The sequence below is a fragment of the Corvus moneduloides genome, chromosome 16, assembly GCF_009650955.1.
Source record: "Corvus moneduloides isolate bCorMon1 chromosome 16, bCorMon1.pri, whole genome shotgun sequence".
NCBI classification, from domain to species: Eukaryota; Metazoa; Chordata; class Aves; order Passeriformes; family Corvidae; genus Corvus; species Corvus moneduloides.
The window spans coordinates 11590359-11662447 of NC_045491.1; the positions used below are offsets into that span (position 1 = coordinate 11590359).

A 72089-nucleotide genomic window follows, 5' to 3' on the forward strand; every position below is an offset into this window, starting at 1 on the left:
GTTGTCTTGCTTCACTTCCTTAACTCTGCTGCATAATCCACCTGCATTTTTAATTAAGGCATGAAAAATTTTTATCATGGAATCATAGAATATCCTGAGTTAGAAGGGACCCATAAGGATCATTGAGTCCAACTTTTGGCCCTGCACAGGACAGCCCAAGAGTCACACCTTGAGAGTGTTGTCCAAACACAGAGCTCAAGAGCTCTGTCAGACTTGGTGCTGTGACGACTTCCCTGGGAAGCCTGTTCAGCGTCTGACCATCCTCTGGAGGAACAACCTTTTCCGAATATTCAACCTAAATCTCCCCTGACACAACTTCAGGCCGTTCCCTTGGGTCCTGTCACTGATCACTACAGAGAAGAGATCAGTGTCTGCCCCTCCACTTCCCCTTGTGAGGATATCGAAGAGCACACGGAGGTGTTCCCTCAGTCTCCTCCAGGCTGAACAAGCCGAGTGACGTCAGCTGCTCTAAGGGGCCGAGTTACCTCCACTGCACCAGTGGCACATCCACAGTGCTGTGGTGCTACCGCCTGCCCTCAGAGCTGTCCCCCCACAGCTGTCCCCCCCACAGGCACTGGGCCGCTGGGAGCGGGGACAGCACTGGCCGGGCGGTGGGTGTGCGCCAAACGCGACACGCAGGTGTGCTCTCATGTTGGTACATACACATTCACCTTTCCCTCCACTCCTTCTTCCTTTCAGGGCTTGTATTCAGCATGAGACCCCAGCGACCGTGACGGGGCCGGTGCGTGTGGCGAGCCCTCGGGGCGGACAGCTGACCGCGCTGAGGGCCGGGGGCGGCTGCGGCCCCTCACGCTGCCGCCCGGGGCACTGCCAACGCCCGCTCGGCCACTCTGGCCCCGGCCCGCGGCGGGAGGCGGCCACAATCACCCCAGGGCCGGAGGGAGGAGCGGGTGTCCCCGGGGTCTCCCGGGCGGTGCCCGGTGAGGCGCAGCCGCCGCGGCCTGTGGCGAGCGGCAGCGCCGCTCCAGCCCCGCAGGGCCGGGCCGGAGCCCGGCCCCTTTTCCCGGGGCCAGCCGGGGGTCCTGGAGCCACGGGCCGGGATGAAGCAGGTAGGGGCGGCGGGCGCTGCGGGCGGGGCGCGGCTCGGCTCGGCTCCCCCGGGCCCTGCACGCTGACGGGCTCCCGCCGCAGGCGCTGGTGGACGACACCGAGGATGTGTCCCTGGATTTCGGGAGCGAGGAGGAGCTGGCGCTGCGGAAAGCGCGGATCAGGTAACGGCGCGCAGGCTGCAGCATCGCGGCGCCCGGGCCCGGGCGGCCCTGGCTGTTCCGGTCTACAGAACACTCCATTTAAACGCTTCATTCCGATTTTTACAGGGATGGTGGTCAAGCGCTGGAACAGGCTGCCCAGGGAGGTTGGGGAGCCTCCGTCTGGGAGATGCCCGGGCTGGAGCAGGCGAGGCCCGGCCTCACTGCCCGGCATCAGCCGGTCACTGGAAATGAAAACCTGACACACTCAACATCCCAAACCCCCAGCAAACAGTGCTTTAGTTAGAGATGGAGCAGTAGAGAGGGCTCTCATCTCCAGCAAAGCCCACTGTGCAGCAGTGCTCAGACATTGCAGTGCACGGCTGGCTGCAATAAAACTGCCATGATTTCCTACCACGGGATGTGATGTTGTGTGAAATATAAAATGTCTTATGCTTGTAGATGTTACCCAAGAAAACCCAAGCCGGTAACCCATCCCATTTGTCAGGCTAAGCAGTTTACCCTTGGGTTCCTCGTCAGAGGTGTCACTCTGCAGCTCTGGCCACACAGAGGTCCCAGGTGACAGAGCTGTTCAATCACTGGCTTTTGATGAATCTCCAGTCAAAGACTGTGAAAGGAAGAGTTTTATGTCAAAAGGAATTAGGCATGCACTGATCAATAATGTATATAATCAGCTGTGATTTAGATTGCTTTCTTCTACCTTGCCCCAGTATGGTCTGGTTCTTTACAATGATAATACTTCTTGTAGGTGTAAACAAAGAAATATAATAGATGTTAAACCTGACACATTATCTGAGATAACAAGCAATTGTGTACCTTAACAATACAACTACTCTCTTTTACTAGTGTCTAGCAAAGCATTTCTGCCCTTGCACTGCTTTGGACTTTGTAACTACTTGAGCCAGCCCTGACATAAGATTAACCTTCCCAGAATTGCCTTGGTTTTCCACCTTAGCAGCAGCACACATTTAAAATGAAGGTTTATATTTTGGTGCAGTCTTGGAGAACATAGCCTAAACGATTCAACTAAGCTGGGAAATACAGCTTAGAAGTACCTTGATCACATGAGCCACAGATTACATCTGAGGGACCAGACTAGACGAAGCATGAAGTGAAACCACTCTGAAATGTTTGTAGGAGGGCCACAGCACCAGGCACTTTACTCTAGAGATCCTAGAGATTGCTCCTGGTTCATGCTACTCAGTAATACAGCACAGGTGAAGTATCAGCAAACCGTACTATTCTGTGATCCACTTTGTGTAGACATTGGTTTAATTAGAGACAGCTCTTTCTTGCCCTCAAGACAATATTAAAAGATGATGTTGTATTGAAAATTCATCTGCTATAGAATGCAGAAATGAAACTACTTACATTGGTCACACATGTTTGTCTTTATATTTCTGAAGAATCTTGTGCTAACGAGCCTGGAACACACCTAGGTGCTGCAAAATTTTCTTATCTTATTAGACAGCATAACAAGATGCCCTCTAATCATCATTTGTCTTTAACTTTATCCCAGTTTCATGTATCTTGAACTTGTTTAGAATTTGCATAGGCTATGACAAATTGTGCTTTTGTGATTCTCTGAGGTATGTGCAAAAAAGCTCCTTAAAAGCAAAAGGTTAGTGGCTACTTTCCTAAGAAATTGGAAAAGGATAACTTAAATTCATTGCAGTACCAGAACTTCAGATCTGGAAGTTGGGAGCATATGATTGCTTCTTTTACAAATCAGCCAGGAAACACAATGATCAAGCCAGAGAAGAGAGCCCATTTATTCAAAATTTGCCTCAATATGTTTTAAAATATCAGACAGAAGAAAACCCAAAAAACCCCCCAAAACCCAGCATGTATAGTGCTCCTGTGGCACTTCCGAGCAGGTACCTGGAATGATTCTCCTGTAGTTCACTGGCATAGCTTAGGCGTGACCCAAATTTGATTCTTTAACATGGAATGCAACTAAACTGATTACAGCTCATTCCTATCCTAACAGGCATCATGCTCACAAACTGAACAGAGGTTATTGTAACAAGGTAAATGGCAATCATTGAGTCTTAAGGCTCCAGTTCTATATTAATGGATGTTTAGATGCAACAGGAAAAGTAGAAGTCCAAGCAAGTGTGTTGCTGTGCTTTCAGGAGCAAATGTATAGCAAGCTGAGCCAGTGCAGAGTTGCAGTTTCCTTGATCCTTTCCATAGACTCAGTAAGTGCTTGGCACTGTAATAAATGAGAACTTCTTGCTCTTTTTTTTTTTTTTTTAGTAAATACCCTTCAGTGTTTGATATTGGAACAAATTCAGCATCCAAACAGTAATGCTGTTGTAATCCAGTAATACTGCTGAATCTGCCTTCCAAAATGAAACATGACTTCTCCAAAGTTACTGCCACGTTTGAAGCACTGATCCATTAAACAAGCTCAGGCAACCCTGGTGTGCTTTGGGGTTGTGATCTATGAAAGCTGCTCATGACACAAGGGTACCACTTACATAATGGATTCTTACATCTTCTTGACCAAGATCAAGGCTTGAAGCAGCAAGGCACTGTCTGTTTTAGCCAGTTCACAACATCCCCTCCACCCACCTGTGGAAAAGCCCCTGTTGCTTAAAATGTCGCATGTTCAGTTCTAAGTCAGAAGAAGTTTTTGGAAAGTTCGAAGTTCTCATGGGCATGACCAGGAGTAAATATAAACTACAACTGTGCATCATTCTGGCCTCTCCAGTCATGTGTGTATTACAAGTGCAGCATTGCCATTAGAGAAAGATAAACACCAGAACAGTTAAACAGCTATAGAGTAATATAACAAAAAGGATATTTAAGTTGTAATAGTTATTATACTTCTATAACTATAATTTAAGTTTTTAATAAGGCAATTTTCGATATATGTCTCATTTTATTAAACACAGTAATAGAATAACATTTAATAGTTAAATAGTTGATTACACCCTAGGCCATGCTTTTGTTAATTGGCCATACTACTGTTAATTGTTCACAGGGAGGTAGGAGCTTAATGAGACAATTGTTGACTTAAATATCTTATTCAGATACTTTATTCACTAAGCTTCAAGGAAGAAGTTAGTTAACTGCAAGAGCCTGTAGGTCATTCTCACTTTCAACTAATTAACACAAACAACTGTACAGAGTAAGATTTTTACTTGACATATTACCCTGAAAATTGTACTGTGCTCATTACAGGATTCTCCAGCCCGCCCATCCTACTATGCAGGCCAATATTCCATGTCACATAATTATTTCGCTGTAATTTCTCTTTCTTTTGTTACAGACAAAATTTTGTTCAATATAGGAAAAGCGTAAATACTAGTGAAGTTAATAAGCAATAATTCAGAAGAACTATTAGATTCCCAAATCATTCTGCCTGTCTAAAAGGAAGTGTTTGGGTTTAGACGTTAAATAGGAAAGTTCATTTTGTCTTATAGCAAACAGCTACAATTTTTTTTTTTAGTTTTACAGTTCATATTTTGTTTTCAAAACTGTTCTGAAAGGCGTAAGAGCTTTTTCAATTCTTTTGGGCTTTGCAGTGTTGATTCATTTCATGAAACAGTGAGGATTTTATGGTACTGTGTTGCATGCAACCACTAAATTCCTTCACACAGTACTACAGAATCTGGTGAAAGGCTCCATATTTTGTTCTGTCTTTGAGAAAGTTTTGACAGGAACACCACATTTGTCTTTTAGCTTTAGACTAAAGTTTGGCTGTTGATATTACCATTGCTTTGATAATGAAGATATACACCAATATTATATATTTCAATAATATATATATTACTGAAATAATAGCAGCTGCAAACCAAAATACCATTATAAACTTGAAATAGCTGTGTTGTGCTACACTGTCACCAAGTACTGTAACATTCCTTCCCGTCCCATAACCTCATATATTCTCTGTGTTTTCTCTTTTCTAGGCACCCACTGGCCACCTTTTTCCACCTGTTTTTCCGAGTGAGTGCTATTGTTACCTACTTGTTCTGTGACTGGTTCAGCAACAGCTTTGTTGCCTGTTTTGTCACAATTCTCCTCCTTCTATCCTTTGACTTCTGGTCTGTCAAGGTAAGATGACCCTGAATAGTAATTACCTTGGAAAGTATTTTGTTCGTCATTAATTAAAACAAAAAAAGTGAATTTTTTTTTCAGTCAATGTTGTCAATTTGTATAATGTCAGATGTGACAAAAATACTGCAATCTGTTGATTTATTAAATGTCTAGCCCTTTTTAATGAAGATGTTCACATATTTTAGTTATTTAGCACCATGTTTTCTATGGCTGACTACTAAGGTTACTAATATGGTGAGAAAATTGCTTTGCCATATATAGATTTGTTTGTATGCTTTCCCCCATAAAAAAATTAATAAAAAAATTAAAGTAATACTGGTTTTCAGTAATGGATGCCCAAGGACATCCAGATCTGCAACCCTGTGCAGGGGCTACAGAAGACTCCTGAAAGCCCAGCTCTGGTGCCCTAATCCCATGCAGACAGGTGGGTCAGGCCAGCCCAGGATACAGGGACTCCACATGTGGAACAAGGCTTTTGTTTTGTAGGAGTGAAACACTGATGCACCTCCAGTATTCACCAGCTTCTGGTGTTGATCCAGGTGCAGAAATATTTTCTTGGTTTGTTTCCTTGATCCCACACAGCTTATTTGCTTGTCATTAATCTTCCATTTTTCAGTGTGTTTTTGTTCTCAGTATTCCTCTTTTACTGAGGAAATTTGTTTATTGGGTGTTTGTCCAATTAATGGACTTGAAAAAATATAACCTATAATATCTAAGTAAGTGCTATTGTGCTAATGATCATATTGAAAGAGAACAGGCCTCTAAATTTGTAACTTCACCCATCGTTAATGGCCGTTGTACCCAAGCTGGCACAGGTTTTAGAAGTAATTTTAGTATTTGGTAAAGATGATTTTTGAACATGCTTGTCTTTTTAATTTTTTCTATTTTAACTGTTATACTGACAAGTGACTTGTGCTACTGATTCATGCAAATAATGGTTTCATCACTAGAATGTGACAGGAAGACTCTTGGTTGGTTTGCGTTGGTGGAACCAGATTGATGAAGATGGAAAAAGTCACTGGATGTTTGAAGCAAAAAGGGTAAATATATTAATAGAAGTAGGCACAGGGCAAACAGAATCCATAGGAAATTTGTAAAGCTGATACCAAGTCAAATAGAGTAACAAATAGAGCACCTTTGTAACAGTTACTTTTTATCCAGCTTCCATAGAAAACAATGTCAGTATTCAGGTACAAGCACTGGTTTGTCACATCCTGGAAGCATTCAGGGCAAAACAGGTCTCACAACATTGTCGCCATATGGATCAGCAGAATAAATATTCTTACCGTGGTGCTATAGGTAGGAAATGTTTCTGGCAGTTCTATTTTCTAGTGAGAATATCTTGTAATAAACACATCTTCCCATAGATAATCCCAACACAGAATCCTCTTCAGGAAAGATCTATGTGGAAACCAATGCTGAACAGTTCAGATTTAGTATTTTGAAGTTAATATTTTATTCACATTCGTGGAATATGGTGGGAAAGAGAACCTGGATCACAGAGCATTCTGATACTGCCAGTGCCCCTCAAACACACTGAGGGGAAAAAAAAAAAAAGCCCTACAGAATGGTATTTGGCATCACTGCCAGAGTCAAGGCTCAGGGTTTTGCTCTCACTTGTTGACATTCTCTCTGCAGTCCCACTGAGCCCGGCAGAGCAGCATCCAGGCGCTGCTCACCGGGACTTTCTTTGGAGCCCTCCCGCCGTGTCCCCAGCCCGGGCGGGCTGTCTCGGTGTGCGGGGCTGCAGTGCCCTCTGCAGCGCCCTCTGCAGCCTCGGCTGCGGCTCCAGGGTGTCCCGAGCACGGAACACAGATTAATGTGCTTCCTGTACGTGTAAGGGAGGCCTGAAGACAGAATAGAGGAAACTCTGCACAAAAGAATACATGGAAAATTCAATACACTGAAAATCAACTAAAAACCTTTTCAGTTTTCAGAGTGGAAGAGTCCAGAAGGTTTTCTTTTCCAGCTGTGATGCTTCTGTTTCAGAAGTTGGCTCTAGAAGTTGTTGAGTAGTCTGAAGGTTGGAGTGAGATTTTGAATTTTGGAAAGATCAGAACCTTGTGAACAATCCTCTTGTTTCAGGGATTTTTTTTGTTCTTTTTTAAGTGATGAGTGATGAGCCCCACAGTGTACATAGAGACATGTGAGTTGTGCTGACCTGAAGAAATCTGTAAGCAGGGCATGCAGGCTGCCTCTTGCAGGTACAGTGTCCCCAACACTAGCATGATACAAGAGGCATTTTCAAAGCCACAGTTCTTCATTCATGGAATGTCAGCAGAGTTCAGAAGCAAAACCCAAGTATTAGTTTATACAATAGGAAAATAAGCTTCATGCAAGATTTAAATTAAGCTAAGATACTGCATCTTTTTAGGAAAATGTACAGAAATGTGCACTTTTATGAGAATTCTGGTCTGAACTAGAACCAACTGATAAATCCTATGGATGAAAATGCTGTTGTGTACAGTAGGGCATCAGGAAGGAGACTGTGCATGAGCTACTTCTCAGTTAATCTTCTTCTATGCAAATCATAAGTAAAATCTTCCTCCTCTGTTCATTTGTCATTTATTGTGGGTTTTGACTTTGTGACCAATAGTCTCCATTTTTTCTTCCAGGTGCCTACAATAGCTGCCTCAACTGAAACTGAAGCCCGAATCTTTTGGCTCGGTCTTATCATCTGCCCAGTGATTTGGACAATGTTTTTCTTTAGCACCTTGTTCTCCTTGAAGCTGAAATGGCTGGTGAGTCAGGGGGTACTGAAGACAATCTTGGTAGAGGAAGAACCCAGATGTTAGTTTTGAACCAAATCTTCCAACAGTACAAAAATTCCACCAGCAGCTTCAAAGAATCCTGAGGACTTTTCTGCCGTCAAGGCCTGCACTCTGGAATGGATTGGTAATTTTTAGCTGCACTTCTACTGGGTTATCAGATGTCAACTCCTTCATCTAGAGGACCCCAAGTAGTGGGCAAAATTATGGGCTTCTTTTTTAACTGTAGCAACTTACTCTTCCCCAATTTATTTCAGTCAAATGAAACTAATAGGAGTGGACAAAGAATGAACCAGTGTTGTTGGTTTTCAGGATTTTAGGTCTCCTGGGAACTTAAATGTACTTACTCTTAAAAGTAAGGATTTTAGATCTCTGGCACCATTCCCTTTTGAAAGAAACAGCATCATTAGTTCTTAAAGACTTGATAAATTGAGCTATAAGTAAGTATTTGATAATTACTCTACTTACAAGTCATCTACTTAAAAAAACCCAAGACTTTTTTTAATTATAAGAGGAAATTTACCCCATATCTTCATTACATGAAGATATTTTTGTCTATGAAATTTTCACATTTTCCCCTGTAAACATTAAGTGCTTGGATAATTGCTGCACTATTCATTCTGTCAATTTCCCAGCCATGCTCAGTACCATTTCTTAATTCAATTTGAAGAGATAAAAAGCACCTCCAACATGTGCAGCTACATAACCAGTAACAGCCAAGATTGCATATTATTATTCAATTAAACAAGAAATTCAGCTATGGGCATGAATCAATTGCTAATCATTAACTGCTTTCTGGTGCCCCTAAACAAGCAAAAGTTAAAATTAAACCAGCACTTTGTTCATAGCTCCACCTTTATTTTTGAAAAGCAGATTGTTTGCTGAGCCAAAAGCTGCTTGGAGACAGAACTCTAACTGGCACAGGGGGCAGGTTGCCCAGGTGCTTGTAAAAGGCAAGTTAGACAAATGAAGTAAGATCACTTCTGGGAAACTGGTTCTGAAGGCTAAGAGAAACATTTTTATCAGTTACTGCATTAGTCCACCTGCAGCTAAGCCTGACACACCACAAACAGCTGACTATTTTCACTGCACATCAATGCTAGATAAGGAATCCTGTCTACGGATGCTCTTTATAAATCTGTAAAGTATAGAGCTTATTTGTATGTAATAAGTTGTTTGTTAGCTAAACAGGCTGGCAGGTGTGCCATGTATCTGGATGTAAAACTCTTAAATATGAATGGGGCTTAAAAGAAGTGAAATGTTTCTGGCACTGGGGGAGTAGGTCCTTTTTTTGAGTAAGTGCTTTAAGGAAAGTAATGAAGTCTTTCAAGAGACAGAGTGACAAAACTGGTATCGGTGTTTTGATAAAAAGAGGTATTTTGTGGAAAGGAAGTATTGTGTTTGATGTGATTGGAGGTCTTTGAAGGCCATTTATTATTGTGCTCTTACAGCACATGTTTATCTGGATAGTGTTTACACACACGTGTATATCCCACACAGTCAATGCGTAGCTGTGGATTTGTCCCTGCTGAACTCTTGTTTGTCCACAGGCTCTCGTGATTGCTGGGATCTCCCTCCAGACTGCTAATTTATATGGCTACATCCACTGCAAGTTAGGGGGACAAAAAACCAGCAGCAGAGTAACTTCAAGGTTGTTTGGCACTGCAGATGTTCCCAAGAGTAAGTACTGAGCTTCAGCCCGTGGGGTAGCACAGGCCAACCTGCCTCTCATGGCTGGTGCTGGCTCTTCTCAGCTCTCAGTTCCTGCAGTGAGTCCAGGGTGATCCTGATTATCCACCAAGCCTCTGGCAGTGTCACATGGAAGGGCCATACCCCAGGTCACTTTGCTCCATGTTTGGAAGCCGGCTGAACTCCACAACTGAGCTGCTTCCAAGCTTCAGGAAGAATGTCCTTAAGTTAAATCCTTGGAGTTACTATAATTCTAATGCCTCTGCTTAAGCACAGCTGGAAGAACCATCTTCAACCCTCAGGCTTCCAGCTGGCAGCTCCCTGCTTTTGTAAGAGATCCCTGTGTCCCAGGTTATGCTTACAGCCACATGTGCTCTGTTCCCTCAACAGGACAGAGCAGAATTTCAGAAGATGGCAGTGAAGAACATGGGAAGACAGGCACTAGGTAACCAAACCAGGAAGAGCTAAAGGATGAGCAGTAAACAAAGTAATTCATGAAAGCTGTTCTTCATGGGAAGATATTTAGATAAAGCTCTTATAGAATTATGCCTGCATGAAATAAAGTCATTTGTGTTTGAGTCTTTAGCTCCTGGAAGGTTTAAAGCCTTTGTTACTTAAAAGCTTCACCAAAAAGTTGTTTGTTTGAGCACAGACAGTGCTCATGGTTTACACGGAGCATGCTGCTTTCAGAAAAGTTACCAACTAACCTCAAATTGCTGGATTATCTTAACCAAGAATTACGTGTAATGAAAAGACAATGCTAATTTGTTTAACTTTGGAACTACAATAAACAAAATCAAACTGCCATTCCCTCTTGTACACTATACTGATTTTGCAGAGCTTTGAAATTACAATCCCAAAGGGCCTCTTAGTTATTAAAGATACTGAATGCTTATTTTTTAATGTTCAGGCTTTTGGCCAAATAGAATAAAACAAAAGTCAGGTACCGTGTTCACATACTACTTGTGTGAAGCTGGCAGTTATGTAGAATTAAAACATTAATCTTGTTTTGACACCTGTAAAAAAATAAATAAAGCAATGCACTGATACTGTAATACTACTGTGGCTTTCCCACTTTTTCACTGAAAGGAGACACTTAAGTGATGTTATTCAGGGAGAGAAAACGGGCATTACAGCTCACCCTTGTGCAGCAGGCAGGATAAAGGCTGCTGCACATGCTCCAGTGTCAACCTAGCATATTTTATATTCAACCTCCTAAATAAAATGTGTTTTGTATACTCACATCTTCAGCTGCTACTTTCAAAGTCAGGTTATTGGTACCATGACACTGGAGGCAGAATGCACTTGATAATCCAGATGCAGACTCCCTTTCACAGCCTTCTAGTGAGGGAAGAACTACAAGAATCTTGAACTACTGGAAAAAACAAAGGTGAGCCTTTATATTAAGAATTTATTTGCAGTATACAAAAAGAATACATTCCTTTATTAAATCAAGGCATAAGTTACTTTTCTATAATTAAACATGAACTACATTTTTATTCCATTTACAGATTACATTATCTTTTCTTCTTGAAAATGGTGTTGTTCACAGTATTCCTGAATTCCTGTAAAGATGGAGAAAAAGTAATATAAGTACTATTTCAGCTGTACATCAGGAGTTTGTTGTTGCTACATCTGTCCCCTGTGGGTACAAATATCTGAAGCTGGGCCTTCATTACACTGGAAGTGGCTTTAGGTATTTCCCAGCAGTATTTTTAAACAGCACAGCAGCAGCTCTTTAGGGAGTTTTTGCATGACAGTTAGAAGTGGAGGCATTGATCAGTCAGCTGCATCCCACTGGGTTATGGTAAGCACCCCTCCACACACCTGCTAGAGAGGCTCAGAAGGTTTCTCTGAGCACCCCATCTTCTCTGAAAATGAAAGTCTGACTTCTATGAAGTCAAACATTGAAACCAGTTATCAAATACAATTCTGTTACCACTTTAAAAGCCAGTCAGAAGCGATGCCCAGAAGCAAACATGGTCTTTGCACCTGTTACTTTCAGAACTGCTGTGCACCTCTCCTGATTTTATTTGTGGCAGAGTAACAGAAGCCTGTTTAACACCTCTGTATATTGCAGCAGTGCTCGGAACCGAGGGGATTAATTTGCACAGTGATTCTCAGACTCACTTTGAATGATATTCCTGTAAGATAATGTAGCTGGAGACTCGGGTGCTTCAGCCAGGAAAGACTGGCCTTTGTCACAACTTTTTCCTTGAAAGACAGAGAAAAACACAGAAGCAAAGCAACAGGAAAAGATGAGCTTTACTTTTTTTGGCCTTTACCCTGTTTCAGTTACACTTTTTCAAACAGCCACATGCATCTATTCCTTTTAGGAAGTCCTGCTGTCAGTAATAGGACTAGAAATACAGTGTACAGTTTGACAGAGGAATAGTACTAGCAGAAACCTTCAGTTGGGAGTGCTGAGCTGCTCCTTGATGTCATTAATTCAGGTATTAATTGGTAACAGCTAGTGGGCAAAGAACCATGCATCCTCATGACCCACAAGACAATGTGGGCAGTACCAGTAACTGTAAGGTTAAAGCACTGGTTTTAATGCTTAACTTCTAAAAAATATTCTTCTTTGAAGTGGTTATGGTTTTAGTCAGTCTGCATTTCGAGGTTATTACACCAAAGAGAAAGACATGTTGTATTTCAAGTATGATTACAAAGCTGAAAAGATGCAGCATGTAATCTTAAGTGATTAAGGAAAAGTTAAGGAAATTACCACAGCACTTCCCTCATTCAACATCATGCTATGTCATAGTTCCAGTGACTTTTGATTCAAAAAAACATTCTGTCTAAAAGTGCTAAGAGACATCAGTGCCCACATCAGGGTTTTCCAGTAGTAATATGAGTACAGGAGGAACTATTTGCTTTAAGTGCAGTGCAGTAAGTAACTTTACCTATCTGTGGATCCAGAGGCACTTTACCCAGGAGGGAAACATTCAAGTTCTGGCACATCTTCTCCGCACCGCCAGTAGTTGGGGGGAAGATCTGAGATTCGTTCTGGGACAACATGAAAATTAGAGTTAAAATACTGCAATTCAGAGAATAAGGCATTTTTGGAGCAATGTTTGATATCCAAACAATGCCACAGAAGAAACACTGTAATACACAGCCAGCCTTACCTTACACTTTGGACACACAAAGCCACTCATGTTCTCCACAACACCTATGATGGGCAGCTTCACTTTGCGGCAGAAGTTGATCTCCTTCCGAACATCCTGAAGTGACACTTCCTACAAATATTAGCAAACTCTGGTATTTCAACTGTAATATTTCATGCTGAATCCATTCAGTTACCTCCTTAGAGCTAATTCATAATGAATTATTACTGCTGTCTTAATATTTTTAGGAGTACAAACCTGTGCTACGAGCTCTATCAACAATTCTATGAGTAGCAACAGAGCAGGTACAACAGCTTAAGCCTATTGGATGTGGTTCTGTTTTGAAATCTGACTCTAGTCAAGATGCACCCATATTTATGTTTTATCTCCTATGTTTATCTCATATGTTCTTTAAATGCAACTTTTTCACATTTTCATTTTACAGAAGGACCCTTGGTATTCTCCACAGAGTGAGGACAAGAACCACCAGGCTTATACTTGTTACCTCTTTTCAAATTATATATAAAGTATCTTATCCTCTCCTCAGAGTTTTCACGTATATGACTGACCTCATTCATTCTCTCTCCTGTTCTCTTCTTCTTCCTTCACCACCTCTCTGGTATTGTCCTCAACACTTCACTTCCTTTATGTGTTATCCTTTCAGCTGTTGTGGAAATACTTTGTATCCTGTACTGGTTTAATCTCCTGTTCCTTTCCAAACCAGACATGAAAACCTCTATTTGAACTGGCTGTGTTTTTAGTTTCAGCTTTCCAGGGGCTGATTTCTCTTTTAAAAATGCGCATGACAAAACTGCCTACTTTGGTGGGTCACCTGGAAGTGACAGGCTACTTCACAGGTGTCAAAGAGTGCACAGCTTACCACTTAAAAACAAAGCTTCTTAGGGAGATTCTTCTGAACATTAAGCCATTGGTGAGTAAATGACACATCCACAATGATGTGAACTCTCATTCTGAAGGAAGAAGTGAAACACTGCATTTCCTTTCACCACACACATCACAACAGCTTTTGATTGTGAACTGCTGTGGTTCAGTGACCCACTTGGATCCCCAACCAGCTCCACTGAGACACCCACCTAATCCACAGACCAGCCAGCTGCAGGCACAACACAACAAAGTAATTTCTCTAAGATTCTGTACCCTTAGATTTCTGTGAAATCAACAGCCTGTAACCCAAGGACTGCCTTTCACTGCCATGATGCTTCCCCAGTAGAATTCTGGCTCATACCTGGGGGGTGGTGACAATGACAGCGCCGTCGATGTGGGTGGCACTGAGGTACTGCACGATGGACAGGTGCTCATCTGATGTTCCTGGGGGCGTGTCCACGATCAGGTAATCCACTTCACCCCAGTCCACATCACGCAGAAACTGCTTGATCAGCCCTAGAGGAAAGGATAAGAATGTGGAAGAGAAAAGGTATCTTCCTGTATTTCCAATTTCAGGGTCTTAGCTTACTACCCTATCTTTACATTATTAAACGAGATCATGATATTTACGTACTTGAAACCTTTCAAGGATGTAAATTACTGTTGAAAACACTCAATACGTACCATTCTTTTTTGGTCCTCTCCAGATGACAGCATCATCAGGACTACTAAGCAAGAACCCCACTGACATGACACCTAAGTTTTCTTCAACATACTGAAGGAGAAGTAGAGAAACAGAACAGTGAAGAAAGAGTAGAGAAACCAACTCTGAACCTCTATTTTACAAAAAAAGCAGGTGAGGGGGAGGACATTAATGAAAAAAAAGGCAGAGAACCTTATCTTTTATCCTAGGGCATTAAACACTGCTTCTTGTGCAACACTCACCAACTACACTAAGACTGAAAAAATGAAATTCTTACAGCAGTTTATGGAATCACTGGAGACAATGTAAGGATAAAAGCAGCTTTCCCTCTCAGCACCAGCTGCCTTTCTAACAGCATGCACACTACAGGTGATCTTCAGACAACCAACACTCCTACAAGTCCTTCTCTGCGTTTTCTAAAGATTAATAAGGTTTTTCTTGGGTGCAAGATACTTCTTGGCTGACACACTACACAGCTGCACGACACCCAAAAATAACAAACCTGAGTGACTTATATTTATTGCCCATAGTAGCAAAGCCAGTAAACATAAGATAATAAAACTATTTTAGAAATATAGTATTACTGTTGTTAACAAAAGAAATTTAACACTCTGATCTAAATAGTCTATATCCCAATTCTGTATGACATGCATCTCAATTTTATAGATCTATTCTATATTCTATTAAATCAGGATATATATTCTACAGCACTCTCTAGATATTCTATAGAACATGGATATAGGCTATATAGATCTTTAGAATCTGGACATATAGACTCTATGTCCCATATCTGTAGATTCTACAGAATCTGGATATTGAAGTCATTAGATAACAGGAGTACCCCCTGCTCCTCCCTCACTCATTTTTCACTGTAGAAGATGGTGCCCAACCCAAAAACACCCAATGAACTTTCTGAAACAGCTGCACCGACTCACCACTGGAGACCATCCAGATCCACTCTGATGAACCTGAAAATTAAAGTGATACACAAAAGTTGCAATAGAAATAAATACAGATGTTACATAAAACATGAACAAGTCAAACCTGGGCAAAGAGCTCTCCTGCCTGCAGGAACAATCCTGCTTTATTGGGGCAGTTGAGGTAAAAACTGCAGGAGCACCAGATCTTCAATAATAAGTGAACAATAACTGTTCAACCCTTATGCAAGTTTACTGATTACTTTCTGTATTTTTAAGAAATATTCAAAGGCTAATAAAGCGCATCATGCTAATACTACTCAAGTTTCAAGTTGTCAGCATAATGTGGCTGGTATGCAATGAAAGTTGGTTTGCAGACCTGCTCATCCTGAAAGCAGATGACTATTTTGCAAAATATATTATGCTGAACTTCTCCATCTCACCTCATTTCCCTACCATTGCACTGTCCCACATTTCCCATTATGCACTTCTTTTAGAAGTGTATAAGGAGCCTAAATATGCTAATGAAAAACTGAGAAGAAATCCCTTAAACATGTCTGAACGTTCACTCACCTGCTCTCCTTCTAGACCCATCATTTTAGGGATTGACGGCCCACAGATATCTATGTCCAGCAGAGCAACCTGGAAAACAAACCAGCCAACCTGCCCCACTGGAAATAAGGTAGCACAGGGCTGTCTCCAAAGGCGATCTCATGCAATAAAATCACTCCAACGGGGTTCCCACAGGAAAGTCAAACCTCAACGAGCAGGGGCGCACGATCGGTACCTGCCCGCAGGTGCTCGGCCCTGCCCGCTCCGGGTCCCCCACCGCCCGTCCTCTCCCCGCCCTCTGCCCACCTGCTTGGTCTCGTCGGCCGCCAGCCCGTGCGCCAGGAGGGCACTGAAGGTGCTCTTGCCCACGCCGCCCTTGCCGGACAGCACCAGAACCGTGTGCCGCACCGCCCGCAGCCGCGCCCGCAGCTCCGCCGCCTCCGCTGCGGAGACACCGCTCCGTCAGCGCATCCCCACCGCGCCCCCGAGCCGCCCCCCTCACGGCCGCTGCACTCACCCGGGTCCGGCCCGGCTGCGCCGGCCGCGCACAGCCGCTGGTTGGGACATCCCTGACAGGCGGCCGCCCTGCCCGCCTGGGCGCTGCCGGTCCCGGGGCACTCTGCAAGGGACAGCGAGAGCTGGGCCGCGAGCGCCGCGGGCGGGGGGCTCGTCCCGCCCCGTCCGGCCCCGCTGCTCACCCTCCGGTGCGCCCGGCGCCTCCGCCATAGCGCTGCGTCACTTCCGCCGTCACTTCCGGGAGCGGGGCCTCGGGCCCGCGGTGCCCAACCGCTGCCGCCAGGGGGCGCTGCCGCCGCCGGGCTGTGCCTCGGGGCCGTCCGGCCGTGGGAACAGCCCGTCCGTGGCCCGCGGCAGAGGCGCCTCTGACAGCGGCGTGCTTTTAAAGCCAGGGTGGAATTTCTCCACTAGAACTGCTTTAGGCAGAAGCAATTGACAAGGAACGGCACGGAACCATCCCGGTACCGCAGCCTGAGTGTTCCCGGTGCCGACCCGCCCCGGGGCTGTGGGCCCGTACCCCGCTCGGCCGCTGGAAGCTCCAGCGTTGAGCCAGCTCCCGGCTGTCCCGCTGCCAGGGAAAGTATTACACAGTAATGCACTTCACAACTGGAGAGCTTCACAAGTTTCATACCCAGGAGATTACGTATCATTCCAGTAGAATCGCGCTGTTGCGGTATTTCATGGCAATTCTGAGTATATTAATTCTGTATCTTGCAGGTAGACAATTTCCATTAATTTCATGGGTACATTTATTTGGAAGATTAAACTGCCTTAACTTGGCCAATCAACTTCTGAGCAATTAGATAGTCACTGTTCTTGGTATGTAAAAAATAATAAAATAATTTTCCACGCCAAGGAAGTGTGCACCAGCTTGTGATGCAGTCTGGACCCCATTCCTGGCCACATTATCCTAGTCACTGCTCCCTGCCTCTCTCCCATGGCTGCCTGAGCACAGCCTTGTCCTCTCTGCCGCTCCTAACATCACAGCCTAAGTGCTGTAAAAAGGATATTTTCCTGATCCGAGCACATTTGGGAGTCTCAAGTACTCCCATTTCTGACTGGTTAGTCCCAAAACTTGTTTGTTTTAACATACAAGTGTGTAAGTTATTGTTTGAGGTGGTCTCACCTTGGAAATAGAAAAGAGTATCTGGCAATATTTGGAAAGGTACCAGCACATCCTGGTGTTAAATCTTTATTTTTGAGAGAAATATACTGCAAAGTTATCTTTTTTTGGGACACAGCACTTCAACAACTGCAAGCTTTTTAGAAAGAACACTCTGGGAATTAAATAAAAAAACCAAGCCAAACATAAAACCAGTAACTGTCCACCTACAAAAAAACCCCAAACAAACAACAAAACAAAACCAACAAAAAACCAAAACCCCAAAACAAAGAAAACAAAATCCCCCACCAAAACAACAACAACAACAAAATAGAAAAAATCTGAAAATAGGTTTAGTTAAGGTCTTTGAGGAGCTTTCAAGCATATTTACCTCAGGTAAAAGCTTAACACCACTGGATAGTTGTACAGCTCCTGCACTTACTTCTCTGTAATTACCTTTCATGGGAAACTAATGAACAAAACACTATTTGGAAGTGGAGTCAAATGTTTAAGCAAATTCAGATGTCTGTGGTAGGAGGAACTGACCAGTAAGACATATCTGAGAAGTTCATATTGTACCTTGCTCTTGAAAAAACTGGCTTGGTATGAGACCACAGCTCAGTACAGCACTTCAGGTCTGTGCTTCCTGTCCAACATATGGATTCGATTCACTGATGTCAGCAAGACTTTCCACATTTTAAACTGAGATATGTGTCCAAATATTTTTCTTTTGGGTCCAACAGATCATTTCCCATTCCCAAGGTTATATAGAACGTTCCCCACAAAAAGCATCAAAAAGGAAAAGTGAATTCCTTCCTCAGCACCCCTCTTCCTCTGAGCCAGGGAGGGCTCCTCGTGTGGGTCTGGGCAAGCAACAGGCTTTAGAGTGTTTTAGGATGGCATTTCTGGTCACCTTTGATCCAGTTCTATCCCCACATCAGGCAGACTGATGGTAATACCAATTGACAAATCCATTGAGGAGGCAGCAATATTTGCCAAAAAAGCCAATATATCTACTGTCTTCCTGATACTTTGGAAAGCAAGGCTTTGTCTTTCTTTATCCTGATTACTCTGATTCTAGCCCAAGGCCTGCCAGGACTTCCCTGCTTTTGGAAGAGCCAAAGGAGATGAAGTTACACCAAAAATTCCTTGAGAGTAAGAAAGCAGAGATGGAGCAACATATTTCCCTCCTTGTAATCAAGATGAGCAGACATGCTTAAACATATTTTCCAGTAATGTACAATTTGAATTATTCTAAGTGAATCTGTCCCCCGAAACAGGAGAGATGGGAAATCACAACTCTGGTCTGCCCTTTTCTTTCTCACTTACAGCAGTGCTGGCCTGAAGGTTCCCCCTAAACACCTCCTCCTTTTTGCATTGAGGCTTTCCCTCATGCTGCACAACTACCCAGTGTTTTTCACACTTGAGGTTGTCTGCCATTAAAATGACAAACATTATTAAAAGCTGTGTGGTGAACTCACACAAGAGACCAGTGGAGATGCATGGTAGAGCAGCTCCCTCTAGCCAAAATTACAGCACTGAGCATTTTCAAGCCACTGTAAATGCCAGCAAACTCTAACATGAAGCATTATAGGAAGCTAATGAAAACAATTAGTTATTTAGCACAGCATTTAACGTGGTTTAGATTAAGGTAAGTCTTTCCCCTTCTCAGCATCAACAGATGTGCACAGCGTGACCCAGAGCAGGATCTTTCTGGCAAAAACTCAGGCCCATTTTATTAATGAGAAGTGCTTTAACCTGAGGAACACATTGGGCAGCATCAACTTTTACCCTGAAGTGGAAAAAGACATGAGTATGAGTGGCTGTTGTGGCCTTCCCTTTGCGTCCTCCCTGCTGTAGTAGGAGCCTGATTGAGCACAGGCCCTCCCCTTACATTTGAGAATGCTGTAGGAAGAAGTGGCTTCTCTCTTGCATGGCCCTGCTTTGCCTCGATGTGAGACCATCCCCTGTCAGTTATTCCCCGCCTGCTTCCAGTGGCTGCTTTGGAGGGCAGCAGTGGCACCCAGCAGGGCTGTGCACTGAGCTGGTTTCTCAGAGACAGCTGTGCTGCAGCTGGCTCCTCACCCTCCAACTCCACTGGGCAGTGTCCCCTCTGGTTTTGATTTACACCGTTGTGTGCCTTTCAGGTTACAAATCCACATCAAATCAGTTAAAATCCAGCTGAGGTGCAGGTCAGTGCAATGCAGCAAACAGCACACCAGTGTCTACAACAGACTTAATGTGCTGTCTGCAAAAGAGCTGGGTTATTGGGACGTTCGTGCATTTGGCACAGCCTCAGTGTTACAGACTGACAGAAAATTGCTGAACTACAATGCTCCAACTGTATGCAGTTCTAAAACTGTTGATTAGCATTGGTCTCATCCATCCAAGAGCAGTAGCAGCAGCAGAGCAGTTTGCAATAGAGGGCAGTGTCTCTGTGCTGATGCCTTGTCAGTTCCCTTATCACTAACACAGCAGTACTCCAATGGTGAATGTACTTCACAATCTCAAATGATAACGACTCTGTCTACTTGGAAGAAGGAAAAAATAATTGGTATTATTTGTTTACTTATGTTCTGTTTTTCATTAAAAGATCACCTCATTCACTACTGAAATGAGGGCATATCCGAAGGAAACTTGGCAGGCATTCTGCTGACTCTAGTACCGCTACTTACTTTTAGGATTTGCAATGAATAAAATTATTCTTGTCAGCTCTAGTAAAAAGCAGATTCATGGGGATAAGTTTTGCAGGCTTTTTCCTTTCTCACCATCCATTATCCAAAGAAATGACTTTTTTCATTAAAGTTTTCCTGAACCCATTTGGCAGTCTGAGACATACCTGCAGCACTCAGGAGCAGAGCAAGTGTTTTCTGCTTCAACAGACCCAGATCGATAAATTACAGTCTGAAAAAGCACTGTTAAAGAGCAGATTAAGTACTATGTATTTCAGATAGTCAAGATGGAAACCTACTTAGAAATTTCATTTTCTGGTGAGAAAATGAATATAATTCATCAGATCATAGAGAGGGGACAAAACTCCCAAACCCAAATATCCTGCAGCAAGTAGACTGAGATTGTCTGGCTCAGTATCTGTGAGCAGTGCCAGCTCAGGTTCAGTACACTGATTTATACATTTCACTATTGTATCAGGCTGGTTACCTGAAGCTTTTCAGGGCAGCTGCCTAAATAAGTGTGCAGCACTAAGGAATTCCAAATCATTTAGGAAGGTCAGTACTTCAGTTTGGACACAGGAATACCCTATGAATAACTGAAAAACAGGCTACTGAGAAAACACCACTGACAAAACCAAAATTAACCTTTTCTTTTTGCGTCCCTTAGTATTTACTCTCAGTGTTCGATAGAAATCTAGAGTAAATGTGAAACTCAAAAAATAGTGACTTACCCCTGCAAAGTTTAATGTACAGGCTTAATTCTTAAAATAAAGTTTTGGGTGGAGAAAGAAGACTAAATGCAGACAGTTATTTGTCTCAGTGTTTCAATTTGGGGAGTAAAATACCTTTTCATAAGAGTACATTAAACACTTGGGTGAAGAGAGGAGTGATCTAGCAGGCAAAGCAGGGCATTAAAGAATGGAGAATTCAAGTCCAAAGACAGTAGCTTACACCACACTAGCAGTTTTGAAGCCAGGGGCTCAGGCTGCAAGTTATTTTAAATCCCTGATGAGTGTTTCAGTTCCTGCATCATGGGCTAAATTCAGTGGAGACAATATCAGGTGCTTTCAACATGCAGGGGCCAATTCTGTCACGCTCTGAAAGGATGCAGATTTGGACTGGAGTGCACATCTGAGGAGAGGTAGAATCATTTAATCGGTATTAACTGCAGCTTTAATAATCATGTTGCTGAAGTAGCAGATGCAAAGAAAGAACTCCAAAGACTACTGAGGTAAAATTCACTAGAAGTTGGCAGCTGCATATTATCTTATTATATCCAAGAGGCACAGAAGTGTTCTGTAGTGTTTACATGCTTCTTGAGAAAGCACCCCCTCAAAAGATACACCTGTATTCACTTCCCTGGAACTGCCTGTGGCTCACACAAAGCCTGAGAGGAGCTTGCTCACAGACAGATGTCAGGGTTTTACAAGAAACCTTGCAGCTTCTGTCCGGAATCACACACTGATTATGTTCATTTGCAACTTAGATATTTAAAGTGAGGAAAGATGTCTTTGATGGTGTTTTTTTCCTATTTTACATTAATTGATGATACTCCCTGGCCATTTCCTAATGTAGAAATAGTACTTTTTTTTTTTTTCTTCTTAAACAAACTTTGGAAAGTGTGCAAATAAAAGAGACCCACAAACAGCACATCTTCTTCAGAGGAAGAAGATGACTAAGCTTTTACACTTTTATTTTGCCACAGCCAGGGAAGAGCCCTAAATCAACTAAAATGTAGAAATGTTTACATACAGAATGTAATTAGTACATCCTTGACACCTAAGTTCCAAGTCTTCCTTGCCTTTTGATAAAACATTTCCATATCTTTAGCCTGAATGTTGGCCTGGTTCTGGTCAGAAACAGTCTGATATTTCAAAGTGGGTCACAGTGAACTTTCCAAACATTTGTTCTGCCCTTGTCTTCCTATTATACAAAGCAGAAATGGCACGGAAGAGGACAGACCTGCATTAATCTATGTCTGTATCGCCTTTGCAGTAAGTTTTCACTAAAATAAGTAATATGTTGGAAGTATATTAATTGAATTTTGAAACATATATTCTAAAGTTAATCTGAAGTTAACATTTGTACCAACAGATAAAATTTTTTTAAGCAGCAAGATTCATTTGTTACTTTCATTCAGCTCCACTCAGAGTTCTCTAAGTTTTTCCATTAAGATTCTTTCTCTAACAGAGCAGTCTCACGTTCACTCATTTTTTTTTAATGCACATTTGGAAACAATAGAGTTTTCCTGCAATTCTATTTGTCATAAGTAGTTTAAGATGTTTTCAGTTTATTTTTAGGGACTCTTAGGAAAGTTCAAGCTAACCAGCTAAATATGTGTAAGCTCACAGCACATAAATACATTTTCTTTTCCTTTTTCCTTCCCCCCCATCTACAAAGCACAAAAGATGTAGTTTTTTGTGTACTTTAGATTGTATATGGTCTTGCCAGCTACAGCACTTAATCCCACTTAGATGGAATTGGCTATCCATCTAAGTTTCTCATGGATTTAAGTGTATGAACATTTACTTCACATTTTCCATTGGTGTTTTCTATTGCTTTTATGTGCCCCTTTATAAAATAACTTCTGGCATGAGGGAGCACAAGTGCATTGTGAGATATTGACACACAAGCAGGGATTTTTTCATGGAGTCCAGCTGACACTATAACTGCTGACAACTGGATTATAATGGAAAAAAGCAGTAGCTATATCCCTATACTGTTACAGCATTAAATAGCAATAATAAACTACCTGGAGAAACTGGAGTATTTGTATTTGTATAAAGAAGAATTAGTTTGCATTTGTATACATGGATCAAAAACATCAGAGAAGAGTGAAGTCTGTTGCTGCTGTTTCTGCTGAGTTACTGGTTGGTGCATACATAGCAGAGACACTTTACTCATCACAAACTCCACAATAATGGAGTTACATCAGAATTACCAAACGCTAGAGTGGAAGCAAACAGCTTATGCTGCTGAGGAGGAACTCAGGCTGGTCAGCGTTGTCAAAAGAAAAGGAAAATGCAATAGGTTCACTGAGCAAAAACATTGCTGATTAAGCTCTGGGTGAAGTTATATGGTAATAAGTCCTGTTAATTCTCTTGCTCCTGACTATACATCAGAGGAACAAGAGGAAGAAGAAGGCAAGTGAGGGCAGAAGTGAGTGTGGATGAGTGCTCATTTAACTGGTATCCATCAGCAAGCATCACAGAGCACCCTTTCTTCTTGCTCCAGTCTGTAATAATTGGAGAAAAAGCATGGCTAGGATATGGTTCAATAGGACAGCCATTGGCTTAGTTCTTGAATTCTACCACAGTTCTGTTCTTCCATTGGGAAGTGATTATAGTCAAGGCAGCTACTACAGCTCCTCTTCCCTTCTCCTCTAATAGCAATTAGACAAAGGGTGCTACAAGTTCAGGTTTTGTGTTTAAAAAATATTGATCTTGCAAAGGCTGTTTTTGCAATGACTTCTCAAGCAATGAATGGCACTCTCAGAGACATCCTTCTTTCTGAAAATTATTTTCCTAACTAAGCAGGCTAGTTCCATAAAATGAGAGGAAAATTAACATAGTAATGTTTTTCTATCTTGGAAGCAAAAAAAGCTGTTATTTTAATGAGGTCTGGAGCCCATTTTGGAATGAAAAATATTTTTCTAATTTGTGAAACAGCAAAATCTTTTCCAGATCAAAAAAATCCAACCAAAACCCAACCCTAAAACAACATACAGGAACCTTTCTGAAACCATTTGTTTCTAAAATCAGTACCCTGAAAAAGGAAAGAATCAAAAACTACATAAAAGGGTAAATAGTGTGAATATGGTGGTGATCTAAAAATGATCCTATGTTGAAATGACACATTTTCTTCTGTTTATATCCCTTGCACATAAAAGTCTATGATTAATTTATCTTACTTGATTCTGGACTTAATCTTGGTCATAACAATGGGAAGATCATCCAGAGTTTGGATAGTGGAACCCTGGAAATATGAGGTGCTGGAGGCAGAAGCCCAGAAGCCCCAGTGAGGTATTTGGCAAGGGTTAGGTCACAAACCCAAGAAGGCATTACAGCTCCTCTGTATTTCATCATCACTGGGCTCACAGCATGTGGTCATCTGGGGATGCAAACATTCTGAGGAGTTTAATTACAGCCTGTGACTCTGCTCAGACTCAGAGCTGCTCTCGGACCACATCTTTAGACTGGTGAACAGAAAGTAGTGTGTGCACAAGTCAGTGTAGAAGAGGGTGGTGGTACATTGCCATCAACATGTCCCAATGTCAGTGTATGCCAAAATATGTTATGGTAAATATATTTTAGATTTGGTGTAAAAGTACACAGATCCTTAAGAAAAGAAGGAAAATCTTTAATTGTGGTGCCAGCCCTCATTAATACATCTGCATCTGCTTTCCACAAAGTTAATATTAGCATAAATAGTTACCTTGGCTTCAGTCTCCTGGAAGTAGCCAACAGGGCAGGATGGTTATGGACATTAGCTCTGGGAATCAGTCAGACCAGGAAGCAAGTGACATGTTCACCTAGTCCAGTATCTGTACCATGTCTAAACAGAAGATTATCCCTGCCAGCTCCAACACCTGTCTGTGCTCAGAAGTGTTCCCATGCCCAGCACCACCCTTCCTGCAGGCCTTGCTGTTCAAAGGCTGGGAGCACAGGGATCAGAAAGATGCTAGAAAAACATGTACCTATTAAATAAAATAATGAAAAAATAAACATCCATTCCAATAAACAATCACCATGATTCTGAGTATTTCCACTCAGCTCACTGAGAATGCTTTTAGAAACAGCTTCATTGTGTTGGGGATTTTTTATCCCTGGGGTGTGAAAAGGCAATTTATTATATCAATATAGGAGGGAATTTGACTCTCACTTTCTTTTTTGCCTATATTTTTACCCTACCTGAAGAGCCTACAGTATTTTGTTTTAGTAGGTTACTCCTACTAGAATGTGTCTATGACATGACAGTAAAAATGGTCAGGTTAAAATTAATTTCAGACTTGAGATCTGGGTTATGCTTGCTGTCTAAATATTGCAAGTTATCATAGTATTACTTTAACATAATGTGGCATATCTCCTAAAATTAATTGTGAAATCAGTCATGAGCACACTATTTATTCAGTCAAGTATAGTATCAACTAATATTAAATTTACAAAATAATTTAGGCAAAATATGGAAACGTGGGTGAAAAATATTTAGCAAAACTGACTGAGAGGCAAAATGTTAAAGGAATTTACAAATGAGAAGGCACAAGTATATTCCTCCCACGACATTACCTGGCTGCTGCTTTTTGCATTCAGATAGTAAACAGTGAGCTGACCTCAGAACCAACAAAGAAACAAAGCCAGGCTGCAGCATTTTAGAAGTGCTTATATTGTATGTAAGCCCACACTGAGTACCTGATGGAACTTGTGTGACTGCTCTCCGTCTAGCTGTATCCAGCCTACAAAAATCACAGCCTGGTGGAACGAGAGAGCAGCTGGAGCAGTTTTCTCCATGGTCTCAAGAACGTTGCAGCACAAAACTTTCCTCATGTTCTGGAAGGGAAAGTTTCCGGTGGGGCAGCTGCTGGGCCAATGCCTCCCCACGCTCTCCTAGGAACACGCTGCTCAGCACTTGTTGTGTTTGTTTCCTGCCTTTGGACGTCATCCAGAAATGACGTGGGCTGGTGCAACGCTGTCTGGTGATCCTCCCCACCAATCCGTTCTGTACAGCAGATTACCTAAACTATTTCAGGCAATGTGTGGTCAGAGTGAGTAATCGAAAACTGTTTGAACAAAGCTTCTGTGATGCATTGGAGGTGGTTCCCCTGAGGCCATTTTATTTTGTATGTCTTAAATGTCAGTGCTTTAAAAAAAAACCCAACAAAATTCAAGAATGCACAATGAACCTACCACTTACATGCAGCCAGGCAAGGCTTAAAGATGGGTGCATAGTTACATGTTTCAATTTTGTGTTCACAGCCAGGCTTAAACAATATTTTTTTTAGTGAATGAATGAATGAGGAGTTTGCTCTGTAGCACTAACCAGTTTCCTTGGTTGTGTGTAAAGTGCTTGCAGACATTTTCTTGCAGAAAACATTAATTTCATCCTCTTCTCTAACTTCATTAGAAATAACTCAGTGTAAGACAACCTGTAACCTATCTCCATTCACCAAATCAACTAAATTCATAGACTCACGATCAGAGGCTAGGCAGTATCAGCATGGTGACTGCATTACATGCTCACCATAACACGAGCAGGTGTGTGACCTGTGGCATCGCTCTGGGAGTTGGTTTCAGTGTCCTGGTTCATTGCTAACCAAGTGCTCTGGACTGTTTTCATTGCACTGTTTCATTGTTAGATTTGGTTCATGAAGATGAATCACCATTTCCAGCTGCTACCCGAGAGAGAAAGTGAGTACCAGTACAGACTAAAGGCTGAACCACAAAGGTCCTACCCAGAATCTGAACCATGAGAAGTCTTCTCTTCCTCTAGAAGTAGAAAACAAATAATCCATTCAATACTTTCTGAAACAGAGACATAACTGTGCCCAGTTCTTACGTGGCTGAGAAACTTGCTGCTTTGTTTCATTGTTTTTACTTTGAATTATACTTTTTTATTGAAAATAAATGAACTTGTTTACAATGTGCTCCCAGTTTTAAGTAGCACTAATGTAAGAGGCCAGCATCCTCACAAGTCCCCCCAACAGAACCACATCAGACCAGGCTTTGGCTCCCTTGCAGGCATCAAGGCGTAGCATGGGAAACACGGCTGTGCTGACAGGGGGTGTAACATAAACACAGGAAAGGAGGACCCTGCTGGGCATCGGCTGACCTCTGAAAGCACTGGGGATTCTTTGCCTCACAGCCTTGGTACATCCCCACAGGCTGCTGGCTTTGGTTAGCAGAGAAGGAGACAGTGGGAGCAATGGATAGGACTGACAGGCTTGTAAACCTCTCCCTGACACACATCTACTCAGGAGGGCTATCTGGGAACTGGACCTCACCTTTGCAGTGGACAGGTGAACACACAATATAAAATAATCAAGTCCTGACAACACACAGGTTACTCAAACTCTGCTTCTGAGCAGCAGAAGACCCAAGTCCTTAGTGTTCTCAGGGAAAAGGAAGGATGTGGTCTTGGTGTAAAATCAATATTTAATGTCATTAAGTCTGTTTCTGTAACCAGTTAAATTGTAAACAGCATATAAAACAATGTTTCCAACAATGCTCTTATCATAAGCAGTTCCTCTGCAAAGCAAGTAGCTACCAAAGTGCACTAAATTACCTACATAAGTATTTCCTCTAAATCACAGCTAGCTTACAGTGATTATCTGATTAGGAAAGAACCACTGCAGAATTAAATTATAGGGAGAAATTTACTGCCATTATCTTCACTTTCTTCCATACTGTGTTCTCTCCATACCAAACCAGATTTTTTTCCCTGTAGTCTATAATCAATAAAGGCTTCTTTTTGGGTGAAGGCTCTCTCAAGGAGCTCTGAGAGAACCTAGCCTAGACACAAAGGGCTCAGTACAGTGTGGAAATGTGGCTCCAAATGTTCAGTCATGTTCACAGGCTGCTGCTTCAGGGCCCAAAGTGATTAATCTACTGCAAAACTGCTTTGCTGTAAGGGTTGAGTGGGTTTGGACAGTGCTAGCCAGGAGATCTTTCCCACTGCTCTACTATACAGTGTCAACAAGCCCCTAAGGATTTGGACTGGGATGCAGGCTTCTGGCATTCTTAACTCTTTGGGTTTTGTCTATAAATAACCTTTCAGCAGCAGGAACTAATTCAATTTTCAAACCACACACATCATTAGCAAATCTGGTACAACTTAATGTGTAGACCAGATCTAAATAGCAGCATAATTTAAATCACATTATGCCATTTTTAGTGGCTGTTGAAATTCAAGTTGCATTGATTTTAGTAAACTGGCTGAAGAAACTACATTAGTTCAATTTGACCTCTTCCACTCTAAAGCTACCGACAGGAAATGCTTGAATGGGTTTACCACACTGGCTGTAATGAATCCTGGTAAATGAGGGTAACATCATAACCAATAGGCTAGGAAATATAAACATTTTCCCCCTTCTTTCTTTTTTAATACTGAACAAAACTTTTCCCTTGCAATTTCTCTCTCCTTTTCCCCCCATATAGATTAAAACACATAAGAAGCACTTAGAGGATTCTCAGGGTTAATACGATTAAATGATAACAAGCACTGCAACCAAAAACTATGCTATACTAATTCCATGTATCTCTCCTTTTTGGTGATGTTCACCCCTTATCTTCTCCACTTACAGAAAATAAGTCTTTAAAGGAAGTTGATCTTCCCTCTACCACTTCTATGGGAGTTTTCAAAACTTTGAGAAAGTTTCAGTAGGGAAATATGACTTGTGTTCATATGTTCTTGCAGCAAATGTCCTCAAAAGAATTGAATGAAAGTTTAAAATAAAATGACAGTTTTTTGGAATTTCACCTTTGCAAAATGTTCATAGATCAAGAAGTAGATTTTTTTACTTAGGAGAAAAATTAATAGTGAAGCAAAATGGAAAGAGATCCTGTAGAGCTATAAACACTGCCTCCATGAAAATGGCTTTATCACAAAAGCACAGTTGTAATTTCCCCCACAGTTGTAATTCAACACTTCTCTTCTTCTTGTAATAAATGTATACTCCAATTTGCCTACAAATGTAATGGTTTTATAATAGGAAAGTGATGGTGCATTTCTTAGTGGAAGCTTTTCCTGGTGTTTTCCAGGAAGAACTTCATTAAATGCTTTCATATGATATGTGAGTACATGGCCAGCTCCTTCTGGCTCTCCTATGAGATTTGATTACCATATGTCCTTTTAGGGAAATGGCAAGAGCAAGCCAAAATTATACAAATTCATCCATCTGATATGAGATTATAGTAGTCTCCTCCCCTAAATTAAGCAAAATGACATGCTAGGATGGAAGTTCCAATAGGAGTGTTTAAAAGCAGGGGTGGGTTCTGATTTTGTATGCATGTGAGGCTTACAAAAATGTTCTGCTTTGTTCAGGTACTTCAGGAAATCTTCCAGACAGAAGATAAAATTATGATACTGGAGAAATCCATGAAGGCAAAGGAGAACCCTCTGAAAATGTTCAAACACACTTTCAGGGAAGAACAGAAAGACTTTGCCATGATGCACCTCAATTTCAGTAAGTAAAGGTCAGACTGCTACATCCCTTCCTTCATCAGCTACTCAAGAACAGAAAATTCAATGACAGTGTAAATCAGTTTGATGAGATTGGAATTGCATTCATTACATTGTGATTCAAATTCTGGGAGAAAAAAAGTAAAATCCAAGAAGCTTGAAATAATTGAAGTAATGGGCCAAAATGTCAATGTGTGTAGTTCCTTTTAGACATTCAGTACGTGCAGTTGTCTTTGGAATCTCTTTTCCTGGACAGTTAAGAGTTCAATTGCTTGTTGGTGGTTGATAACCTTTGGGATTCAGTCTCATGTCTGAGTTAGGAATTGATTTTAATTCCATTCTGTATGAAACACAAGATTTCACTTTAGGACATATCTATTTTAAGAACACGTTATCCTGGACAGAAGTCTGTCTTATGATGCAAAATACCATTTAATGGTCAAGCTCCTTAAAAAGTTAATTGCAAATAAGAATGAGGCAGCATCCCTTACTGCCTCAACTCATTTTCAACTATTGAGTGACTCCACTTTCGCCTTGGCACAGATGAGCTCATCTGACACATACACAGGGTGTTTAGCTGGGGGTTCACAGCACAGGCTGGCCTCAGCCTGGTGATCCCTGTGCTATGATCCATTGGACAGTGTGCATCGTGTCTTTCTGGATATATGTGAAGATATATGAGACTTTTCCATATTTTTATGAAAAGTGTAAAACTATTCTCTTTTTATTTTTGTCTCCAGGAAAATCCTACTGGATACAACAGCTTCACATACAATGAGATTATTGAAGTACATAATGCTTCAAATGAGTATTTCTATTGTTCTTCCTAAACTGTTTTATCAGCTCAAAAAAAGCTTCTATTCAAACAAGGAAATGGCAATAAATCATAGTTTATTGTACTGGCATCTTCTCACTTTTTCTAACTCCTTAAACCATAAATGTATAATGTAACATATCTTTTTTTCAGCCACATACCTCCATAATAGGATCTTGACATTTCCTTTGGCACATCCATAAATCAGATTTCGTAAGCTTCATGCTCTGCTCCATTCCGTCACAAAATATTGTTTTGGATCCAAATTCTTTTATGTCCATTTGAATAGTTTTATTCACATGGCTTTTCATATCACATAAATCATGCCTATTCTAGGTGCAGTAGTTCAGCTGCAAGAAACCAGAAAAAGCTCCTGATTACACTGGAGCATTCACTTAGCAGCTACATTTACTGTGGGAGGATATCATTTGTCACTTCTGGTGCCACCACACAATCAATTAGGCAGGCAATTTAGCTAGTATAATCATTTTATTAAAAAAACTCCAACAAATGGAACAAAACAAGATGGTTTTAAATATTAATACACAACTCCAGTTTTATACTCACTCTGAGTTTTGTTTTCCATGTCTTCCCTGAAGACCTCTTCCACAAAACTGTTGGCAGCATTAGGATGGATATGAGTCTGGTCATCAGGATTTCATATATCCAAAATACCAAACATGTTTTAATTAGGATCAAAAATGGAAAGTGTTACATTATCCCTTCTTCTTCCTTCACAATTGCCAGTGATGCTGTTGATGTTCTAAAGGGTTCTGTCTGAAAAAAAAAATGAAACTTCATTTGAAGTCACTGGAACATTAGAATGTCGCTGAATTTTTCTTCAGTGGGAGTGAAAGGACATTAATATGACATACTTAAAACCCAGAAGTACCTGGCAGTTCTGAGTCAATCTAACTCCTGCTACCTCCTAGGTTATGTAAGAGCTTCATAAAATGTCCCCCAGATACTCAGAAGTATTTTAGTCTTAACATACATGCAAGTTTTCTGTCAGTCTAATATGATTTCTAATATTTTAACCCAAACGTTTATACAAGTACAGTGTTTACTAGAAGTAGTTATATTGACAGATAATTAGAATATCTTGTCCTTCCTGAAATGCATACAAATTCTACGCTACTACAGCTCCCTAATCCAGACCAAATTCTGTTGGATGCTTTAGCTGATCCAAATAACTGAAAGCTATGTTCATCAGATCTGCAATTAGAAATTGTAATCTTGACAGGGTATTTGAAATTTGGACACTTTTTTCCTATCAGAATTTTTGGTTGAGCTCACACCTTAAAATGTATTTTCCAAGAGACAAAATTCTGAGAAAGTAAAACCATTTGCTACTTCACTTTCTAGGGATTTTTTGCTTTTAAATTATTTATTTCTCTCATGGTTTAAAGGAAGAAGAATTCAGCTTTATAGCTCGGCTGCAATAGAGAAAGAACATATCAAATGAACCATTTCTTTATAACATGTAAATGTTATCTGAGTTGCTGTTTATTTTAAAGGAAGTGCTGATGTTGGCACTTGTTCCCTGTGTGTGCTGCCAACTTTATAGTTGAAGGGATTAGACAGAAAACAAATTAATAAAGTCTAGTTTTTCTGTAGTTAAACAACTGTGACTGTCCCAAAATCAGTTAAAAGTGGTTTCTGGAAAAGTCAATCTTTCTTACAGTCCACAGTGCATGGAGAAATTAACAGAAACAGTTTTGTCAGTTCGAAGAGTTTACCAGCTCAGTGACTATGCAAGAGGATTTGCCACATCTCCATTGATAAACTGCTGATAAACATATTGATAAACATATCCACTCTTGATTTCAGAGCTCCATATTCAGGGATTTTCCTGACAAGTGATTCTGATTATCATGTGTCTATGCCAAATCTAGACTCTTCAGCACATCCTGCCCCACAAGTTTAAGCTATCATGAACTACACCAACACTGGCTGGTAGCATCCATCATAAATGTATTCTACAGGTATTCAAAACAGCCATGATGCTCCTAGAGAGGCTGCACAAGTGAGAGGCTACAAGTGAAGATAGCGATGAGATCTGTCAAAGCAGAGCAGCTTAATCCACTCTGAAGTCAACACAAGTGAGAAATCCTCACTTCTCACAGGTGCTGTGCAAGCAGATTAGCAGAGGTTTCATATTGACTCAGTCCAAGCCAGCTGTACAAACCCTGACTGAAAGTGTTACCTGTTTGCTTTACAAATAGGAATGTGATGAGGGTCTGCTGCAGTTATGTGAGTAACCTGTCCCCTTCTCTTTTCTCAGGCCAATATGACACTATAGTTTAAGTTGACACTATAAACATCATACAGGCTTTAAAGAGATGTCTGCAAGAAGCGTATGATACTCTGCAGCTGCTGATCCTCCCCAAAATCAAAACTGGAAGATGACTCGTGAAGGCAAACACTCTCTTCACTGACAAGAAGTGTCAATGTGCGCAAAGTCTTCCCCAGCACCCCGTGGCTCACCAGCTTCCCTTGAACAGTGACCTTTGATACCTCAGTTCATGATACAAAAGTTGCAAAGGTCGCAAATATTTCCTGATGGACAGAATTAATTACTCTGTTTCCTCAAATAATAAAGTCCTATAAACTCCTGGAAATTAACATCAAGCTTCTTTCCTTTAAATAACCTCATATTCTCAGCTGTAGATGCTACTAATTCAAAAAGAATTAATAGACTTATTCTAAGAGAATCAGACCATGACAAAATAACAGACAAATATTTTAAGACACGTGAGTTTCTAGCTAGAGAAGTCAAACTGAAACACCATACTTGTCAGAATTAGTACAACACAGTATTTAACTGTTCAGGGTAATGTGCCATCTGTGTTTGGTTTTGTCTGGAAAAGTGCAGTTTAAATGCTTACCCCATGCTTACACTCTCCTGTCTAGCAATGCTAGATTTGCTGATTGGAATTAGAGGAGGTTGAATAAAGTTGATTCACAGAGGCTGAAGGGCAATTCCAGTGCTGCCACTTCAGGTACACAGGTAGCCTGTGTTCATTCAGAGGGAATCTTTTCATCTCCAGCTTTTAATTTGACTCTTCATACAATAATTATGAAGAAAATTTGTGTATTTATAAGAACTCTCTGTGACTGATGTGATATTTGCCCAAGTCTTCAAGCTCTTACCTATTTAAAGGTATGTACTTATCCATCACTGGATCTCAAGGACTTCCTGGTCCAAGACAGAACCATTGCTCTGTTGAGACTGATGACAGTGTTGAGACTGATGACAGTGTTGAGACAAATTAGGAATGGAACTAACATACAGGAACAGATGTTCTTAAAGTGCCCTGAAATTGTCCTTCAGTCTATAAGTCAAGACTGCTCAGCTTTCTGGTTTTCAGTGGAGCTCTGCCTCGTGGTGGGGGACAGGAGAAGGATGGAATGGGCTTTGAGATGTGACTTTTCTGGATGGCAGCTGAAACACATTAACAGTGTTAATAGTAAAGGATTAGAGAAAGAACTAGTTGGTAAAGCATCCTGGCTGTTTTGGACAAAATGGAATAATAAAGTTTTACTATTATTTGTATTTCTTCGTGGATTTACTCACTCATTTACAGAATAAGTGGCACATTACAGTTCTAGTAATTGAGCAGCTTCCTACTACTTCAGGGTGTTCTCTACACGGCAGCTGTAGGAACACGCAAAATGCATTTTACACTGGACAGAAGCCAAATCCAAAACAATTATAGATTTGAAAGTCTCCTGAATAAACTGGCACTGTTCCTTATCCTTTGTTTTGTGTGGGTGGTGGCTTAATCAGGCTACCAACACAAGTGGCCTTGCAGAGGCGGCCAGGCTGCACGATGTGGACACGTCTCTGCGGCCAGCCCGGGTTGTCACAGCATGGCTGACACTCAGATTCTCTCCGTCAGCTAAAAGAGCTGTGTCTCCTGGCTATTGTGTCAAACCATTCACACAGCAATAAAGTTTCTAGAGATGTTAAATAATAGGAAACCATTTTGGAACACAAAATTGGGAAGTGACATCCAGGCCTCTTTCTGGTACTCATTAAACCCATCTCACACTGACTGTGCTGCATCTTGATTTTTCCCAGGATGATGCCACAGTCAGGTTGCACATGGCTATGGAGAGGGCAGGCTGCTCCATCCAGCAGTGTAAAGCTAACTGGTGGCTTTCTAGGATGAAGTTTTCTGAATGTAGGGAAAGTTCCAGAAGTAACTGAGTTTTGTATTGCAATATTTGACTGCAGAACAATTCAAGGGGTGCTGGTGATATGTGGCCGATTAAAGGAGGAGCTCTGTTTCTGCAGACTTCACAGTGATCTGGTTTGAATTAACAGTCCTACCTTGCTGTTTCTTACTCAGAAACACTTCACAACAAACTTCTATCACAGAACCCCACCAGGGACGTGACTTTAGGGAGGAGTGAGGAATCTCACTGTTTTGTTTCCCAGCAGGGATGACTGTTTCCACTGGTAACATTTTTCTCCCTCTCTATGCCTTTGTATGGAGGCAAGGCAAGATTTTATCACTTGCTTCTGTTACTACCAAACTGTGGAATAAAGCACTTTATTTGCATTTCATATACTATTTTTACAGTGTATGAAGAATAATATTTGTGTTGAGCTGTTAAATATCGACAATAGTCCCACCCTATTTATCAAATACTGACAGCTGACCAAGCAAAGGAGTAAAAATTATTTGGAAATTTGGATCTTCTTGAAGCCTTTAAATATATTTCTGGAAGTTGGAGGCTTTCCCAGTTCACACAGCTACTCTAATAGCTAGACATATTTTCTCCCTTCCTTATGCCAAGAACTCAATTAAGAAATATATAGCAGAAGGGAGGCACTTCTAAGGGACCTCGCTTTTTTCCCCCCCATTCTTAACAGAAGAAAAAAGAAGGAAAATATCATTGTCTGAAAACAATCAACATAAGTGAAGAGCCAGCCTGAATTTGAAAATCTGGGGACTTTGGGATGGAGATGGTAGGGCTGAACAATAATTCTGAACATTACAAATTCAGGCTCCTTCCTGACTGTGCCTTTGTTCAGCAATGTTCTCTCCAAGATCTTGACTCTGCTTTTGGGTGGAGACCTCACTTGGTACATTGTCAGTGCAACCAATACTGAAGTGTTTGCTCAGAGTGTGAATTCCTACTCAGAGTGGCTGCCTAAACCCAGGGAGCCACAACTGCTTGTGCTGTTCTTGGAGAGCATCACTTGCAGTACTGGAATTCCCTGAGATTCACCTACCAGCAGCAAGAACAAATCTTCATTGAGCACTGCAAAAACAACACTGTACAAAAATAATCTTCTTCCCTAAATATAACTGACCAGAAGATCTGAAGTGTATTATCCTAGTGAAAACAAACCCTCAGTGGAAAAAGTGCTCTTGTCTTTTATTAGTGTATCCACACATGCAGCACATTTCAGTTTGTTGATAGCATATATCCTCTTTTAAAAAGTAAATGGTTTTCTTTAGGCTATCAAAAAGGAGGAAACTTTCATGGACTTTGGCAATAAAGCTATATAAATTCCAAAAGAAATAATTCACTATTTGCTCCTTAGAAGCCAAGATAGATGGATAATGCAGAAAAATCTTGTTTGCCATTGATTTACTGTGTAAACAAATTTACACTCAGCCTCCAGAATGCAGTTAATCCCTGTTGTGATGGGAATACGTCAAAGGAAACACACTTCTAACAATCATAAAGATACTCACACAGATAAACCTGAGAATCTCTTATAAAAAGCCCCAAGAGAATATAACATTATTTTTTTTTCCATAGATATTTCTCCTTGTGAACTAGATCATTAATTATTGTACTCATATGGAGCCACAGACATCAAGAAGCCAGATCTACTGTATTTCCATGTATAAACCCAGAAATTTAATGTGCAATTCCATAACACTTAAAAGATAAGATCTGTTTTATAGCAAATAGAGTAATGTAGAAAAGACCAAAACCTGTACCTGCCTGTTTGAAACAATGAGATAATTTTAGTTCCAGACAAGCCATTTCCTAACATTATCTAAACTATAGCTCATAAAAGTTTATGGACTCAAATTTCAAATAGAGTAAGAAAACAATGGCTCTCAGTATCTTCACTAATGATAGCAGCAGTTGGGTGCAATAACACTACTGATTACAGTGAAGGCAGTTTATTTTACCCAACTCTACTAGCAGCACTTTTTAAAAAATTTAAAATAACAGCAAAGGAGCAGAATTTGTACAGGTGGTGTGCCCAGTCAATCAATATATGTGATGGTGCTTGTATGACAAGACTTTTCAAAGACCTTCATCATCCCATGTGTCAGCTTGGAAGTTTTTAACCAGAAGATAGTGCTCATTCCCTGGTATAAAAACCTAAGTATTAGCTACTTGGAAAAACAATAATCTCTCAGAAAACCCATTTCTGATACTATATTGAGTCCTACCTTTTCAAACCCATGTCCTTGGGCCTTTTAAATTTGAATTTGAATCTAGAGATAATTTGAACTTCTACACATCCCCAATCCATGATGCTAACTTTTCTCAGAATAGGAGCAAAGCTCATTTTTGTGAAGCAGAAACACACCAAAGCCCACAGAGATCTGCACTCTACATGGACATAATGTCACTATCATTGATCAGAACATGGTCTAATGATACACTCTCCCTCTTAAAAATGGACAGTATCAGTCAGCCCCTGGAGCAGTTAATGACTGCAGACAGGGTGAGCCCAGGGGCAGGATGGTTAATACAACATAGACACTGACCAAAAAGATTTTCTGGGATTTCTCCCTCCCCCATAACATTACAGGCATGAACTTAAAGCATCAGGATCATGCATTTCCTAATACAACAAAACTCCTGGCAGCTCTTGGAGACAATGGCAAAGTGCATCTAAACTATGCTCAGCAGAGATAAAATTTCAAATCCCTGTACCCTTGAATAGGAGACTTTTGTGTCTGGTGATTGAGTTTTTAACCACAAGCAGCTCTGATACCTGCTTGTCACTGCACACGAGGGTTTTGGCACATTTTGTTCATCATTGCAAGAGAAAGTGTACAGGCAACACATTCTGCAGAAGAGGCTCAGGAGAATTGCAACACAGTAAAAGTAGATGCACCAGTGACAAACACAAGCAAATCAGATGACTCTGGACCTGGATTCTGACACCAAAGCAGTAGTTTACAAAGTACTATGACATTTTTAGCTTATTTCTGCAGCCCCAAATTCTTTTAAGAAGGAGACTCATCCCAAATGGATTATAGGCTTTTTTCAAATCAAAGGATTAAGTTATGAAGGTAAAGGCACAACCAATTCCAACAATGAAAAACAAATAACCAATAACAAATAACCAGTGCTTTACTGTGCAAAAAAGAATTTGAATTTATAGACAATATAAAACAGAAAATCTTTTTTCCAATGCAAATTGCTTTGAAGTATTAAAGAACTTCAGTATCACTGCATTATGATCCCACATCATGTAAGAACACGTCTGCTCAAGTCATAAAATAACTGCTGGCACTACCAGTTCAGGTCTGTTCCCTGGCCTCAGGGCTGCTGAAAACCATGCTATAAACAAAGCCGTCTATTAAAACTTAGTCAGGAGACTAAAATACAGGTCAGACTGGTCTAAGTATTATTTGATGAAGGAAAGACCCTCCTAAGTATTTAGACTTTATAGCTGTAGTTTTTTTTCAGTTGGAATCTATAAATGTTTATCCAGTCTTCCTATGATGTCCTTTGATCTCTTAAGGGGTTTTATTCTTAAAATCACAGATAACATTCCTGTAGCCATATTGGACAAATAAGTAAAGGAGATGACACAGTGATCTGAACTTTTGTTTGGATTTTCTCTCAGTATTTATAAACACCAAGGCAATCCATCATTGACTGCCAATGCAAAGAAATTCAAACCTATACAAAATACCCATGCTGATGTGGTGTATTTAATATAAGGCAGACCTATGGTGCACAGGAGAGACTCCCCATCTGTTGTTTGTAGGGTTTTTGTTGTGTCGTGCTTTTTTTTAAGGCATTTGCTACTGTAGGACTATCACCAAACCCTCCAATATAGAATGGAATTTTTAAAGTGGAAAAGTTTGAAGGGAAATATGTCTAAATAAACAAGACAGAAGTTGTCTTCTTATGAGAAATTTCTTAGTGTTGTGAAACAAGCATTCATAAGAGAATTCAGCCCAAGAAAACCAGGCTTTACACTAACAAAAGATGGTGGTGAAAATAATCTCCACAGAGGGCAACAAGCAAAGCGTGGTCAGGAAGGTGGTGGGACAATGAGAGCCAGCGGGTCCCTACTCTGCAGAGTCTAAAAGACTGTCACAGTTTTCACAAGCAGAGGAGCTGGGACAGCAGGAGCAGGGAGCTACAGTGCTGCTGGGGGCTCCTGAGCAGCACAGACTGATACAAGGACCACACTTACGGGCACGAGAGCACAGGCACCCCTGCAAGAACCCCTGCACAATGCTCCTTGTGGCCTGTGCATCCTGCTTTGGTCCCTTGCTTTAGCAGGCAAGAAGGAAAAGGTTGGTTGAACAGGCAGCTGATGTGGCAAGGCTCAGGCTAAACATCCAGGCACTGGTGTTCTGTGGTGTAGTTAAAGCACCGTAGGAGGAAAAGTGACATTGTTTTAAAAGCTCAGCTTCAAAAACAAACATGCAACAAAGACAGGAGTGTATTCATCCCCTCCTATCACATCTGTGCCCTGCAGGCAATGTTCTGAGAGAAGTCTGTGAAACTTGTACTTGCAGCTATCTCAGACAGCTCCACCTATAACTGTCTCAGCCCTCTGTAACTCTCTCCCGGAGCCTGACACGCTGCCAGGGCTGTCTACGTGATCCCCTCGTGTTCCTGCGCAGTCCTAGCTGTGTTTAACTCGCAAGCATTTGCAAACATGCCATGCAGGAAAACAAGGTGAACATGAAAATGGGCTCGGGATGGCTATTTGCATCCACCGTGCTCGTTTGTATGCTCTGCAGAGGTGCAGGGATCCAAACACGCTGCAGGGAGGACTGTGGTGCTCTCAGCCATGGGGAGCTGAACCCAGCCCTCTGTCCAGGCACTGTGAGATGCTCCTGCACTGCAGATGCTGCTGCGACTCCCGCCCGTGGACTGAGCTGCTGAAGTGTTAACCAAGGATTCTGTACATGTTTTACAGCCAGAGCTGAGCTCCATGCTACTGTGGTTGTTGCATTACCTCCATTAAGTTGCTGAACTGTCTGTTGAAATGGCAGTGGCTTGTTCTAACATGCCTCTGGCAAAGCTCTGCTCCGTGCCACTCTCCATGCACTCTGCCCTGCCCCTTCTCCTTGGGAGCGCTGCTCATCCCGCTGTTCCTCCTTTCTACTTGCTCAGGCTCTGTGTCCCCGCTTCACCTTTCTCATTTAAGGCTGAGCATAACCCTTGCCAGGCCCCTCCCTCCCGACATCCCGGACACAAAAGAAAGAGCAGCCCCATGCCTCTGTTTCATGTAGGAAAAGACATACCAAACAGACTTGAGGACAAAGCTGTCCCATGCCAGTGCCACAAATGCTGTCTGCATGAAACAGTCTCTCAAGGCTTGCACAGACCGACTCCTATGAAGAGGGCAAGTCCCAAGGAGTGTTTGCCTTTCCAGCTGAAATTTGTAACTAGAAAGCTATGTGGGCTCAGGGATGCTATGGAAATTCAGTGACACCAAACCCACGTTCAAAACAAGCGAATTTATGACTAATTACTAATGGATACCCTGTACCAAAATTACCAAATATTTCTCTCTGTTCCAGATCCTTAAAGCTGAGCTGATTCCTTGAGTCTACTGGAAAAAAAAGGAAGAGTTTATCTGTACAAGTACTTACTGCAGAATTAGTTTTGTGGTTTGGATTGAGCACAAATGAATTGATTTGCCTAATAAAATTATCAATAAATAATTGTCCTCATGGCTGTTAGTCTGAGCAGAGAGACTACAGTTTTACAGCTAGATAGGGGAATGCCTTTTAAAAATGTACTCTGCATACTTCATTAAAGATTTTTGGCATAGCTGAGGTTTCCTGTGTTCTGAACACTGCACAGACAAGAACTGCCCAAGCAAACAATGGCACTTTACTAAAGGCACAACTCTATACAAAAGAAAAACTTGGGAATAACATGGCCTAGCAGAGAAGTTGCATCAGGGGGAGACTGCTGAGTGGGTTTGGCTTGTTTGTTAACCTGCAAGTGAGGTACAAAGCTTTGCTGCTAAACAGGTCATCCAGAGATGGGTGGAAAAATACTAGTTTTTTCCTCGTCTGCAGTTTGTACAGGAAAGTTGACAGTCTTGCTAAGCAGACAGCCCTAAATGATACATTTTTTTGTACCTCAGCTGGAAGCACTTATGCAAAAGAACTGCTACCTGGTTCTCCCCAGGGGCAGATAAATCAGAGCTGTGCATTGGCGAGCAGAAGTTCCATACATAAACATTTAGGCACTGCGATTTATTACTTGTAGATAGCTCCAGCATGTTAATGTTCATTTATCTTCCATATTTCAAGAGCAGCAGAAGAACTATTCTCAGTATGATAACATTTACAAGAGAGTTTATGCAGCCAGATTGCCTACTTAAGGCCCTCACTTTGTATATAGAGCTGTTGTAGCCGTGCAGAGTCCTCTGGCACGTGGCACTGAGCCTGCTGTCAAGGATGTTTGATATCTTGAGCAAAGCAGAGGCAGCACTCTCTAACTGGGGAACATTCAAGGTGCAGTGAAGGGAAGGGAGAGCAACTCATAAGATGGTGACAGACTTGTTTTTCTGAGCTGTGCAATATAGAGGGCTTTAGAAGAAACTTCCCCCCTTTTATCCTCTTCCCCATTGCACCAGCACCTGCCTCAGTACATGCTGGAACTTTCCTAGACTGCTACACACATTACCCTTACAGCTTTGCTTTTCATGAGGAAAGATTCTTTGATTTAGAAGAACAGAACCTGGAAGTTTTTCAGCAACTAAGCAGCACAAAGTCTGGAGTAGCCTGAGAGAGGGCCAAGCCTGTCTTTGTATCTGCCTCCCATTGTTTCAGTAGCTGCAATTTTCTTACTGACATTAAAGTGGACTCAAACTCTGAACTTCCTGTCCACAGCTTTCCACAGCATCTTCCTGCAAACTCCCTTTATCTGTGGTGCTAAGACAGACTACTGAGACCTACTCATTTAACAGTGGGATAATATATTTGGAGTCACTGATCAAACGGTTTCACCACCCAATGAAAACACACTTTTTCTCCATCACTGACTTGCAGCCATGCATTGACTTTACTGTACCCTGGCATATGGACCTGTCAAAGCCAGCAGTGACTGCCAGCCAGAGCATAGGAAGTGTTGAAAAGGCTTTTAAGAGAGAAGGAAGTGGGTGCACTGCTACCTTTGAAGGACAAGTGGGGGGAAAGAAACAGATTCTTATCAAGTGGGAAGAGTAATTTGGAACAAGTAGCACAGGGTGTGGGGGGGGAAGCACAGTGGCAACACAGGGTCAGGGAAGGATGCTCAGAGGAGATACAGGAATCAGCATCATTTTGTCATATACACTAGAGAAGTAGAGAATCATAGAATATCAGGTTGGAAGGGAACCTCAAGGATCATCTGTTCCAACCTTGTCATGCAGTAGTTACCATCCAAATACATTCTTGCAGAAGGCATTTCCTTCCTGCCTGATGAACTCAGCAAGGGCAGCTTAAGCAAACTATGACCTTTGCTTTTCAACTTGTCTCAGTAATGAAGTGAAAGAATTACAGTGAACAGCATTAGCTACAGCATAAATATACTGATTTTTCAGTCTTAGGCACTGACAATGAAATATTCCAGATCTACAGTTCACTCTGTGGTAAAGAGATATGCTAAGCATGCTCACTGCAAATCCATATGTGCTTTATTATGTCCACCCTGATACCTCACTTGCCTGCTTCTGTACAGCAAATAGCATTCCATGGTCTTAGCCCATGATTCTTTGTCTTGAGGTGCTTTACAGTTCTTTCCCAGCCCACTACAAAAGAATTAATCTGTCTTTGGAAAGACTTATGAAAAATATGTTGAAGGGGGGGACCAACATTTGAATTGGTTTTGCAAACTTGTTCACAGCAAAGCAATCACGCTGTACCAAACCTCTGTGTTCACAGTTCTGTCTGAATTACAGCACTTCCAAGGCATGCTGAAGATCTGGATAATATACTGGGTCAATCATGCAAAGGACAGATTTTAAAAAGGAACATGTATCCTTGCCTTGTGGGCAGAAGAGATGACACTGATGACTCATCAGTGAGAAGCACTCACACACAAGCTTATTGAAGCCTCTCTTCCTGGGTGCTGAATATTCATTCTGGGTGCAATAGGCTGAAGTACCATGTTGGGGACACATTTTTGTGATGGTAAGTCCTGTTCTAGTATTGCTAAAGGCCTTAAGCACCATACCTGTGAACCACCTCTGGACAAGCCTATACAGGAATGAGGTGGGTTTTTTGCTTGGTTGGTTTGTTTAATTGTCCTCCACTTTCACTAATGACTGATGATCAGTCGATTGCTTCTTTAATTGCTCCTTTACCCACTGAAGCCTTCAATCTTTGCAATTTATGTGCTATAGTTATCAACAGTCTAAATGCCAAAGTAGTTTGTCACATGCAGAAAATGTGACATTGCTTTAGTCAAAAAGAAGCACAGACTGGCATTTATACCAGGTAGGGAGGTTTAAAATGCCTGACCCTCTTGGCATTTCTAATTGCTCTGCATATTTCTCATATAACACATCATTACCAAATCAAAATCATCAACCTTCTATTTGTTATTTCTTGCAAAATTAGAAGAAAATAATCGCTTCTACAAGTGTTCTGCATTCTTCTCTTGTTTAGAAATGTCAGGGTGTAAACAGAAAACAAAGTAGTAGCTTGTTTCAATTTTTGCTTCCCAGAGTGCACTGAACAAGTGGCCTCTTACATACTGGGGACAGGAGAAAAAAGTGATACAAGTAATAAAAATGACAATTCTATTATTTTCAGACTTCTCACATACAGAACATTCTTCTACATTAGCAATGCTAAACCCCATGTATTTAAAAAATAAAATCCTTCAGAGAGTGTAAAAAAGCCTTGAGCAATTTCCTGCATCCCTCTAGAACTAAAGATGCCCAGTTTTTCAATACAATACTACACAAACTGATCTTCCCTCTAAAATGCCTTCTACTTGCCAAGATTTTTTTTTCCTGTTTCTTAAAAAACAAACAAAAGCTTGTTTTGAAAGAAATATGAAAGGAACCAAAGGAATTGTGTTGAGCCAAAAGGCCTGCTTTCTCCACCCTCACTGTACTCATCTGGAAAGCATCTGGCAAACAAATCCATTGATAGTTAGAAAAGTCTTTTATCTGTCCTCACAGGCTTAAAAGGAAAGTGGAGAGCATACACGTTCTGAACTAATTGCACATCCTCTTTGTATTATTGCCATTTTGAAAAGACGAAAGTACAGCACACAATACACACATAAAAAGAAAAAGCCTTTTCTGGTAAGTCTGAGTGAAACTCAGGTTAGTAAAACTTTCAGGAGAGAGGGCCAGCTACGTTAACAGTGAGTTGTCCAAATAAACACAGATGAAGAGCAGTGTATAAATCCTGCCTTCATACTGTAAGTGATGCCAGAGCAGGCAACATACCCTCCTTAAGCAGAATTGCACAGTATACATCTTTTCCCGGTACATAAATCAAAAGCATGTGAGACACAGCGGAGGAAATGATGATGCCTTTATGCATATTTACGTAAATTCTATGATTACAATAAGTAATCAAACCAGCAGCATGCAAATTTGAACATGCATCATCGAAGAAATGCAAATATTTATATAACAGTTTAAGTGGGAAACATTTAGGACAATTCATTGCTAGGAAAATATTAATTTTCAAATAGCTGATCATTGTAAAGTTGGAAGCTGGCTGTTTATTAGAATTTGAGCATTCAGCAGACTTCTGAGGACCTAATTCCTTTCTGTGCTTACAGGTATCCTCAGGAGTCAAATTCCCCTCAGAATGAAAACTTAACCTGAACCAGTATAAATTGCCAAATTACTACGGTGTATATATATATCAAAATCCCAATATTCTGTTTTTAGTGTTCCTGGTATTTGGCTTCCTGCAGCTTCCTGCAATGATAAGTACAAGGGCTCCAATGCCATTTCCTGCAAAGTGGCCACAGTATTACTTTCTCACTCCTTCCTCAAACATGTAAGCTGTACATGCAAGATAAAAAAAAAGAAATTAACCTTTCTTAACAAAAAAAACATTATATCAACCATTGCACTATATTCTTCAGCAGATGCATAGCCTCAAACATTATTTTAAATCTGTTAAAGAAGTTAAAACAGGTTTGCAAATGACTCAGACTGAGCAGAGCTCTTGGGAATGCTTTCTTGGCTGTCTTGCAATCCAGAACTAAGAAGAGATGGGGGAGGAAGCATTAGGGGGCTTTTTTGCTGGTAGTTTCATGTTTTTAGGACTATCAAACTGGATTTCACAGGCTGTCATGCTGTCTTTAAGGCTCCTCATGTCTTGGAAACTTGGGTGGCTCAGCTGTGCAGCAAGCAATGTACTCACTGAAAGGAAAGTGTCACACTACTGAAGAGAACAAAGCAGTCCTCGAAATATTATGAGCCACTGAATGTCTGGGGTGATCTGTCCAATTTTTATTTCTGATCTATAATGAGAGCTAAAGTTTGTTTTGAAGGATCTCTTTTGGAATGTAGTGCAGATCTGTGGAGGCTGCGTGCTGATGACATTACAGGATGTCTGGCAGTCCTCGATGTCTTGCCACATGCTCCTCCCAGCTGCAATTCCGTTTTAGCCATTCCTCCGAGCTCTCTAATGGACTATCAGAGCCTGAGGATACAGATGTTAACAGCTCCCATCAGTTATAAACAAAAGCAATTACAAATATAAAATAGATTTCCTCTTCCTGAATGGCTGACTACTCATCTCTTCCTAGCGATAGTAATTAGGTGAGACTGAGTTACCATTGTAATGCCAGGCTTATGAATTTCTAAGTGACTCTCACACAGCAGAAGTGTCTCACTGCCTCTCCAATAATCACGTTTAGACACAGAAGGGTGCTACGTTCTTTCACTTTCTTAGACTTCCTTCTACTCACTACCTATTTTACCTCCCCATCTTTGCATTCTACTCTGATTAGAGCTTAGTTTCAAATGGACAATAGCACTGCTACCAGATTACTTTTGCGTGGTGGGATTTGGGTCCTTTTTGAGGTTAAGTAAACTCGACAAAAACTTTAGTGACAGAAAGCTATCTAACATTGCACAGAGAAATTCCAAGAGCTGCTTGTCATCTGTTGGCTAGGGGAACAGACAACCCCCAGACATATTTTTAAAAAAAATTCTCTTTCAGTAGAAGAAAAACAGGATTTATAGGATTTAGACTGAGCTAACATACAATGTTAATCCCCACTCATTCTTTATTAGGCTTATCTACTTTTTAATAATTACTATAGCATCCCACTTCTCTCATGGAATACTATATAAAGTGTATTTCATCGAGGATTTTAAAGGTTTTATTATTTCCGCCACTTAATTCTGTCTATGACATATATTCACCATAAAATCATATCATCCCATTGGATTTCTATAGCACTCTTCCAGAATTTTAAGCCACAGAAAATGTGATCTGGAATGCTATATGCTATAATTATCATTCAAAAGATACTGTTCAAAAGAAGCACTGGCCGAGGTTCATCTATAAAGTATATGAGAATCTTCTAAACAAAAGGTATTTCATATTGTTAGTTCAGAAAACAAAAAGCAAACTCTAGTACTATTAGTCAGTCCAGAGCACGGATCACAGCCTCTTGAGACAAAACTTTCCAGTATTCTGCTAAAGCCTTTCAGCAAAAGTAAAAATTAAACCTAGATTTTGCTATTTAACACCTTTTATTGTTCTTTGTAAGTTTGCATTCCTCTGATGAAATACAAGCCAAACCATCCATTTCACATCTAACTGATTACTACTTGTGCAGTTTTATTAGAGATCATGGAGCCTTATACTTTGTGGCAGTTCACGCAGTCAGCATTTCATAAAGAACTAAAGCTTGTCCTTCCCCTTCCTGGTTCACACTGTCTACATTCTGTAAATTTTGGAATGTTTTTGTAGGTCCTAAGCCTGATTGAGCTCTGTTGATATTAGCCCACAAAGCTGAAAGTGTTAATGGCAAAGGTTACAAGAAGAGTATCTCGTAATTCTTACTCAGACAGGATCTTGAGGTTAGACTCAAGTTTATAACTATTACAGCACGTATAGCATTGCCATTTTGTCCAGTATTACAACTCGTTATTTTTAGAAAAGACTCACAACTAAGATTAGTTAACCAAAATGTTATATATTTCAGACCTTCCACTACCTAGGCTCTTGTTCTACAACAAAAAAACCCCAAAACCTTCCTTAAGTTTTACTCATTTCTGAAAGAAAATCTCTTCCAGCCTTGATGATTGTATGATTTATGATTCTAAGAGTGCTGTTCCCATTAACTGTAACCCAAGTATCATCTTAGATTAAACTAGATATTAATTTTGTTACAAAATAAGGTGCCTAACCCATGAAAAGGAAAGCAGCAAGAGGAAAACTAATTTACTTACACCAAGGAACTGAAAATACTGAAAATAAAAAGGAAGCCCCAAATACACAGGGCATTTAAAGCTTACAAAAAGGAAAAGAAAATAAAATCAGTACTCATCACCCTTAATGTGATTCTCTGCTTGGGGCTGCCCTCAGACCAAAGCAGAACTGGCAGTCTGGCCAGCCTGAGGTCAGCACCCAGCCGTGACTCAGGGCTGAGTGAGCAGCAGTGAGAACCTGGCATTGTTCCACACCTCCCCAGGCCTGGGCTGCTGCTGCCCTGTGCCTGCCCTGCAGCTCTGCCCACAGCACTGCTGTGAGCCCCTGCTCACAGTGAAATGCTGAGTCCTGCCTGAGAACAGGAGCCTGCTTAGGAACCGGGCAGGTCACTGCTCCCACAGCAGCCCCTTGCTGACAGAGCACTGCCTGCACTTGCTGGGGACCTCTCTCAGATGGCAGCACTGGCTGTCTGCAAAGGGGCAGGGGGCATCTGTGCCCTTTGGATATCATCACCCTGGAGAAGCAGCAGTGAGACTGAGCCTAGATATTCTTTAAGTTAAATTGCTTTTTGCATTTGATAACCACAGAATGAGGTGTCCAGTTTTTCAAAGCATCACTATAAGATAGATTGTCCCTAGATTGTGCTTAAAGTCTGATTTTTACACACAAACCACACAATGAATCCATCCCCTTGTACTGTCAGAGGTCTACTTGTCTCTTCCAGATCTGACGCCTCACAGATCTCAACATGCCTGAAGTTACCCTTTCTTAAGCATGGGTTTTCTCCTTTGTGTCTACCTATAAGCAGAAACTTACTCTTACCTATATTCCCTTTGATAAAACTGCTTACAAGCAGACCCTTCCTAGATATGCAATAATTAGGTGAGAAACATGGCTTATCCTTACAATTCTTGCACACTTGCTGTTAGCATGAAGAGACAGTGAGTCAGTACATACCACTGGACAGTTTCAGGCACAGCAGCCTCCACTGGCATATTACCTATATATTCCTATGCAAATCCTAATAGCACATCCTTTAACCATAGTCTGTCAAGCAAAACAACCTCTTAGATCTTTTATTTTTCCACTGGAAGAACCTTATATCAAAATTAGCACTGTCAGTGGTACAATTATGCATAGACACATTAGATAATCAAATAAAACCCCTTGGGTAGTCTGTACTGACAGGTTGTGATGACTGCCCTACTTCTTAGATTGACAAATCCTATAACCTAATGCTTCTACAATATTAACTTCTCCCTTTGGGTCCACTAAATTACTGACTGCTGCTCCCTGTACTGCAGGATTTGGTAGAGAAAGTGCAGGGACAACTGGTTTTAATAGAAAAGAGCAAGCACATAAACACTGAGCCAGGACCTGCAAAGACATCTGAAGAGGCCCCCAGAGGAGCAGGGCCTGACTCCAGCTGCCCCACTATATCCCATATCTTTCTGATCATAAAGAGGCTCTACTCACCCAAAACAAAAGCACTTAACAAATCACAAATGCAATACTTGAGAAAAAACCTATGAAATGACACACACACATCACCTAGTGATCCATTGATTTAAACTACATTTGTTTTTATTTCCAGGGTGGCACTACTGTCTTAGGAAACTCAAAGGAGAATTACAAACTAAGACAATATTCAAACCAAAGACTAAGATCAGGCTTCAACTGCCTTTTTAGTATACTTTAGATATAAATTGTTTCTGGACTTTGGAAGAAGTTAAACAACTAAAAGAAGCAGCAACACCAGCATTCCTAACAGTCTGAAAACCTCATGCTTCAAACAACAGAAGTATTGTTACTGGTTGCCATGTTATAGTTGCATGACTTGGCAGGAAACACATGCAGTTTCCAGGACTCAAACTGAAGTGCTATGAGAGAAGTATTATGGGCTGCATTCTTTCTCCTCAGCTGAAAAGAGAAAAAGCAGTCAAAATATATATAGACCCCCAACATACAGCAGGTCACTTGCAAGTCAAGAAACTCCCTGTGTAATAATTAAAAGAAAAGCCACAGAAGTTACAACAAAATCCTGAAGCTGCTCTGTTGTTACAAATCTGGAAGTTAAGATGAGATTTGAGACAGACATACAGATGTCTTTTCTAGCACAGGAAATTGGGAAGATTCCAAATTTTTATTTAGCAAATTTCACAATTATTGCAATGGTCCAAGAAGCTGTGGGAAACATCATTCTCTTGTGCTGTCTGTAGTTTTGTCATCTTCTTTATTGATAGAGGATTTGTTTTATGGTTTTGAAAAGCAGTTTTGCAGTGCAGGGGCCTGTATTGTTAACTCCTTAATACCCTCTGACCCAACTACTTCTGCACTGTTACCTGTAGCTGCAAGGCTGACCTGACCCAGGGCTTCTCTTTCAATCCAATGGGTTAAATTTTTTCTTAAAAGGAAAGAGCAGGAACCTTAATTTGCATTACCAGCAGTAATGCACACAAGATGTTACAGTGAACAGTACTACAACATATTTAGTGATACTGCAGGATGCCACAAGTATGAGTTCTTTTTCAATTGTAAATATCCACAGAAGTGCAACACAGAAAAAAATTTATTGTTTTTTCATATAACCCTTTTGACAGTTTGTCGTTCAGGATTTCAATCTGTAGCCCATCACCTTTTCTTTGACACCAAGAAATTTGTCACCTTTAACATCAGGTTAAAGGAACAACAGAAAGGAACAACAGTCTTATCCAGACAGCCAGGATTTCCTGTATCTGTTGATGCATTTTACTCAGTCCTCTCTTATAGAAGGGTTAGGTCCCAGAAAAAGAAAAATTAAGATTCACTGCACCTAACCATATCTCAGACTCTTGTGTGCTTCCTCTATTCTTTAAAACTCAGTGTAGTCTCATCTAGCTGGTTCCCTCCACAGGGATATCCTGCCCTCAGCTCCCATCCATAGCAGAGATTTGCATTCCTGCTCAATGCCTATGTTTAATTTTGGACATATGTATTCATTCTAATGAGGGATAAAACCCCTGGGTGCCTAGACTGATCTGATAAGCACCACTGAATGCACAACTGCAGGCAAACTCTAAGCATGTTTGCTTATTTCCCACAACAGGTTCTGTCCACTGAAACATGGCTTGAAATTAAAGGGTAAGCAAAAAACTTCATAAGAGGGAAGGAAAAGAAGGGAGATGAAAACAACTTTCTTTAACCATCCTGTTTGTCACTCTCCAGACTGTTCCTGTTTAATCTTGCCCTGAGGTATTCCTTACCAGACGTTCCATGGAAGAACATCATACAGGGGTATAAATACTTGTTCACACACATACAGTTCTGATGGAAGAACAGGATTATTTCCTGTGCTACTTCACTCAGTGATAGGATCATTCAGTACCTCTTGTTCCTCCAGACCTTCCAACAAGGCTTTACCTGAGTATTCTGCTTAATTTAGTCTTAAATGTGTGAAATTCACTGGTCTACATAGTTTTAAAAGATCAGGCAAAGGTATTGAAAAGTCTTTGGAAAGAAGAAATAGAAACAACTACTCCTGTTCTGCACATCCTTGCCAGTCCTAGGGTTTACAATGGGGGATAAATTGAGCTGTGTGAGATCTATGAAGTGGCAGTCAGAGGAATTGTATTCTGCCTGATCCTTATCAGAGAATGATTACTGGTTGGTATTTCTCCCTCACATTCAACCCTGGGTTTTATTAGCTACCAAATCAACCTCTGCAGCTTGGTGGGAAAGTCACCCTGAATTACCTTCCTGAACATTTTCTGGATTTCAAATTCTCCACGACATGTTAACAAATAGAGCTATTTTGGGAAAAAGACAAGATGCTTTATACTTGGCACTATTGCACGAGGCTATCATTAATGCTAGACAATTCCAAAAAGGCAATCGAGTTTAGTCTAGCAAGGCAGAGGGTTACATTTTTGATTACAAAGTAGGAAATTAAAAGTTATCAAAACCAAAACAACAAGTAAGACACAGAACATATTTGAAACAGTTCAATTCTCCCAGCTGTCTTAAGACTTCTCTGAGTCATGTCCCTGGAGCAGATATGGGAGAAGATGGGATTTGGTACAACTACATTGCAAATTTTGACTTTTAGAAATAACATTATTGTGAAAACAGAAACTCAAGTTTGAGGTGGCTGAGGTGGCTCGGAGCTGAATGTATCACTCTCTTCACTTCATGCAACATCCATTTCCTCCCCCTCATTTTTGGTCCCATCTTGAATGACATTAACATTTTCTCTGCCTGGGTGATTTTCTGACTTTATAGAGTGTTTTTGTACATTCTTTTAGCTTAAGCAATCTTCAAGAGGGATAATATTCTTCCAAGTTCATACAGCACTTGAAGTCATATCTCTATACCTGCTCTTTAACTCAACACACTTTAATATGTCATTTTATCTTCAGAGGGTCACTATACAACATTAATCATACAGATGATATACTTGGTGTGAATGTGTGCTCCCTCCCTAACATTTAAGGGAAGGAGCTTTCAAATAAGGTGTGCCTCACTTTCCCCTAACACAGAATGGCTGAGGTAGGAAGGGAGAGGTGGTTTATCTGGTCCAAACCTCCTGCTCCAGCAGGGCCATCTCTTCTCCTCTGGAGGGAAAGGAGAAACCTCTCATCTTTTGAATTTTCAGGTCTCTGCTGTGGCTGATCTGATCTAATCTAATGACAACAATAGTCCTATTTCACATTAGAGGTTAGGCCAGAAGTACTTTCCATCCATATATCTAATCCCATAAATGTGAGTAAGCTTCATTCACTAGAAAGATTTTTATTTTTCTCTTGATCAAAAAGTTCCCCCATCCAGCAAGTGAAAGATCACTGCTGTCAAGTGCCTTATGCCTCTGATTTCACTCCCACTTTGCAGTTCTATATCCACTACTGGCACTGCCACAAGCCGAACGTTTTGGGTACTGTCACACTGGAACATTCACAGCTCTGTATTTTTAATGCTATCATGGCTTGGTTCATTAACTGCTTCACTTGAACCGTGTCCTCCTTTCATGAAATATTTACAGCTCTTTGGTAATATTTTGTACATCTGTTTTTTCCCCCCATTTATCTAAAAGCCATTACTACTGTTTTCATAATAAGGGACTGTTTTACTGAACAAAGATAACAGTAGCTAAGTCAAGAACAACATGAACAAATTAAAAAAGGAAGTAAGGCCATTTAGAATTGAACAATACAGTATACACAGCCACAATATTTAAGTATGTTATTCCCTGCTGACACTAAATAATATTGGAGTGTATTATCTTGTATTAAATGAACTGAAGTTAAAACAGTACATTCCAGTCACATAAAGTAGCACTATTAAATTTTATTAGAAGTTGGGGATAGGTCTGCTGTTTCAAATTAGCATATACAATAAACCTTCTATTTGAAAATGATAGAAATAAATTTTGATTTGTCATTGAAAGCTACACGACCAGTTGCTTTTTCCTTATTCACAAGTTAAATCTGTACCTGGCAAAGTCACATCCCTCCTTGTGTTAGCATTCCCCACAGTGGCCGGCAGTTCCCTAATTTCAGCAGAGTGCACACATCATTGGAGCTCTGAACACTGAGGCACTTAGACTAACCCTGTGGAAGGTTATCATGGGAAGGATTTGTATTCAAAGGGAGCCAATAGAGAAAATACTAACCAGAATCCAAGTGTTCCTTGGAATCATGTGTTCATGGAAGCCAAACTTTACCTAAGTTTTCATAGTGCTTCCATTTGATGATGAAAACTTGTTTTTTTTATGCATACAGATGTAGAGTGCAGAAAAAACATAAATCTTTGGTAGAAGAGTAAATCTAAAGCTATTTATTAGTTTATTAATGAAGGAGAACATAAATCTGAAGTTTTAAAGTATTTATCTTTTACATTTGCTAAGTTTCTGCATGAACAGGTTCAATACAGCACTTTTATACTGAAAGAACCTGTCAAAAGACAGAAAGGCTAATTAATAATTTGATCTACTGATCTTCTAACCATTTAAAAAATCTTTAGTTACATACTAAAAATCTAACCAGAGTCTTGTGGATACATTGCAGTTTCCACCTTGGATAGTCCAAATGCACTGGATGCACACTAGTGGGTGGATGTTAAAGTTATATTTGAGAAGTGCAATTTAGCTACTGGCTGTAATATGAGAACTATCTGCTACAACTCCGTGCTAGGAGACAGACAGCAGCAAGACTTACCATTTCCTTAGCGGAGGTGGAACTGATGGGAGAAACGGGTTGAGAGTCCATGGGGGAAAGCGTGTAAAGAAAGGGGGTGGATCACTGTTCTGATAAGGAAAAGAACATTCGTGCTTGCTCAATGAAAATGATTACACTTAATGTATGCCACTAATCCTCCCACATGCCCTGAAGACCTAAGTGAGCCCATGCACATTGTTCTCTGATGTTTTTGATGGCAACTAATTAATCTTAATGAGAGGGAGTGCTGACTTTAGGGGTTTTATCTCACTGCACTGCAATTTATTTTCATTGGCAACTGGTTGACTTTTCCTTTACAACATGCAGCTTATGAATGTCTCAGTTATTTTGTCCATGCAATCACAAAGATTGATACATCCATGTTTAAAACAGTATGTTTTTTTAAAACTGCAGTTCAGAGTCCCATTTAAGTACCAAGTCCACAGTGATTTATTTAAGGGTTTATTATGTTCTCAATTACAAGTTCAGTTGCTTTTGGACCTTTTTCTCTGGCCTCCACTCTCAGTTCCTACTTGGATACTCTTGCACATCCTCCACTCACTATTCCCTGAAGGCTTTGTTATCCAAACCACTGCTGCCTTCTTTTTCCTTGCTCAACAACAGCAACAGAGAGTCAGTGGCAAAGGAATATGGCAGAGAAATGAGTCACCACTAAGTAGCTCATTAAACCACATATCATATGGAAGACGTTACTGTATGTATGTTGTATATTAAGTATGTTGACTTGATTCCACTAATCAAATAATAAAATTCACCTTGAACGATGAAATTTGCAAGATAAGTAAAGAAATACAGAAATGAAAAAGTAATTTACTATGTTGATGAAAGCAAACCCACCCATTTCTTTCAGCTCCTAGATTTAAGTGTTGTGTTAAAACCAAATTTTTGAGTGCTTAAAAGTGAAAATAACATATGGAAGCAGTTTGGGAAATTTTGAAATCTTTTTTTTATAGGAGAAGAAAGCATGGTGGGTGTGACAAAAGTAATATATTCTAGGATTCTGTCACAGGACCTGGACTGTGCATTTGCACAGACAATACAATATCTGGGTAATTTCTGGAAGCAAATGCATCTGTTTTAAACTATATTTAGTTCCATCACAGCTTCTTTCTACTGAAGGATATAAAATTATTTACATTTAAATTTCCTGTTTAAGTCAGATAAAAAATTTTAAATGTTTTGATAGCAACTGTGGCACTTCTGGAGACATTTCCCATGAGGAGTATTATAAGCTTCCATATTCCTGCTTATGCAGGAAAGTGGGGGCTGGCCAAACAGGACATACTGCTAAAAAACCAGACTTCTTTCACCAGGTTGGAAAGCGGGAAAGACTTGTCTGAAACCTCAGGAGTGGGGATGCCTGGTTAGATGACTGCTGGATCAGAGCACATCCACAGTGTTTCCATGTTTCCATGAAACCCTCCCCCCCAGAAAACCACAAAAACCCAACAAACAGCCAAATAACAACAAAAACCAGTCCTCTCAGCCAAATTTTATTTTGATTTTCAAGGCTGCTCTGCAGTGGAGACTAGTTACTGCTAATTTACCTTTTATTTCCCTCCATGTCTCAGACCATGTTGAACACTGATCATTGGTTTCACGTTGACTTACTGAAATCTGTTAATGCTCTCAACTGGCCCAGTCTGGGCACCCTGAATAACACAGGTCACAGCATTGCCATAAAACAGAAATATGGATTGAGATCCAGCATTATCAGTGCTGTTGGAACCTGAATGCATTCAGGTTCTACAATAGGCTACCAATAATTTTTTTATAGCTCTTTGCCACTGATCCCCTCTTGAAAACTGATGATGAAATTTTAAAATTACTCAGGCCCTGGTTTCAAACACAACATCAAGAGTTTCTCAACACATCCCATACATCAGCATAATGAACTTAAACTATTCACTGGCTGGTCAACTTACAACAATAAACAGAAACATGAATCCAAGTTCAAAACCTCAGTTTCTTTTCTCTTATTTCCTTAAGCACACAGGAAGACAGACAGATTTTATTACAGCATTTCATATGTGTTCTTAAAAGCTATGAGCTACTTGCATTTTAATCTGCAGAGCTTGAAGAAACTTGCGTTATAGGAACTTTACTAACTAAACAATTCAGAACAGAAGAATTGTGAAAATTCCCAAACTTACCTAGGCACATTGTCCAGATGTATTGCAAAGTAAAAGAATTAAAAACCCCTTAAGTTGCTTTTCTGCTCTAGTCCATTCTAGATTTATCTAACATGCAGAAGATCTTCCTGCTGCTCTCCACAAGATACTCAAAAAGGCAAATGAGAGCATTCAGTACCTTGGGAAAGCACGCTGCTAGATTAGTCACCTTTACTTGATTAATTTTCATCATTAACAAGCATACCCATCTTATTTGTGATTTATGGAAATCTCATTTATAACATACATTTCTACACAGGCTTGCTTGCTTTTGCAAACTTAGATAGCTTCACCTGCTGTAAGATTTCTGACATGTTATGAAGAAAACTCCCCCACCCAATGCATCTTGCCAGTATTTTTAAAAACGCAAGATAAAAACGCAAAAGATATGAAAATCGCTGACTTCATCAACGCTTGAGTATACTTCTATCCCTGCACTTGCTCATGTTTCCTGTAAATGCTAATGACAATGATTCCATGACTCACTGGCACTGTGGCAGAAAGTTAGCAAAATGACAACTAACTTCCCACAGAAATACTCCCTATCTGTAAGAGGAGAGGCAAGCAAGGAACCGGGTTAAAACCTGAGGAGAACTGCCACAGCTTCCCACCAACCATGGAAGGGCTCCTAAGATCCAGCAACATTTACCCACCTCTAATAGCATAAATACACTGTCAAGGCATGTGAAACAGATCAAATTCTTGTGTGTGATTATGTGACTTCTCCCATTATTTGCCATTTTTCTCCTTTTACTCTATTTATGATTGTTTTGACAAAGTTGCACTTTTTCAGAAAAACTTCAACTGACAGAAGGCTGCACTTACGGCTAAAATATCAGAATAAACAGTGGGAGTTACTTCCCACCCTGCTTATTCAGTGCCTGGACTCCGTGTGTCATTACCTGACACACTGGAAAATAACTTCCTTTGCAGAGGGATTGATTTCTGATGATTAACTCTGCTTTATTCACAGATGTTTCTCAGTGGTGTCATGTGACAATCCTGCACATGCATTTCTGTTATTTAGATTTCTCCCCCTCTTTTTTTCCCTCTCAGCAATAGTGGCTTGGCTTCCCCTGCTCTGGAGTACTGGCTGTAGAGAGAACTGGGATAGGCTGCTTTTAACAAGCAGCACATTCTGTTTTAAAGCCTCTTGCATGGAATACAAATCCTTGAATGTCTTCCAGAAATCTGAAGTGTGTTGACTTCTATATTCAGAATAATAAACACAACTGTGCTTGTCTAACTAAAAAGAACTGGAAGTGCAGTTCTGTGACCCATTCAGGATAGAGCAGTCAAAGTACATTCACCCTGTCCACACTCTCAGTATCACAACTGGGTTTCTCTGGGTGGGAGTGGTGGGGGTTTGGCAGGGGTGTTGTTGTTTGAATCGTACTTATTTTTATTAAGTAGTTCCTTGGAGTAGCAGCCAAGATTTCAAATAGTTCCCATAACATAGCTGACTAATAATCAAGGTGCTCCTCAGTTTCGGCCATTGAATTGGGCAATTCCTTGAGCAGGGCATTACCCCATGCTATCAACAAACTGAGTATGCCACTTTCCATCAGCAGTCGACAGCCTGGGAAAATATTGCTTGACTGGCATTGCAATTCTTTAACTAAAAAAATAAAAGCCTTCAAACTCTACAGCCTCTAGGGATGTTAAGTTTAGCTAAAAATCTAAATGTTAAATTCCACCCAACTGGAATGCACAGCAGCATCTCAAAGTAAGATGCTGTGACTAAGGATATGGTAATGCCATAAGGAAAAAAAAAAAAAAAAATTAAAGCACAGCGGTGCCCAAGTTAGGCAGTGTAAAGTCGACTGTGATATCATAGAAAGCAAGTAATGCCAACTCAGAGGGAGGAATTACCCAGTTGCACCTTATTCTGCTCTTTTATGTTTATGTTGAGGCAATACTGATGTTTGAGCCAATACACAAAGCTAATAAAGTTAAATTCTAACATCAATGCCATAGCTGGGCTCACTTGAAAAAATTAAACAGTCAAATTGTTCAGGTCACAGCCCAGCTGGGGCAACAGGAGATCAGCTAAGGACATGGATTTTGGTAGCTCCCTCTGAAGTCAGCATGAGGATTTATTATAACCATTTTTATCAAAGCATCAGCCAGAGGAAAAAACCCAAATGTGGTCAGAAGAAAGAGATGCATTCTAGGTACTGGCACTGCCTCCTTTTGTTTATGCCCATTTCTGCTGTGATAGGCAGGGAATATTTGTCTTTTGTTGAACATGTTAATCTAGTTTTTCAATTGTATTTCTGCTGTTCACCAGTGGGAGAGTAAAAATCTGGTTTTCAGCTAAAAATATTTTTCAGCCTTATTTGATATGAAATCTTAAGTTCTTTATAAAATAAAAGGGTTTTTGTGTCTATACTAATTTATTAACAACTAGAGAAGCTTTGGGTTTTTATACTACAGCAGAATAAGATATGGCAGGGACCGAACTTCCCATCACCATCAAAATGCTGTAGAACTTTCAGGCAAAGAAAACTGCAGAAGGAATTTTTAAATAGCAAGCAATTTTCTTCCAGAAAATCCCCGTTCCCAGTTTCATACAGGAAACCACAAGGATTTTAAGCAGGGCATTAATTTGAGACTATACATTGCAGTTGCTTTCCTACTCAGTGTTATCTACTGGCTTTCTCACTGCTTCCCTTAATATTGAACTAGAACAAAGGGAAGTCTGTCAAAACTTTTAATTCCTTAATTGGCATATCTGAGCTAATGAATGAGATTTTCAAAAGGCAAAAAACTGGTTCAGACAAGAGCAGAACAGTTATTTATATGCTTTTGGGAAAGGGAAACATGTATAACATTTATACACAGCTGTAAGTTCATAAAATTATAAAATCAATACATGAGTGTAGCTTCATAGGACCATTCACTTCGATTTTTGGACATTAACAGCTCTGCTAAGTGTTGAATTTCAGAGGACCATGAGGGGAAGTTTCTTACAAATGACCAGATTCTGATCTGCTTGTGAAATAATCAAGTACAGTTGTTAACAGACACAGGCAATTAATTTTCCTACAGCTTTATTTCATTTGTAGTCAGAATTAAACTGCTCCCTTCCTTGGGAAGGATGGCCTCTCTTTTTAGACACTGCCACTCAAACTGCTTGTGGCAAAGTTCCAGCTCCTCACAGGTTCCCTGTTTAATGCCTGTCACTGCCCCAAATATTCAGCTCCACTCCAATTTAGCTCTACCACCTTCATGTCTACACATTATCTGAACTTTCCCTTTAAAATCCTTAAAAATAGCCAAGCCCTACAACTGCTGATAAGATTACATCAGTGTTTTGCTTTCACCGAAAACAGCAGAACAAAAGGGAAAAGGCCAAAAAGTCCAACACACCATCAGGAATTAAATGGACAGAGAACTTCCATCTAAAAGGAAGCAAATGAAAAACCTCTTTTCCAGCTTTCAAGAATACCTGACAACCTGGTAATTTTCAAATCAGGAGGTTCCTGCTAGGTTCCCATGGAGGCTTTTTAATATTACAAAATAATAATACAAACATTGTAGTTATACCCCACCAGGTGAAATCCTCACTGCAGCCCTCAGCACAACGCCACCTCAGAGCAGCTTGTATGTTCTGCTGCTGGTGATGCAAGACCAGTGAGATACAGGACACACCAGTCATTATCCTGGACTCCCTTGGAAGGCTGCCTAACTTGCCCTTGCAGTTTAGTTCTGTTTTGATTATCCCTGGGCCAAAACACAAACCTCTGATTGTGTTTGTCAGTGTGGCATCCACAGACCCTTGATCTAAACCAACCATATGAGTATGTTTGCCATTTGATGTGGTTGCCCCTTGAGAATTAAGGCAAAGCTCTGAGGTGGGGTTTTAAGCAATCTCCTTCCAAAGCTAGCTGGCTTTGCTGACAGGGGCAGAAGACTGCCCTGGAGGGGTCTGCAGAAGGAGTTGATGCAGACTGCAGCACCAAAACAGACCAGGTTGGCTAATACAGAGTTGGGAAGACATTGCCATTAATATCTCCACCTCTGCTGCATTTTCAAAACTTTTTATTACATAACCCAGGGGAGAAAACCAGAAAAGGTGCCTGTGATGCAACGCTAACATTTTAACAAGGAGTCCCCTGAAATGTTCCTCTACCACTTGGTGATAGAAACCACAAATCACAGAAGCATATTAACAGAGAAGGATGGAAGGGACTAGGTATGATCAGCCGCTTTTCTGTATAAGCCATGACTCCCCACTAGATTAGTAAGTAAAATCAGAGTAAGATAACTCACAATTATTAACAGCAAAGATGTTGCTTCTTCCAAAATGCTTCAGATTCCACTCAAAAACTTTGGTTTTTAAAGCCACCAGTTGTCTATCAGTGCCAAGAAGCACTCTGAAATATTTCTGCTATTGAAAACATTTGCTCAGAATGACCAACGACAGGGCCATGGATGTCTTAGTATATGTTATGTACTTTCAAAAGATAACTTAGGCTACATAAATTTAGAGCTACCTGAATGCCCCTCCACTCCAGGGCTTCCAAAACCCTACAGTAAGAGATTGGATTACAGCTAACAATATAAGCCCCTTACAATGAGGTGAGTAAAAAAGCAAGCTCATCTCAGTCAGAAACACTGTCCATGCTCTTCTCTGGTAGCAGCCAAAACAATAGTCCCCTTTGAGAGTTATGCAGCTCAAAGTTCTGGAGACAGAATGGTCTTGATATAATTTGGGGCTTTGTTTCTACAGCCCTTTGGTCCAGCTAACAAAAATCATAGAAAACCCTTGTGAGTAGAGAAGTACTGTGAACAGATTTGCCTCATATCCACTAGGAATAAAAACAGTCTAGTAGGTGCCCAAGTTTTCAAGTCATGGTCTGATTTTCTTGAGAAACACAAGATATGCCCATGCACAAGACAGTGTTGGTTATAACTTCTCACTTAATGTTCACCATGTCCTGTGTCAGTGACACTGGCACTGGAGTAGTCACAATCTCATTTTCCCCTCAAAAAAGGACTCCAAGGCAGCATTATCTGAAGAGATCTTTGAGTAGTTTGCTGTTTGTACAGCACAACATCCCAAGACACTGAGTATAAATACACTATAAATTATCCTCTCAGTAACAGCCTTTCATATAAATCAAGGATCCTGCTGGTCTTCTCCCCTTCCTGTGTCTGGAATCAGCAGTCAAAGAGGGTACATGTGCACACCTCCACTCAATACAGGGCTTTTCACATTCCCTGGGTGGCCTCAGAAGTGTCTCTGTGTATTGAGCTAGACAGCACTAGATAAACAATTCTTAACTGGAAAAGAGCTTCAGCAGCTGATTTGGAAGGCAAAGCAGAATAAATACTATGTCAGTATAAATCCAGCTGCCGTGCCTTTTGCTTTCTGTCCTCTTGCCATTTCTAACTTTGGCTGACAGTGTTTCCTTTGGGAATCTAGAAAAAACATGCAATTCCCAGCAGTTCCAGCTGCAGTCATGAACTTCCTCTAGGTTAGAGGTGCACAGAACGAAATGTCTGTTTTCCTAAGCCCAGTGAAAATCCAGAAAAACTACTTTAGATTTCATTAGCCTATCTTTAGAGGGATTATAGTGAAAATAAGAATCCACTCCATGGCTGTATTTATTTGTCATAACAAAGGTTCAGACTTGTGAGGACTATTCTTTGCCAGTCAGGAGCCAAAACTGAACAGCAAGAACAGCCATTAGGCTAAGAGTTATAAATTACAACAATTTGCTAAGACCCATGGCAAGTTTATGCCCATTTCTTTTCAGAATTCTTGCAAAGGATAAGCCATTTATTGCTTGAGTATGTCATCTAATCCTTATTTCTACTCCTCCACTTTCCAAATCAAGTTTTATGGCGATTTACAGACATATTCTACCAGTTTTTGTCATAATAAGAGCTACTTTATTCCATAAATAATTTTACAGTATTATCAATCCTCGATGAAAATCCACAATGTCAAGCTGATATTTCCTGAGCAAGAGTAGTATGCAGCTGCTGCTCTATACTTCCTGTCCATCTCATTTCAAAAGCTAAACATGACATAAATGAAATAACTTCTTGTGCATGGGTAACTTCAAACTATTTTTGTCATTAATTCAGCAAAGAGGAGTGAAACAGTGATCAGGTAAGAGCTTGTTTCATGTAAGAAGATATTCTGGCCCAGATTTCAAGAGAATCACCTTTAAAGCACTTTCTACAATGCAGAGGTGATGTTTATTTTCTTGAACCATTATAGACTCAAGACAAAAGAATACTAAAATTCTGGAAAACCAAGGATTAATAATCTACACTAGGTGGCACTGCTACACACGGCTTAAGTCTCTTTGCTGTGGGTTCAAATTAAATCTGATTTTTGAACAAAATCTGTATTAAGTTTGAGGGAGGTATTTTGGGGAAGCTTTGGCAAAGAACACGGAAGCATTCTTTGTTCTCGTGCAATCACAGACAGTTTTCACTCTGTAATTATTATCTAGAAACCAACCAGTAGGAGTCTTAATGCTAATGCTGTTCCCTCCTGCAGGAATTCCACACCTGCTGTCTAAGCCAGTCCTTCAACAGTCACACACACAAAGCCACACTTTGCTTTTGCAACACAGACAGCCCAGTCCTGTTCTCTTCCACTGAAAACCCCCAACCAACCAACAACAACAACAACAACAACAAAGTAGTGTTTCACTACACGCATAAAGGCTTGATAAAGTTGGTTGTGGTTATCAGTATAAAACGTTTGATTTGCAGCCAGTAGGCATTAAAATGCAACAGTTCAAGACTGTGAACTAAACTTCTCCTAATCAGTGATTGGAGACAGGCAGAGCTGTGAAGATTTGTCCCAAAGCAAGCAAGGCCAACTGAATTTTAGACAGAAGTGTGAACACAGCCTGAAGAAATACAAAGCTTCTAAAAGCAGAATCTGTTATGGCCAAATTCATCTTTCATTCTGAGTTTCAGAATTTTAAAATCCACTGTCAAAGCACTGAGAAAGAAGAATTATTGATCCCTATTGACTCATACACCTAGAGAACTGTAAATGTTGGGTTTAATCTGAGTCACATGCCTTTAGGAGGTTATATTCCTGTCTTGCTGAGTATCACAAAACACAAATTCACTGCTTTAAAAAAAAAAAGATCCTACAAGAAAAATTTCTATGACTTAGGGGGAAAAAAACCCCAACCCAAACCAACCATTTTGTAGAATTCTCACTCTTCTGTGATAAACATCAGCATTTCTTTAAAGTCTCCTCATAAGTCTTCTCTGATTACAAACTTGTGCAGCAGGGGAATCTTAATAAACAAATCAATGGAGTTTTTAATTTCAAATTATCATAAAATAGGTCTTTTTACTTAAAGATATTTTTTCAGTATAATTAGTCTCAGTAGAGCAGAATACAATTTTTTCCTCCAGATTAATACCTTTACCATCTTTTACCCAGAAAAAACCAAACCCTTAGTCTGTGAATTTTAGTGAGAACTACATAGTACAGTCTCATTCTTTGCTTGATCCAAAACAGGAAAAGAGAAAAAGTAGAACAAGAACTATGATCTTGGCAACTAAAATGTCTCCTCTGTATTAAAAAACACTGTAAGACAGAGTTTATAATCATCCCCTCTTCAAAAGAAGTATTAGCAGACGTTACTATGCCATACATTGATTTGTGGGGTTGCTGTTATCTTTAAACCAAGTTTTAATCAAATTTCATTATCAGAACACGAAGCAACAAACTGAAAGCAAACACTCCTGCTCCAGTCAGCTTTTCATATTCCTTTGCTTTGGTTTCATTTCAAGTGTCTGACTTTTATTTATCTAAGAAAGGGGAAAAAAAAAATCAGCGTCTTCTGGAAAAACTGCAAAATGGAAATGCTCAAATGTATAAACCAGCTCACTGGCAGGTCCTCCTGACAGCAAGGCAAATGGTTCCAAGAGATTGCATCTTTCTTGAAAGGCCAGAAAGTATCTGGCAGTCCCAAATTATTGAACTCATTCTACCATGTGACTTCAATTAAAACAGTATTAGCTACTACCTTTCTGAACTTGAAAACTAGCCCTGTATGAAGAAGTTTGAATATTCAAGTCTCTGATGCTGGGATGGAGTCCAAAAGGACAGAAATAAACTGACAGCATCCTGAAATCATCCTACTACAGCATCTGAGTAAACTGCCTAAGACTGGATGGGTGGTGGTATCATGCTCGTTGCAGAGAGGACAATGGTCTTACACCACATGATTTGAGTGCCCTGTTCTCCATGGTTGGTTTTTTGGATTTTTTTGTGGAAGACAGGAAAGAAAACAAAATGTATATGCTGATCCAGCCTGCAGGAAAAACATCCTCAGAGACAGGCAGCTCAGAGGAACGATGCAATGTGAATTGGGTGGATTAGTTCAGAACAGGAGCCTTATCCTCAGTCTCTCTATCCAGCTCCCAGATGACTGGCAAACACTTCCCAGGGCAGATACCCAGCATATGCTGGGAATAGTAGGGCAGGAATCTGAACCAGAGGAGTTGCTTAAGAAGACTAAAAACATTCAGTCTCAGTTCTGTCCTGAAGCATTTCTAACACAGATAAGAAATGAAACAACCCCAGTAGGTGAGAATAAAAACCTGACACACATTAGTTACTGAGCAAGGCTGCCAGCAGCACTGCAAGCAGAGACTTAAGGACAACCAAATTCAGTGGAGAGGGGTACATGCAGTGGAAGATCTCTCATTCAACTGAGAAGCTGCTTTCCTGTCAAAAACCTCAAGAAAATTGTTTGTTCTCACAAAATGATTTGAATTTTGACAAGTCAGTATTTTCCCTTATGTATTCTATGTAAAGCACTCATTTTAGGTAAAGCCATTAGGAAAATTCCCCACAAGAGTTCACATTAGTATTCCACTGCAAGATCAAGATCTGAAAAGCAATACTGCATTCTGCAAGATTTCAAAAGAAACAGGCTCCTGCAGTTCCTCACACTATATAAAATAATTTATGAAAGTGTTTCATGTATCTTTGGATGAACTTACAAGGCTGCTTTCCTCATGTTTCTGAGAAGAAAAATGAGATTGCTTTTCTTTCTCTTTTCTGAAACGAAAACTTTTATTCTAATGTATTCCTAACTTTCCATGAGAGATGAAATGAGAGACTGAGGGGGAGATGGGACACAAATAACACAAAGAAGACAAAAAAAATACCATAGAATGGTTTGGGTTGGGAGACACTTTAAAGATTATCTAGATACAACACGTTCCACTGGACCAGGTTGCTCCAAGCACAATTTCAGGGATGGGACAGCCACAACTCCTCTGGGCAACCTGTGCCAGTCAGTGCCTCACCACCATCACAGGGAAGAATTTCTTTCTTATATTTAAATCCAACCCTTCCCTCTTCAAGTCTAAAGCCGTTACCCCTTGTCCTGTCACTGCATGCCCTTGCCAGAAGTCCCTCTCCAGCTCTCTTGGAGCCCTTTTAGGCACTGGAAGGGGTCTAAGGTCTCCTCAGAATCTTCTCTACTTCAGACTGAACATCCCCAGCTCTCTCAGCCTGGCTCCAGAGCAGAGGTGCTCCAGCCCTCTGAGCATCTCATGGCCTCCTCTGGACTTGCTTCCACAGCTCCACATCCTTCTTGTGTTGGGGGCCCAGAGCTGGAGGCAGCTCTGCAGGTCTCAGGAGAGTGGAGCAGAGGGCACAATCCCCTCCTTCTGCTGCAGCCCAGGACATGTCTGGTTTTCTGGGCTGAGATCACACATTGCTGGGTCAGGCTGAGGTCCTCTTCCACTAACATCCCCACATCTTTTTCCTCAGGGCTGGTATCAATGTCCTCAAGCCCATTAACACAACAAAACCTGGAAGTCTGTTTATATTAAAACTTAATTTGTTTAAGAAATAAAAATTTTGCATCCCAATATCTACTGACATGCAAATATCCCATTTAACAGTAAAGGTCCTGCAGTACTTTAGTACAGGGTTTAATACAGTGGAATTGTTTTTCAGCTGGCTGTACTGCTGGTCATGGGCCTGGCAAATGAGGCCTTCAAGTCTAGTCTTAGCACTGTGGGACTTTTCAGACATACACAAAAACCCCTCCAAACCCCACATCACTACTTATTCTAAAAATGCAGGAAACAGTAAGTATATAGGAAGTTCACAAAGTTACAATTCTGCTTTTTGAAGGGTGAAGAGCATTATTCACTCAGATGCTACTGGAGCCCATAATATTTACACTTAGCCATTAGGAGGGAACAAAAAAAAGTGATAGATCCTTATTTTTTCATAATGGGTTTAATGGTTCAGTATTAACTGATACACCTCCACTGCAGCAGATGGGACTCCCTTCACCACAGGTGGTCTTTTTTGAGCACAATGTCTAAGCCCAGAGTTTCCTGCCACAGGTTGGTAAAGGCAGGTTTCCCAGCAAAGATAAACAACTCAGCACAAGGCAGTTCAGCTCCCATGCAGCCACACCCTCCACCTGGCAGGGCTGCAGGCACTATCAAAGCCGGCTAAAAAACCACACCAGAAAGCCTGTTTCTCACCTGTCAGGCTGGTTTTAGGTCATGTGAGGGAGGAGGGTGAGGGAATGACTCTCCAGCCCCGCTCTTCCATGTTTTCAGCACAAGTGATTCAACATTTTAGGAGTAGTTTCATTATGCTATGCCTTAATTTATGGCATATATTTGTGAATTCCCTGTTTGGACAAAGCTACAAGAAGTTGGGAGTGTTTTGTCTGTCACAAACATAAGCCAAAGGAGGGAGGTTGTAAAAGCTAGTCACACAGAATTTGAAAACCAGGCTTAATCTGAGAGGTGACGCTGCTATTGCTTCCAGTAAAGACCAGAAAAAAAAAAAAAAACCTAAAACCTCCAACATCCAAAGGTTTGAATAAAAAAATGAGAGCTTGCTGTAGTCCTGGGTTAGATGTCAGAAGAAACGGGAAGATGCACATCCACGTGGCCCCCTTGTTCCTCGCAACACACCCACTGGATCTGGTTGCAATTCCACCCTCCTCAGGAATTCAGCGGCAGTGCCAATCAGCCCTGGCTATCTATAAACTGTCGTGAGGATTTTGGAACAGATGTCAGCAGCTTTATTGACAGTCAATTATTTTAAACTTTTGTTTGGATGCAAATAAAAGCTTTAATCCCATCTGCCAAACACTGAAAGGTTAAGGCAGATGAGAAGACCTTATGCCACAGGAAGAAGCTTTTATCTTCTACAAATGTGACGGTCAAAATTTGAAGGGGATTAAAAAGCTCAAAGATGATATTGTTATATCTAAAAAAACCAAAGCAGAACACACAATCTCAAAGGTGAACAATTTTAGGATCACAAGCTAAGCGCTTTGAAGTAAAACTGTCCAAGTTACCACAGCATCAAATAACGTCCTGTGTTCTTGGAGTAGCTGCTACGATAAAGTTTAATGTATTATTAGATCCCATACTTAGATTGTAAAATAAAGTATCAAAAAGCCTTGCCTTCTCTGTCCTGAGAGGAACACTACAGAAACGAGGATATTATAGGAATGGCTGAACAACTCATCATGGTTTATGTACACAAGGGGATGAAGCATAGTGCAGCACTGGCTGACAGTATACAACAGATTCCATATGTGCAACACTGAAGCAGTTGGAAAAAGTGAATCATCCTGCACAGAATGCAATGAGCAGTTTATGGCATTCAACATGCACATGAATATGGGTTCAGAACTTCACAACACCCCTCACTCACAGCTAGACTCTTATTTATGGGGAAAAAAGTGTTTAAAGCTTTATTTATATATATGTAAGTGTTGTACTTTTGATTTAGTGGGGGAATTGAAGTAATTTTTGTTCTCAGGTGTTAGCAATGATTTGCAAGTGCACTTTGTTAGCACACAGCAGCATCCTTTGGGCTGAAGACTTTAAACTGATACTGTACAGGATTCTGTGGTTTGCAAAAAGAGTAACCTTGCTGTGCATATTTTGATTAAGTTTGTACCTGAAGCACACAGTAAGTGCGGCTAACTGCAAAGATGAAGCTGATTTTTAGAATGCTGATGGCTGTCCTAGTAAAGTAGAAGCTCCTTGTTTAGAGTACAGCCTCAGTGGAGAAAATGAGTAGTATTGTGTACCTTCAGTGGCCTCACTGTCTCCTGTTCTTTTATATCCACCTCAGGGCTGCAGTTCCTTTTCACCCCTTGTTTATCCTGCTGCGAGGACCATCTCAGTGCCTGGTTGAGCCAGCAAGGCAGGGAGATGTTTGGGCATCTCCAGAGCCAGAGCCAGGACATTAATCTGAGCTGCCTCAGCAGCCCTGACTCGCTTTGCTCCTCGCCTGCTACTGGGACAGTCAGCAACCAAATGCATGCAACCTGGAGAGGAAGGGGAGTTGGACAGAGACTGCAGATTTAACACAAGAGGAAATGAATATATACTTGTGAAATTAAATGAGGATCGTTACATGTTGTTTTGGGAAGGTATTGATAAATTGGGGCAGTAAGTCACTGTGGTGGCAGTAAGCTTGTGCATAATAAAGGAATATGAGAAAAGATACAGAAGCATGTTTTTTCAACTGTAAGAGCCTATGGAATAGGGTTTCAATGAAAGGAGAATAAACAGCTTGATATGGTTCATTCAGAAGAATTCAGCAACAAAGAAGGCTCAAAGTTCTCAAATACACCATACCTTTTTGAACTTCAGTACTGTCCTTGTAATGCATGATTAGAAAAAATCCTGCTCTTCTCATGTAAGGGAAATGGCCTGACCCCTAAGAGAGAAGAAAAAACTTAATACTACTCTAGGATCTTGCATATATGTGCCCTTTTGGGGCTTAAATGGAAAGCTTCTCTTACCAGGTTGAGTCAGACCTGTTCATAGTGATGGCAGAATACTAGCTGCATTTAATTCTAAATAGATAATTAAAAAAAAAAAAAATTAGCACAGCTTCTTTGAATTGAATGGTGAGTATTAGCTTCCTCCTAGCCCTCACTAACAGAGCTTGAATGGTAGCTGGTCTTGTGGCTAAGAAAACAGGACATGTGGGTGAAGAGGGAGAGGAACCAACCCCCTTTAGGGTGATGACTGGAGGTGCCCCACTATGAAAGCAGCCTCTCAGGCAGAACAGGTACTGCAGCATTAGACACTGAGCGGTTCCACTGGGAGGAACTGACACATAAAAATCCAGTCTCCACTCCATTCATACTGTGTTCAAACCAGAAAAGGTTGCTAAAATACAAAAATAATCCTAAACCCAGAAGTTCACAAACTGAAGAGGCAGTGCAATGCTGCTTCCTTATGATGTGGTAACAAGATCTCCAGGACAACATGACCCCAACCTGAATGAAGAAACTCAAAATAAAAAACATCAATAGATGAGACTAATGGGGAAGCTCAGATGATAACACACACTGGATAAATGACTCATCCCAACAGACTTCACATATTCTTTCAGGAACAATTCAGGAGTCCTGTACAGCTTTTGAACTCAAGCAGTTTCAGTGCTGATGACAGAATGTTGCTAAATCCCACCAAACCCACAACCATTTGCACCTACAAAGTGTTATCAGGTCTGTATTTTCACAACAGCTAAAGGCTGTTTTGATCTGCTAACTACAATAGCGTCCACATACATAAAAGGCTGCTAAGGACAAGACCTTTACCTTCCACCACCTACTGCAGTGCAGCACTGCAGTGAGACTACAGCAGTCCTACAAGTTTGTGGAAGTGAGGAACAAGCTAATTTGTCCTGTTTGCAGGACAATTTTCAAAAACCTTGCTTCTAGAGGAGAATTTGACTCCCATCAGCAGGAGATTATGCCCCATATATTGATAATACGATAATTTAATTTTTTTATAACCTACAACCTGAGGAATGAAGAAACTGTTGAGATTATGCCCTTATAACTATTACTCTCCCCAGCTTTTGTAGAAGAGTACTTGATGGACCTTCAGTTAGCTAAAATTTATTTGGACAGATCCCATCTCACTTCCTGAACATCCTAATGATACTTTCTTTTAAATTAAAACTTAAAAATACAACTTTAATAATTTTTACTTAAAATTGAGAATGCTGTTCTTTCCTTCAACAAAATCCTGCTCCCTGACCTAAATCCTAACACTGTCCAGATCACTCCCAGTGATGCTTTTCAAACTGCCCAACTAATCCGTTGCTGTAACGAAGAGCAGGTGTCAATTCTAGTGAACTGGCCAGCCTGGAGGAGCACACTCACATTTCCTTTTGACTGACTTTTGCGTGTTTCCTTCCTGTGGAAGCAGGAATTGAACCAGAGGGAAAAGGGAGGAGGGCTGCACACACCCAGCTCTGCAAGCCTGGTACAGACTGACCTGACTCCTCTCCTCAGCTTCAAATCTTTCAGTCACTAACAGTCCTTCTGTTCAAACTAATCAGTATCTCTTGTTCACTCCCTTTATATCAAACCAGATCTTTACAGTCTGCTGCAATGCTCTAGTCTTTGCTTCTTTCCCAAAGTTCACTTAAACCAGAATACATACACAAATCCCGGCTATTGTAATACAGATTCACCTACTTTGTGACATTAATTCTTTTTATGAAAATCCTTATTATAACAACTTAGTATTGGCAAGTGCCTACATTCAAAAACATTGTGTCAGGCCACAACATATTTTATCATAAGCTTAAAAAATTACAGGTTTCAAAAATGAATTTTGAACTTCCTTTAGATGACAAATACATTTTCTTCCTTTTTTTAAAAAAATATGAGGGTAAAAGGCTTTCACATATTTCTATGACTGCCTTTGAGAAAACAGTGAATGCCTGAGACTCATAATAATGTTGCAAGAGTTACAACACACTGCTGTTTCCTGATACCCTTATGCACTGTTTACCTAGTAGGATTTAAAATGCAAAATTTGTAAGAATCATTACTGCTTCAAATGTATGTTTTTTATTAAAATTTTAATGCACTAAAAGATTAGCTCTTATTAATGATAGGGCTCATGCTGTGCTCATTTAGTATTAATACTTGCAATCACTATGAAAACAATTTCTAGTTTAAGAGTACACAGGTCCAAAGCTTGCCTGTGGCAACATCCACTTAAGTAAATGAGATTAAAAAATGCATATCTGCTGGCAGAGTCTGGTTCATTGCCATGTCCATGTCTCATACAGCACCCCAATGCTCTCATGAAGAATTAATATTCCACTGACTTCAGCAAATGTTTTCTCCCTTTTCTGCACTGCTTTCTTGTGATATTTAGTTAAGTGACCATTAAAATACTTAAAATCACATAAGAATTCAGTAGGAGTAACAATATTGTGTTTTTCTAATAGACACTTAGAAGGAGCTAACACTTGCATGCATGGAGACATATCATAATAATAAACAAAGATGGATTTCCAAATGATACATAGAATTAGAATCTTTGTAGTGTGGGCCAGTCCTCAGAAAATATGCTAACCCAAAAATTCTTTTCAGGTTATCCAGTTCCTGGATTTGAATTTCTATGTGCACATATTTGATAGAGTACATTGTACATGTGCACAAACTTATATGGGGAGAAGTGCATCTGCACATCAGGCTTGCTATTTAAGTGAGAATTCTGCTGGAATGCTGTGGTTTGCTTCATGGGGAGGGAAGCAGAACCATCCCACTGATGGCTCAGAGTTCCAAGCTGTTTATTTATGTGTGTGCTCTGCAGAACAGATCCATACAGAAACAGAGTGTCCTCACTGGTGGAGCTGTTTGTCACTCAGCTTTGGCTGCAAATGGGTAAATCTTCTTGTTTGGACACTAGTAGGAAATAAAAATGCTAAGTAGCTTATTTTACTTTACAGATCAGATGAAAATCTATGAACTCCTTACATTCTAAATATGTGATGTTACTTGGAATGTATTGAGAGAGTAGTTCTCTTGGAGAAGCAAACATCATATTTTCTAATTAATTCTAAATGATTTAAAGTGATTTACAGATTTGGGCTTTTTTTGGATGACAAGGTCAATAGCCAAAGTGACAAAATATATTCTTCCTCTAAGCACTTCAAGTGTCTACTTTTCAAAATAGTGTCTTCTTGTAGGGTACTTTGACCCTCTTTTGGATTTTGTTTGTACAGTGAAATCCTAATCCTGCCACTCCAACTGCACACTCCTGCAGATTTCAAACAACAGCAAGTTTTCTGTGGCCAGGCCCTTATTACCTCTCTGTAATAATACAATTTAGTCTCCTGTATTCCTATCTCTAGCAGAGTGATGGGTTAGAAGTGCTTTTCTATGGTGTTTGATTTGTGAAGCTCTGTTTGGAGGGTTGGGTTGCTATTGTAATTGTTTTTGCAGGATGGGAAGCAACACACAGGTTTATTTGTAATGTATTAAGCCCTTGACATACTGTACTGTACCTCAGAGGCTCCACAAATTTTTTTATTTTTGCTTGCAGCTTGCCTTTAGTCCTTGCCAATTTATTTCCTTTTCTTTTCCAAACAAAGCTAGGATTGTTAAATCCTAATGTTAAAGAATTTTAATAGCTAGGTCCAGTTACAGAGCTAATTTTTAATCTACCATTGTCTGGCCAAGTTTTGACTAAATAGAAGAACTCTGTAAATGGGCTAAAGAGACATGACCTAGTAGCCAACAGCATCAAAATACCCTCTGATTTAAAGGTCCCTGGACTCAATGCTTTTGCTACTCTCATCCAGAACCATTTTCTGAGGCACTGCTTTTAGGAAGTTCTCATAATATGATCACTGCACTGGCAAGCAGCTTTGTTTGAGCCAGTAATAAAATTTCCAGGGGCAGCACTACAGTTTGCCTTGGCTACTTTTTGCCAGAAATTTTTATTGATTTTCTTAAAGTAATTAATAACATTAATACAAAAAGGGCATTTTCAAAGAGAACACCCAACAGTGGGGAAGAAAGGAAGGGAATGCTCTTCCTTTTTATTGAATGTCATCTCCACAGATCTGCACGTCCTGCATATCAGCGGGGTA

The 72089-nt window shown here is 40.6% G+C and overlaps 2 protein-coding genes across 4 annotated transcripts; one reads left to right on the top strand and one right to left on the bottom strand.

The window, feature by feature from the left end:
- The first annotated feature begins 795 nt into the window (after positions 1 to 795).
- Positions 796 to 10806, top strand: TVP23A (trans-golgi network vesicle protein 23 homolog A). Its single transcript, XM_032126457.1, has 7 exons — positions 796 to 1070; positions 1153 to 1232; positions 5147 to 5291; positions 6245 to 6334; positions 7910 to 8035; positions 9613 to 9742; positions 10142 to 10806. The coding sequence occupies exons 1-7, from the start codon at positions 1062 to 1064 to the stop codon at positions 10198 to 10200; spliced, it is 639 nt and encodes a 212-aa protein (XP_031982348.1). The 5' UTR covers positions 796 to 1061; the 3' UTR covers positions 10201 to 10806.
- A 342-nt stretch (positions 10807 to 11148) lies between these two features.
- Positions 11149 to 55235, bottom strand: NUBP1 (nucleotide binding protein 1). 3 transcript variants are annotated; one of them, XM_032126453.1, is made up of 13 exons: positions 55160 to 55235; positions 30764 to 30973; positions 30358 to 30546; positions 16436 to 16537; positions 16225 to 16361; positions 15940 to 16008; positions 15385 to 15417; positions 14431 to 14521; positions 14108 to 14262; positions 12883 to 12993; positions 12658 to 12760; positions 11882 to 11965; positions 11149 to 11316 (listed from the first exon to the last, which is right to left on the bottom strand). In XM_032126453.1, the coding sequence occupies exons 3-13, from the start codon at positions 30395 to 30397 to the stop codon at positions 11264 to 11266; spliced, it is 978 nt and encodes a 325-aa protein (XP_031982344.1). In that variant the 5' UTR covers positions 30398 to 30546; positions 30764 to 30973; positions 55160 to 55235; the 3' UTR covers positions 11149 to 11263. The 3 variants fall into 3 exon arrangements, with proteins under 3 accessions (XP_031982344.1, XP_031982345.1, XP_031982346.1); XM_032126454.1 differs by lacking the exons at positions 30358 to 30546; positions 30764 to 30973; positions 55160 to 55235 and adding an exon at positions 16617 to 16705; XM_032126455.1 differs by lacking the exons at positions 16225 to 16361; positions 30358 to 30546; positions 30764 to 30973; positions 55160 to 55235 and adding an exon at positions 25617 to 25779.
- Positions 55236 to 72089: the final 16854 nt, after the last annotated feature.

What these genes read in the sequence shown, in the direction of transcription:
- NUBP1 (XM_032126453.1), bottom strand. Translation starts at nt 30,397, where the DNA reads ATGGATGTGCCAAAGGAAATGTCAAGATCCTATTATGGAG. An exon ending in CGGCCGACGAGACCAAGCAG is followed by an intron (nt 16,009 to 16,224) that starts GTGGGCAGAGGG and finishes TTTGTTTTCCAG; the next exon opens with GTTGCTCTGCTGGACATAGA. An exon ending in GAGAGGACCAAAAAAGAATG is followed by an intron (nt 14,263 to 14,430) that starts GTACGTATTGAG and finishes CCTTTCCTCTAG; the next exon opens with GGCTGATCAAGCAGTTTCTG.
- TVP23A (XM_032126457.1), top strand. An exon ending in TTGACTTCTGGTCTGTCAAG is followed by an intron (nt 5,292 to 6,244) that starts GTAAGATGACCC and finishes TTTCATCACTAG; the next exon opens with AATGTGACAGGAAGACTCTT. An exon ending in CCTTGAAGCTGAAATGGCTG is followed by an intron (nt 8,036 to 9,612) that starts GTGAGTCAGGGG and finishes GTTTGTCCACAG; the next exon opens with GCTCTCGTGATTGCTGGGAT.